Below are 70279 nucleotides of genomic sequence, written 5' to 3'. Positions count from 1 at the left end.
TGAAGAAACTGAGGCTTACAGATTTAAATGAATTGCTCAAGACAAATATGGAAGTGACAGGGATCTGAACTTGGGTGGGTCTGAGACCAAGCCAGAGGGTCGTACCACCTGTCTCGCAGCACACAGCAGCAGGTGGGGAAGCAAGGGAGGCGGTGGGGGGGTGGTGGTGGTGGTGGGGAGAGACTTCTGTCCGGTGTATGGAACAGGGCACGGACACAAACACCTCAGCACACGGTGCATGAGAAGGGAGTCAGTGCAGAGTGCTCTGGGGACCCCAGGAAGCAGAAAGTCTGAAATCCGAGTCCTTTTTCCTCCAGCTCCTCTGTGGTTTGCCGGCCCCAAGCCAAGGCTTCTCTTAATCCAATTAAAATGGACTTGTTTATGCTTATCAGCTCTTTATTTGGTTTGTTAGAAACGTGCAAATTACCCAGAAGCCTCTTTGTCCCCTGAACCAAAAGGCATCAATAAAACTATTAAGTTAAATCCAATTAAATGCAGCCGCTGGAACTTGAAGGTGGCAGAACCGAACAGAAGCGAGGGAGGGGCGGGCGGGATTTTGCTGGGAAACGGAGGAATTCTTCTGGCCTCCTCGCTTAGTGTGGTTCCTCTCAAGCACCCCCTGACTGTTGGCCGGGAAAGAGCAGGAAGAACCACTCTGTACCATGAGCCTGACAGCGGACCCGTAGCAGATCGTTAATTATCTCAGGAAATCTGCAAGACAGATCCGATGGACCCATTTTGCAGATAAAGGAACTGAGGCTCAGATAGGTTGAAGCATTTTGTCCAGAATATCACACAACTGGGGAGCGGCAGAGGAAGGATTTGAACCCTCATCTGCCGAAACCCTCTGCCTGGAGTCTTGGAATGTCAGGGCTTAAAGGGTCCTTAAAGGCTGCCCTGCCAAGGGCAAGCCTCCGCCAACATGCGGACCTGAGTCTCTGCGCCCGTAAAATGTGCATGATGATAACCATGCCGACCTGCCAGGGCTTGGGGAGGGGTCCTCGAAATGCTACGTGTCTCAAGTGCCCGACACATGGTAGGTTATATGTTATATGCTAATTGCTGATAACTGACTCTTGGCAAAACCCATCTCCTGCCCCTTCCTATTTTTCAGAAGGGAAGGCTGAGACCCAGAAAGGGAACATGACCTCAGGGTTACACGGAGACCCCATAAAACAGAGCTGGGACTCAAGCACGGGTCTCTTGCCCCCTGATTTGGCATCTCATTTCAGCCCCTGAGCTGCCTCTCCATTTTGTAGACGAAAACACTGATGCACACCGAGCAGCAGGCACTCAGTGGCCAGGGTCACCCAGGTGGGTGCTGAGCGCCAGAGCCCTGGACTCGGGTCTTGGCACCACTGTTCTTCAGCTGCGTCGCGTGGGCACATGCCTTGACCTCCCTGAGTACCTGGCTCCTCCCCTTTAAAAGTGCGGCTCGGGGTACCTGGGGGGTGGGGGGGGCTCAGTCGATTGAGCGTCCGGCTTCAGCTCGGGTCAGGATCTCACGGTTCGTGAGTCCAGGCTCACTGCTGTCAGCACAGAGTCTGCCTCTCCTCCATCCCTGTCTCTCCCTGCCCCTCCTCTGCTCATGCTCTCTCTCTCTCTCTCTCTCTCTCTCTCTCTCTCTCTCTCTCTCTCTGTATTTTCTCCCTCTCTCTCTCTCTCAAAAAAAGGCCCAGGGTGGGTTCCTTGTTCCTGGCAACGCTTAGACCCAGGGGATACAGATTGCTCAGGAAGGGAGGGCAGGCCAGGATTCCAGGCAACACTAATCCCGTTACAGATACATTGTGAACCGTAGGGGATCCCACGAGCACCACCCTCTGCATGGAGATTTTCCAACCCCCACCCTCGCTGCTGGCCCATCCCCAGCTTCTCAGAAGTCCGGGAAGCAGCAAGACGGAAGTGAGCAGAAAACGACGTGGGACTGTGCACTGGAGCCCGCTTACAGCCGCGCCCCCCCCCCCCCCCCCGGGCCGCACCGAGGCAGCGATCTTCAAGGTGTGACCATCAGAAGCCTGAAGTCAAAGGTGGCTCCCAGCCGGCTCACCTGGGGCAGGTGCCTCACCTCTCTGAGCTTCCATTTCCGCACCGGTGAAGGGCGGAACCTTCAGTGGTTCCTGACGTCCTGTGAATACCCGTCTTAATAGTATCGTTCTGACTTTTTCATTCCCACTCTTAAGCCCCAAAGCCTGTTGGGAGCCGAAGAAGGAGTTGAGAAGCAATGGTAATGGGGGGCTTTTCTGGAAGTTAGGGAAGCTGTGCTTGATAGTGTTCTGAATACAAGATCTTTGACCGACTGGCCCGGGAGAGCCCGTGCGCACGGGAGGGGGTGGGATCTGTGACACGAGAGGAAGGAGGGGGTGACGCTCCGCTCTGGCGGGCTATAGGGGATGATGCAGCCAGCCGGCGGACTCAAGTCAGGCCACTGTCCTGAGGGGGGGGGGGATTTTCCAATTTCCTTTATTCTCTTCCCTTAGCACACGAAAGCTGTGCCTGGAAGCCCAGCTCCCGGATTCTGCCCGGGGTGAGCAGCAGACCCCCTTTCCTGTACCACCCCAAGGCTTACCGCTGGACGATGGAAAAGTAGAGAAGACAGAGGAGAAGAAAAGCTGCTTCTTTTCCAGAACGAGCATTTGTAGAGGAAGGGAAGAGGGATTCTGGAGAGAGGACTGGCCAGGCATTTGCTTGGTCTCCCCTCTTGCAGATTTGCTCCTGACACACCGAGGGCAGGGGTTTTTCCAGACCACAGCCCCACCTCGCTGGCCTTGCTGGGCACTCTCAGGTCTCGTGTGGCATGGGTGTGGGTGAAAGCCAGCAGGCAGCCGTGGGGCAGGACGGGTGACCTTCAGACAAGCTGGGATGCCTCATCCCTATCCAAGCTGGGAGGACAGCAGACCCGGGGTACCCGGGCTGGGGGGGGGGTGGGTTAGCCGAGGAGACACTAGTCAGCCACGCCCAGAGCTGGGTTCTCTTTCCATGGGTTTCCACTTGTACGTGCAGGATCAGGGAGAAAGGAGACATCTATCTCTCTGCACTAGGAGGCACAGGGTCCCGGCGAGTTCTACACTTCACCACGGTCTCCTGAGATGTCAGAGCAAGCCCTACCCGCCCCGCCCCCCATGTGCTCCAAGCCACCCCAGGAGAAAGGCAGGGGAGGGCGGCATCTGGGAGAGGGTGAGAATGTTTATCCAAGGGAGACTCAGCTCAGGAACCGGTAAAAACAACATTCGAACAGAAATGTTAAAACTGGTTATATTAGTAGCAAAGCACCGCAGACTGGGTGGCTTAAAGGACAGACATGTACTATCTCACAGATAATGGCGTCTGGAAGGCCAAGATCAATCAAGGTGCCGGCTGGGTTGGCTCATTCTAAGGCCTCTCTCCTTGGCTTGTCCATGGCTTTCTCCCAGTGTTTCTTCATACCGTCTCTCTCTACGTGTCTGCACTCAAATATCCCCTTTTTAGAAGGACACCACTCATACTGGACTAGGTCCCACCCTGATGACCTGATTCTAACAGGAGTATGTCTGTAAAGGGTCTGTCTCCAAAGCAGGTCACATTCTGAGGTCTGGAGAGGTTAGGATGTCACCATGTGAATTTTAGTGGGGGGGATGCCCAATTCCACCCATAACGTTAGTAAAGCTTAACTTTGTTTTCTGTTTTGTTCTCTGCCAGTGCGGGGTGACGGAGGGGAGGGGTTTGGAGCCACGGCATAAGCAAGACCACGTGGGCTACAAATAGATCACATTTTCTTCCCATAGTCAAATTGTAGCAAGCATTCGCTGCGCAACCCCAATATATAATTTAGGCAGATTTGTGCAGCCTCCTGAATCACTGGCCTGGATTAGGCATGGCCCCCAGAGATAACAAAGCAAATGCAGTCTCGTAGCTCCAGTAAAAGGGAAAAACTTGAATCGAACATGACAACAGCGAGCGCCAGCAACTATTTAAGCGCATAATATTTTCCAGGTGCCGTGATAAGCTCTTTACACGGATTATTTTATTGAATCCTCCTGCAACCCTACGAGGCGTTTCTATTACACCCTGGATCTTACAGATGGGTAAACCAGGGCTCAGACAGCAACAGTCATTTGCCCAAACTGGCCGGATTCCAGAGCCTGCGTGTGTGATCGCTGCCCACCTGGCCAGCCCCTCCTTCCTGAGCTGGCGGACCTCTTCTTAAAGCCTCTTCCCTCTGCTGCTAGGGATAGAAGAAGGGAGAAGGGATAGAAGGTATCCAGAGGCTGGGCTAGTGGGCAGAAAGCTCCCGTTAGCTCTGTGGGCCACGCAGGGCTTGCGTGCCTGGCGTCAGAATCTCAGCTCTACGGTAGCTTCTCCTGGGCGAACCCATCAGGGAGCCACAAGAACAAGGGAAATAATGCTTCTAAAAAGGAAACAGCATAAGTGGCCGTCAATAGGGGGTTGGCTAAATTAACTGTGGTGCTTCTTCCGGGTCAGCCTGGCAATCGCTTGAGTAATCAATGCCTGATTTTTAAAAAATGGATAGAAGCGCCTGGGTGGCTCAGTCTGCTGAGCGCCCGACTCTTGATCTCGGCTCAGGTCACGATCCCAAGGTCATAGGGTGGAGCCCCGAGTTGGGCTCCACAAGGGGCGTGGAGCCCGCTTAAGATTCTCTCTCTCTCTAAGGGTGCCTGGGTAGCTCAGTGGGGGAAAGCATCCAACTCTTGATCTGGGCTCAGGGACAGAAGGGACGGGGCTGTGCTTTGTGCTTCTGGAGGGTCACGTGCCGCATTCTGGAGCCGCTGGCAAGGCTCCAGGGCCACACGTGCCCCACCCTCGGCCAGGGGTCTCTGCAAGGCGGGCTGTGTCTGTCTCCCGTGTCCGTGCTTCAGCATCTGTGGGGCTCAGCAGTCGCGTGGGGCCGGAAAGGGAGGTGGGCCCTCACCGCCACCTACCCACAGGCACTGAGCACGATTAGAGGCCCGCCGCCCCGCCTCCCTGGGGCAGAGGGGAGCCGAACCCAAACTCCCTGCTTTAGGTCCAAAAGAGAGCGACATTCAGAATTCAGGTCATTCATTGAGACAAAAAAAAAAAAAAAAACAAAAAAAACAAAACCAAACACCAAGTCTGAAAGCAGCATGTTTTGGAATGATCTAGAAAACTTGGGATTTTTTTTTTTTTAATAAATCCTTAACATTTCATACTGTTAATATCTTGAAAATTTGTTCGATGCTGTCGAAAGGCTTATTACTATTTTCAGATTCTCTCAATAAACAGACTTGTTTAAAAGGTTAAAAAAAAAAAGTTGCTGACAGCATGGAGCCTGCCTGGGGTTCTGTCTCCCTCTCTCTCTGCCCCTCCCCTGCTCTCTCTCTCTCTCTCAAAATAAATAAATAAACTTAAAACAAAATCTCTTTCTCTCCCTCTGCCCCTCTCCCTCTCTCACGTGCTCTCTCTCTAAAATAAAAAATAATAAAGATTTTTTATTTTGTAAATGGATACAAATGTTATGGAACAGAATATATATACATACAAATCTTTTCGCTAGACTGATAGATATTGAAATATAAAGACACACAGACTAGGCTGTAGATCATAAGCTGAAATACTAATAGTGATTATACCTGGGTGATCTCTGGAATTATAAGTGATTTTCTTTTCATTTTGGTCTGGAAAAGGTGACATTTCAGAGTCCAGTAAGCTGAAAGACCTACTGATCCTATAGTGAGTCTGGAAGGGGACCATGGAACCCACTCCATTCCCCATTTCTTTTTCCGTCCATCTACCCCAACACCTGCGATTTCACCTTGAAAAGCTCGCTCTTTTGGGTTAAGTGGTACCATCTCCGTGCCGGACTTTCAAAGGAGAGGAAGAGTGGCATCAGCCACTGTCCTATTTTGAGGCGTCAGGGAGGGAAAGCAGTTGCTGACGGCTGCATCCTGGTTCCCAGAATCCATCCCAACTCCCAGCCAAGATGGGAGTTTTCTCTCTCTGACTCCCGGGAGGTGTGAGGCGTTATAACAGAAAGCTCTTCTCTCCATTCTGTACTAATCCCTCTGGACCTAAGTTGTTTAACTCAAGAAGCAGCATATCTAGTGGGAGAGTATAAGGAGTCACAAAGCTAGGGGCCCCTGGGTGGCTCAGTCCGTTAAGCGCACGACTCTTGATTTCGGGTCAGGTCGTGATCTCACGGTTTGTGAGATGGAGCCCTACGTTGGGCTCCATTTGGAATTCTCTCTTTCCATCTGTCCCCTTCCCCCATGCTCTCTCTCTCCAAATAAATAAACTTAAAAAAAAAGCCAGAAAGCTTTATGGATATGGGTTCAAATCCTATCTCTTTTATGTATTAATGTGTCATAAGATTCATGAAAGTCAGTGTGGGAGCTGCTGATGTAGCCCCAGAACCCAGCACAGTCCCTGGCACACAGTAGGTGCTCAGTAAAAGTCAATGGGCGGGCGTCAGTGTGGTCCCGGGAAACATGCTTCCCCCCTTTGAATGTCAATGTCTTCATCTCTAAAGAGAAGGTAGTTTTACCCTGCAGGGATTTTTTTTTTCTGTTTTTTTTTTTTAAGTTTATTTAATTTTGAGAGAGAGAGAGAAGGTGCGTGCACATGTCCAAGTTGGGGAGAGGCAGAGAAAGAGAGGGAGAGAGAATCCCAAGCGGGCTCCGGGGCTGTCAGCACAGAGCCCAATGCGGGGCTCGAACTCGTGAGCCGTGAGATCATGGCCTGAGCCGAAATCAAGAGGCAGACGCTTAACCGACTGAGCCACCCAGGCACCCCATACCCTGCAGGTTTTTAATGACGATGAAATGAGGTGATGGATGGACATGGCCTCAGGCTGCTTGTCACCATGCCTCTCGTGCCATCATGAGTCCCTGCTTCCCAGCCAAGCACTGGGGTCTGGGCCGTGGCCTGGGCATAGGAAACTGTCTGAACCAGGAGCTCGCCAGCTACTACCACCCCCCAGCCGTGGCTGAGAGCCCCCTTTCCCACATCCCCGTGTGTGTCCCTTGCTCCACAGCTCCAACATCTGGGAGCCAACCAGAAACTCATTCAGTCATCCAGATATTTGCTGTATGGGCACCAAACATCTGCACGGTGGAAACCAAGGGAAGGATAATCCTGGGGTCCACCTCTCCCAGAGCTAGGCATCTGGGCTCCAGGGATACTTGGGCATCAGGCATCTAGCTGTACTTCCTGCCAGAGCATCGCCCGGTGCCCAACCCAGACCTGGCGCTCAGTTGGTTGCTCCATCCACGATTTCTAAGTGGAAGGATAAACACAGGAAGTTTGTGGTCATGGTTGTACCAGCCAAATCCTTAACAGGGGCCGGGTCCGGAAAGAACTACAAAACAATGCCGGGGGGTGGGGTGGGTGGAGGGTGGGAGGGGAGGCATCTGGTTCCTTTATTTTCCGGCTGCAATTAATCAGACAAAGGGGAAAGGAAAAGGCCAAGGGAGATAAAAGCACTGAATGGAAATCGCCTTCATTTAGGAGCCCTCCTGATGGTGCCAGGGCAAGAACCCTGTGGCGGCCTCTCCATTTCTGATCCAAGTGACCTGGGGTCGCCACATCTGGGAAGTGGGAGCTAGCTGCCCCCTGCAAGCTTCACCGGGACAGGAAAAACCGTGAAAACACTTTGGAAATGGAGTGTGATCGTCTTGAAACTCGATGATGGCGATGATGATAAAAATAACGTCAGTCTCAGTCTGTGGTTATTTCCCCATTTGTCCCACAAAGGATCGTGAGCATACTTCCTGGGCTAAGCCCTGCTCTGGGTGCTGAGGCTACAGAGGTGGGCCAGGCAGACGCGGCCCCGTCTCCCCCCCTCTCCCCGGGGCCCTGATGGAGCTCCCCACCCAGGAGGGGGACAGACTCGGCATAAACTTCTTCCAGATGGAAAGGAAGTAGTATGATGAGTAGAAAACAGGGGATCTGATAGACAGCGCATGGACACGGGGCTGCTTTACCTGCAGGGAGGGGTGTGTAAGGGAGAGGCTGAAACTTGAAAGAAGAGGGGACAGCGGTCTGGGAACAGCCAGCGCAAAGGCAGGGAGGGGCGCCGGGCTGGGGAGCAGCGGGAGGTGAAGGTGGGGGGGGGGTGTGCTGCTCCTCTAGGGCTTTGGACGCCACCGTAAGGGGCTGGGATTGCTGCGCTCTGTGAGGGGAGCTCACTCAGGCTGTTTCGAGGAGGGTGGATGGTGGGGGGCAAGGCCGGAAGCGGGGAGACCAGTGGGGAGGCTGATGAGAGTGGGTGCTGCACGCGAGCCCGGCAGCTGCTAAGTGCTTGTGCGCGACATCTCATTTAATCCTCCCAGCGACCCTGGGATGCAGGTTCTTATGAGGCCCATTTTACAGATGACAAAACTGAGGCTTTGGAGATGTTGAGTGGCTTGTCCAAGTCACAGAGCCTTCACCCTACCCCTAACCCTAGACGCTGTAAATGGTGGAGCTGGGATTCAAGCCCAGGCATTCTGACGCCCGAGCCCCCGTGACACTGTGTCCTAGCCATCAAGCGCCCTTTGAGTCAGGGGAAAGGGCTGGGGCGACCCCTGGGAGGGCTCAGTCCCTCCTGAGATGCTGCCACCCTGGAGGGACCCTGCCGGGACCGCCTCCCTCTGAGTTGCTCTCTTGAATCAGAGAGAGGCTCCCAGACCCGGTTCTGTCCATAGTGCCAAAGGAGGTGGGGGGGGGTCACTCCTGCAGACACCATAGATTAGTTCATTTTCAAATTGTATTTTAAGATGTATTCTTCAAAATACTTCTATGGAGGCCTAACTTCCTACAGTGAAGGGCAGTAATCATCTATGCATAGACCAATGAGGTTTTATGTCTAAGGACGGACGCGTAACTGCTACCTGGATCCGGACAGACAGCGTTGTCACCCACATCCAGGACAGCTTTATGTCCCAAACGCAGTCTGTCTCTGCCCTGTACAAGGGTTTTCCAAGGCCTCCTGCCTCCCCGTTAGCCAGGATTCTGCTGGAAATGCCCCAGTGACCCCTGGATCCTGGAGACGGGTCCTTCAGGGCAGATGGGCACCAAAGCCCCTATCGACAAGCCATGAAGACCGCAGCCCGTGAGTGCCCGGGTCTCCGGAATGCTGGTGTTCAGGAAAGTGGCTCACGCGGGCATTTCCCCACACACCTCACTCACAGCGGCCAGTGAGGTCGGGGGGAGAGCGTGGGGGGGGGGGTGTCCCCATCTCATTTGCAAAGAGGCCTCAGTTTTACCATCTGTAAGTGAGGAGGATGGGAAGGGATGTGGTTTTTAAGATTCCCAGGGCTGTGAGGAAACGACAAGCCCACCCAGACACCGTCTCCTTCCTCTGAAAGGAAAAAGCCAGACCTCCCCCCCCGCCCCCCACTCCCACCTCCTTAAAGTCTGACACCGGACAGGGAATGTACCTTCCCCTCCCCCGGGAGGAGTCTCTTGAGAGGACACTTGGCACTTGCAAGTTGCTTTAGAATCGGACGCACTGGGGTTTGCTAGTAAGCTCTGTCGCTGTGCAACGCCGGGCAAGACACTTCGCCTCTCTGAGCCTCCGTTTCCTCGTCTGGACGTGGGGATAGTAATGGCTCCTACCGCAAAGGCTGTTAAGGATTCAATGAGAAAATGAAACCAAAGTGCTCGGAGGAGACCCAAACCCGGGGCATGCTCAACCGATATTACCCACTATTGATGTTGTTGGTATTGCCGTCTTTAAGCTTTGAGCACAAGGGAAGCGTCTCGGATGCCTGCGTTTCTTCCTTCGTTCACCACGGCTCTCCTTGCCCCACACACCCTCACCCCCCCTGCCCGATGACCAGGATTCCAGAGCGATAGCTGGCCGACTCCCAGGGGGAGCGACTTCTGGAAGATCCCGGGGACAGAGGTCGGATGACCTCCAAAGTTGAACCCCAGTCCAAGCACCTAGCGTCTTGTCTGCATAAATCCCCCCCGGCCGCCACCCGCAATTGCGGCACTAATGGGCCTCTGTTCCTCGTAGGTTAATATATGTATTATTTATAGGGTTTTATTATGTGCTCAGAGGACTCCCCTGAGAAATGTAATTGTGCACTGGGAGGTAAATTTGAATAATATTTACAATTAATTTCCATCAATAAAGCAACGCACCGAGGCCTCTGTGCAGCTGAAACGGGCCCTGGGTTGGCTTTCCGCTAACCGCTCCCCTGAGAAAGCTCGGGTAGCTGTTAAGCATCTCTAGAATAGTCCACTTGTCTCAAGCTCTACCTCTGCTCCCACTGCACGCATGTGGACGCTGTAGCCGCCTCCTGGCTTTCCCTTCTGCCCTCCTCCAACCTGTCCTCCCCAGCTGGGCCCCGGGCATCGGGCATCATTGCACATATGCAGGGCTGAGCGTGGCCCTGCCCTGCGCCTGGCCCCCTCTGCCCTGCTCGCCATCCTGTCTGCTCTGTGCTCTCTGCTGCAGCCCCCAGCCTCCTTCGGTCCCCGGCAACCACTCTCTCCTCCCACACCGTTCCCTCCTCCCGAAGCACCCTCTCCCGCACCCCACCCCCAATCAGCGCCCACCCATCCTTCCCGTCTCAACGCCAGCATCTCTTCCCCGAGGAGGTTTCCCCGGTCTTCGGACAGGGTCGGATCTCCCTGTAATGCGTGTGTAGCACTTAGTGTGGCTGTTTTCCGTGGAGGGTGTGGTTTTTAAAAACTCGTTGGCTGTCTCTCCCACTGACCAATGAATGGGCTCATGAGGACGGAGACTATGTCCCGATCACTCTTGCATTCCTGGTGCCTAACACAGGGCCTGGCAAGGAGAAGCTATGAAATAGATTTTCACTGAATGGATGAACGGGCGGCTATAGAAACGGTTATGTAAATGGATGGGTGGGTGGATGTTGGGGGGGATGGGCGAGTGTTATCTTGAGTAAGTCCCCGACAATCTCCCGTCCTTGGTTGCTAAGGAACTGAGAGAAGAGGAGGGAATGCTTTTCAAAATGCAGTTTCTTTGAAGTCCTAAATTTAAGGAATGATAGGGAATTTGGGGGTTCCTCCAGCCGCCGCGCAACACTGCTGTGTGACTTTGGGCAGCGTTCTCCACTTCTCTGAGCCTCGCCTGCTCCTCTGGGAGGTGGACGGGGAAGGCACGGGGGTCTTGGGGGCCAGGAACACCCAGCACGGAGCCCACTCTTGCTTCAGTCTCTGATCAAAAGCAACTTTGTCCTCAAAGGGAGAAAGCAATTCTTTCACGGTTGGACAAGTGGCTTCCTGGTTCCTCCTGGTCCTGGAAGGCATCCCCAGCAGGAATTTTCCAAATCCAGGGTTTGGCAACCACGGGCCCGGGGCGCCCCAGCTCCGGCCAGGGCACAGCACGCTAGGGCAGAACGGGAGGGGGAAGAGCTGGGGAATTGTAGACCACTTCCAAGCGAGCAAATGCCAGCTCGGTTTGCAGCAAAGGGCGGCTCTCGAAACCTCAGTTCCCTCATCTGTAAAATGGGAGAGACCCTGATGGCTCTCACTGTTGGGTTCTTTTTTTTTTTTTTTTAATTTATTATTTATTTATTTTGAGAGAGAGAGAGAGAGAGGCAGAGAGAGGGGGGAGACAGAGAATCCCAAGCAGGCTCTGCACTGTCAGAGCTGAGCACAACGTGGAGCTCCATTTCACGAAATGTGGGCACGACCTGGGCTGAAATCGAGAGCTGGCCCTCACAGTTTGGTCCTATCCTCTCCCACCCAGCCTAAGCCCTCCGGAGCTGACTCTGCGGGCAGGCTTAAGGCAGACTCCTTCCTCAGCCAGCACAACATCGGGGTCACTGTCCCCTCCTGAGCCCCTCCCCCTCATCCCTCGGCTTACCCCCCTCCTCCGTCCCCTTTCCCCTCCCTCTCTCTCCTTCCTCCCGTAGGCCCAAGACGCTGGGATTTCAGGGCGCAGACCTGGTTCAAAGCCCAGCTCCACCATTTACCGGCCGCGTGAGCCCGGACAGGTGGGGGTCTGCAAGCCCAGCCTCCCGCCCTGCTCACCCAGGCGGCTCTCATGGTCTTCTTCACATTGGACCCTTGTCAGGGTCTGATGAGATTGTGAGCCCCACATCTAGTAGGTGCTTAATAAACGCCAGAACCCTTCCTTTATCTTTGTTCTGCATTTCCTCCGTGCTTCCCTCAGCCCTCCCTCTCAAACACCACCTTCGGCTCTTGTCCCTGTGCCCGCTTCCCCGGACCCCCTTGGCCCACCAACCCCCCCCAGGAAGCAGCGATGACCCCCCCCCCCCCCCCCGCCATCGGCCCGAGTCCCGGCCCCGAGAGGAGGCCTAGTCAGACCCAGAGCATGTTGGCTGCCTGTGGAGTCACGCAGGCACGCATGCTGTGTGAGCCGCAGGACCTTTGCATCTGTGAGATCCTTTGAAGAAGCTGTAGGGACACGATTAAGGAGGATGCCACGGTTGCATTTAAGTATTTAATGGGGAACAACTGGTGGGGCAGCCAGAAAGAGGCCTAACCCTAAGGAGGAAAACAGCTGGTTTGAATTCTACTCCCGCTCATCAGCTTTTCCAACAAGCTGGTTTCCTGGGCTTGTCGCGCGGCCCAGGAGGAGTGAGGGACCCGCCTGAACAAGTATCACCTGGGGGTCAGAGCCTGCGTGGCTGGTGACCGTCTCTGGGGTCTGGAAGACGTCCCATGCCATCTCGTTGCTTCACTTGTGAAGTTGGGGCGGGGGCTGGGGGATGACGAGGGGCACGGGGCAATATTTAAAGTTCCCTGTGTTTGCTCCCAGCCGGTCCAAGTTCAGATTTCTTGAAGCCATTGGGCGCCCTGGCTTAGGGTCACTTCAGAGCTGCCTCATCATAAGCACAATGACCCAAGAAGGGAAGGAACAGTCTGTCTCTTAATGAGGTGTGATTTCCAAACAGCCCGGGGCCTCGGGAACTTGCCCAACGCCGTGTAGACATTACATCTGTTCATTGCATCTTGTCGGAGGATTGGCTTCACGATGATGGCGTTTGGAAGAGAGCGTGGACACTGGGAGGCCAAGGGCCCCCGGCCCACCGACGACTACCTCCTGCCCATCCTCTCTCTCCCCACTGCCTTCCCGGAGGTCTCAGGGGGCGCAGGAGCTGGGAACCACGGCGGGCGCGTGTGGATGGATGTCGAGGGAACCGGAGGCCAAGAGTATTTTCTCTGCCATGTTGGGTCGTTTTCAAAAACTATTTGCAAAGCTGGTGTATAGGCCAAGGAAATGTTTAGATTAATCTGCTGAAGAATCAATATTTGTGGTCAAAACCCCAAGCCTCTCTCAAAACCCTGATCCTGCGGCCTTCTTTGAGTCAGATAGACCTAGTTTCCAATGCTGGCTCTGGCAGGGACCAGCTGGACGCCCTCAGGGAAGTTACTTAACCTCTCTGAGCTTCAGATACCTCATATGCAAAAGGGAAGTAATAACTGGAAGTCAAGGCTGCTGGGAGGAGTAAGTTTAGCATAGGGAGCACTAAATAAATGTAGGCTACCGTTATAGTCTAGAATATTCTCAATAGATACATTAGCCATCGAAAACAAACAACAACAAGACAGAGCTTCCGGAGCCAGACAGAGCTGGCTTCACATCTTACCTCTGCCTCTTGCCGGCTGTGTGTCAGTGGGCAAGTTACTCCCCACCCTCCCTGAGCCTCAGCTTTGCCATCTGTAAATGGGACAAGGACACTGTGGCACAGGGAGGCGTCAGTCCCAGGTGAGAAAAGACAGCATGGCCGCGCCAGGAGGGGCTCTGCGCCTGCCGTCCCCGCAGCCCGCATCTTCAGAGCACGGTCACCACTCTCTCCACCCCTTCCCCCAGGCCCCACATGTCCTGCCCTCACAGGGCCCACAGGGCTCCTCAGGACCTGTTCTCTGTCTTCCCACCTGATCTGAAAGCCAAGTGCGTGGTCCTGGCGGTTCGCGAGTGCCTGTGTCCCCTTCCTCTCCCAGGTAACCTGTGCATCTCCACTTGCCCTCCCCCGGAGGAATGATGCGGGCGGGCGGCAGGATTTCTGGCTGGCCAGTGACACGGGCATGTGGGGCGAGGCGGCGATTTGCATCACACTGGGTTGGCCCTGACCTACGCCCATCCCGGTTCATGGCAGCGCTTTTAAGAATGCTCCCTTTTTTGCTTTGGGTCAGCCAAGGCAGGTCTCCCAAGAAGCATGGGATGCCGGTCCCTGGCCTGCCCGGTCAGCCACGCCCCTCGAAGGACGGAGTTCCGAGCCCTGGACTCCCAGCTCAAAGCACTGGTCAGCCCCGTGTAAACTCTAGCAGGCGTTGGTGGGTGCCGAAGGGGGTTTCTGCGGTGGTCTTTGGAAGGCATAGCTCTGGGCCTCCGAGGCCGGAGTGCCTGTCCACCGGGGGTTCCCGGATGAGGCTCAGAGCATGCTGGTCTCCTTCTCGTTGATGGATGACATCTTGGTAAAGCTCCTGTGGCTGGGGTAGGAGGAGTGGCCCGTGTCCTCGCTCAGCGCGTTAACCAGGCGGGAGAAGAGGGTCACCTTGAACTTCTTGAAGTCCTGGCCCACGAAGACGTACAGGATGGGGTTCATGCAGCTGTTGGCAATGGCAATGGCGGTGGCCAGGGGCAAACCCAGGCTGAAGACGGAGCCCGGCACGGTGGCGTGGCGGAGCTCCAGCAGGTAGAGCGTGTGGTAGGGACACCAGCAGAGGAAGAAGGTGGTGATGATGGTCACGATGATCTTGAAGGGTTTCTTGGTCTTGGCCAGGCGGTTGCGTCGAAGCTTGCAGACGATGGTGAAGTAGCAGGCCGTGATGATGAGCACGGGGACCAGGAAGCCACAGAGGAAGCGGGTGACCGTCACCACCGTGTGGCGGCTGAGGCCCGCGGGGTCCAGCCCGGAGCGAGCGAGCCACGGGGCGGAGCCGGCCGCGGACAGGCTGAAGTTGTTAAAGCAGGACGTTTTCCCATGCACGTGGGCCGTGTCCCGGAAGACAAGGGACGGAGAGCTCAGGAAGAAAGCCAGGACCCAGATAACCACACAGGCCACGCAGGCCAGCCTCACGCCGCGGTGGTTCTGGGACCAGACGGGAAGGAGCACGGAGATGCAGCGGTCGAAGCTGATGACGGTCAGCAGGAAGACGCTGGTGTACATGTTGTGGATGAGCAGGAAGTTGCTGATCTTGCACATGGCCGTCCCGAAGACCCAGTGGTAGTCCATGGCGGTGTAGGCAATGTGGATCGGGAGGAAGACGTTGAACAGGAAGTCCGCCACGGCCAGGTTGAGGAACCAGACGGTGTTCACCGTCTTCTTCATCTTGAAGGTGGCGATGACGATCACCAGCCCGTTGCCCAGGATCCCGAGGAAGCAGACAATGCTGTAGACCGCCACCAGGAAGATCCTGGTCACCTTGCCTTCCAGGGGAGAAGACTCCTCCAAAACCACGATGGGTTCAAAATCATCCGAGTACTCCTCGTCGTAGGAGAAGGAGGTGTTGTAATCCTTGTCCCCCATTCTCTGTGAGCAGAGACAGGAGTCGTTAGGGGAATTGGCTCTAAGAGGTTGACCAACACCAGCAAGACCGACGGTGTCCTGCCTGACTCTGAGCCGGGCCGGCGTAGTATCTTGACTGCTTAACTACTTGCTTCACCACAAAGCCCATGTTACAGATGGGGAAACGGAGGTCTAGGGAGCTGAAGTCACTTACCCAAGGGCATACAGCTGAGAAGAGGCGGGGCCACGAGTCAGACCCCAGCTTCAGGGTCTATCCTCCTGACAACCATGGTCGCTGCCTCTCGGGGACCCTCCCCTTCCCCTTACAGTCCACTGAAGGAGAGAACATTCATCAAGCTCCTCAAATCATGGCAGAACTGCAATGATGCTAAGGGCCATGAAGGAGGGGTGAAAAACGCTGCAGACGTGGCTCCAGCCATGTTTCCAAAACCCAGGAGACAGCTGTGCCGGCATCCTCCAGTGCCCCTACCTCGTCACGGGTCCCCCACGGGTGCCCTCCGGACATTTGTTCAGACCGCAAAAGTCCCTCACCGTTCACTGTTAGGGTGTCCAAAGCGCTCCAGTGGGGTCCTTGGCCAACCGGTCCCAGGGCACAGCTAGGAACACCTGCAGGAAAGATGAGGAGGCAGTAGTTGGACCCAGGTCCAAGAGCCAGGGGTTGGGTGCACTCAGAGCCACAGATACAATCTATTGTCATTACTCCCGGAGAAAGCAGAGGTTGGAGGCTGGAAGGTGACAGAGCCCCGTGAGCCCAGATTAACGGCTGGACCCTTCATCCCAACCCCCACCTCCTCCCCACCCAAGCACATCCACAGATGAGACTCTGAGTCAGGGGTGGGTGCAGGGAAGGCACAGGGGAGAGCATGTGGATGGTTCGATGCATATCTTCTGCCAGGGCAGACCCAGAACACTCGAGGCACCCAGAAGACAGAAAAGGAACGGTCCTGAGCACCCGCGATGTGCCAAGAACTATGATTCCCTCAGTTTCTCTTTGCAGGGGCTCTTTGAGGCAGGTGTTGTGATTCTTGTTTGGGATCTGGGAAACTGAGGCCCAGAGAGAGAAGCGTCCTGCTCACTTGGCATGCCCTGGGCCCTGTGGGTGTCGCGGATCACACACAGACCTGCTGTCACAACAGCCCGGTGAGGAGACAGACACAAATGCATTCACTGAGCACCTACCGTACTTTCCATAACAACGCTGTTGGGTATTTTCCCAACCTAAGGAAGAACAGACTGAGAGTCTGGGGAGTTTGCAAGTTTGGGAGGTCTTGGAGGTGGTCTCACGGGCATGGTTCAAACCCAGCTTTGGCCACCTACCAGCTCTGTGGCTTTGGATACACGACTTCTCCTCTCGGAGCCTCAGTTTCATCATCAATAGAATGGGAATACTCACTACTAAACAGAATGGGTGTAAAAATTACAGGCATCAATATGGCACGTTGCTTCAGTGCTGGCACACGATCAAAAAATGTTAGTGATTCGGTTAGGGCCCGGGGTAAACCGCGGGATTGGAACCCAGGGCTCCGACAGCCCAGAGCCCATGCACTTTCCACCACCCAGGCTCTCCCCATCCTGACGAATGGGAACCAAACCAGAAGCTCAGCCGGTGAGACTGCCAATCGATGCTTTGTTATAAATAACGCCGACCTTCCACCATATAAACGCATTACTGGTCCTTAATGGGTTTGAGGTGGTATTTTATTGCAGAAAAGTCATCTTTTGCTTTCATTAAATAAAAGCCACTTGGAAAATCCCGTTGAGGGCCCTGGGCTCAAGGGATTCAGAATTAAAGCACCATCCTGCTTGGGTGTCATGCCATACTGCAGGCTGGGAGAATATTCCAGAGGTGCCCAGTGAGGGGTCCCGGGGGGCTTCCTGTGACCCTGGAATGCAAACAGAAGGTGGGCCGAATACGGCTCCCCCCGCCCCCCCGTAACTGGGGGGAATGTGACTGGTGCTCGTGATAACAATGGAGGCCAGGGACCGTGCTGAGCATTTACTATGGATGCCCTTGCTTTGGCCCCATGACGGGCACCGACAAGGCTGAGGGAGATGAGAATGCTCGCCCAAGACGTCCATCCAGGCAGGGGGTGGGGGAATCAGAATTTGAACGAGGTCTGCAGAACCAGGGCGGTCGCCATCTCTACACGCCGCCCCGGAAATCACGGTCTGATGACAGCCACCAAGCGTGTCCTCGAGGAAGAAATGACCATGTCCACATTCCCTGTGCCGGGCTGTGCAGGCCCCGGGGACAAGGAAACGGCTTTCCCAGGGTCCCGTCCCACAGGAGCTCACGGCCAATCACAGGGCACAAGACAGAGGTGAGCTGGGGCGAGGCCAGGAAGCCCGAAGAAGGCTGGAGGGGGTGCTCCCCAGCCTGGGCATCAGTCCCGTGCTTCTCAGGGCAGGCGGGATCTGAGCTGAGTTTTCAAGGACAGCTAGGAGTTCAGAGAACGAGGGAACGTGCCAGGCCGTCTCTGCACCCCCTCCCCCGCTGCCAACGGGGGAGGCGTCTGAGCCCCAAGAGGAGGGTGGAGAGGAGCAGGGACCCCGCACTTTGCATCGCGTCTCCAGAAAGGCACTGGACACAGATAACGTCATGTCTGGCTCTCCGGCCGGGCTGGAGCGGCTCGGGGTCACAGGCCATGTCTCACCGTCTCCGGGCAGGGATGGGGGTTGGCCGGGCCCAAAGCAGCACAGAGTGGTGCTGACAACCTCTGGGCCTGTCTGTCCGTCCGCCCCCTCAGTCTACTAGGCATTGAGTTCATCAGTGTCCCCCGTTGACGTGTGCCCTCCCCCTGAGTCCTCCTGGGGGAGTGTTTCATCACAGGTCAGCCCTCGGCCCGTCCGGACACACACCCTTCCTGCCCTGAGCCCGTTTCTGTGCCGAGGAGCCAAGGACACAGTCTCTGGGGCCTGGCCAGGCCGCCAGCTCCCCGATCCTGGGTCTGCACGAACTTCCTGTGACCACCGGCAAGTCAGCTATCGGCTCTGCGCCTCGGTTGTCTTATCTGTAAAATGGGCCGGATCATGCGATGGTGGTGAAGTTTCAACGTCGCATGTAAAGTTCTTAGAACAGGGTAAACACGTTGTTGTTGTTGTTGTTGTTGTTGTTGTTGTTGTTGTTGTTATTCTGTCCCAGGCTTCCACTGTCTCCTAAAATGGCCTTTGTCTGGAAAGGTAGAAGGGGGCCGGGAAGGCCACAGGACCCCTAGGACCCCCCCACTGGCCTCCCCAGTCCTGGGTTCAAGGGCAGGTCAAGGGAGACACAGGCGAAGATTTTGCTTCTCTTTGTCTCTCAAATAGGGGTGAGAAAGCCCCCCTCATGTTGTTGGGAGGGTCACATGTAGTGACAATGAACCCTTGGCCAACTGTAAATTCTAAAGAGCCATGAAATTCTAGCTATTTGTAGTCCTTAGACAATCAGGAAGCTTCTGAGAAAAAGTGTGTGTAACTACATATCCACGATAGGCGTATACGCATAACCAACATTTATTTGAACGCTCAGCATGTGTGAAACGTGCTTGGCGAGGCATGCTCCCTACAGCCCCGAAAGGGTAGCTCTGACTTACAGGTGCAAAAACTGACGTTCAGAGAGGTGAAGCAACCTGCCCAAGGCCACACAGCTGGGAAGTTGGACCTCCAAGGATCCCAAGTGAGAAGTGTCTTGGGCTCCCCCTGTTTCCCCGGGGGATTAGCAGTCCCCAGTCCTGCCACTTACGACTCCCAGCTCTCTAAGCCTTAGCTCTGAATCCTAAGAGTTCAGACCTTCATTACATTCTTTTTTTTTAATGTTTATTTATTTTTTGAGAGAGGGAGACAGAGCATGAGTGGGTGAGGGGCAGAGAGAGAGGGAGACACAGGATCCGAAGCAGGCTCCTGGCTCCGAGCTGTCAGCACAGAGCCCAACGCGGGGCTCGAACTCACAGACGGCGAGATCATGACCTGAGCTGAAGTTGGACGCTCAACCGACCGAGCCACCCAGGTGCCCCATGTTCTTGACCCTCCTATGGAGCTGCCTTCCCGGAGCCACCTTCCCAGGCTTCCCTTCTCCTTTCCTTCAAGGCCCCTAGAAGGGGCTCCACATGAAAATCACATCTGCAATGCTGTGTATATCCTGGTCCATGACACTCCCCACTGCCTCCCTCGGGTGCCCCTTATGAAGCCCCCTGCTCGGTGAGAAATGCCCAGGAGAATTCAAGGTAAGGAACAACATTGTTTTCCCTGGGGAACTGGGCTGTTTCCTCATTCTAGGTCATCCAGGTTCTACAACTGATCATGTTTCCCTTTTCGATGTGGCCACAAGGAAGCTCAGAGTCACATTCGCAGGTCAGAGGCAGCAACCGTATTAACCCAGCTGGTCTGGCTTCTACGTTGGTTTGGTTACTCTTCATGCCTACATCTAATTATACTTTCTATTGGTTTTAGTCCGCGGTGATAAGTAATAGTTGACTGGGTACCTGCAACAGCCCGGAACGCTGTATAAATACTTTCATTGTATCAGCTCACACAACCCCCCAGGTCCCCAGAAGTGGTGCTGCTGTCACTCCCAATGTAAGGGTGAGGAAGTGAGGCTATTGTCCCACGGTCAGCGGGTGGCCAGCTCACATTGCTCAGACTTTGAGCCCTGCTCTTAACCGCTTTGCTTTCCAGAAGGTGGAGCTCATCTCTCCGTGTCTGCACCACCCCTCCTCCTGCCCCCCCAGGACACCTACTCATTGCTCCCCTTGTCCTAGCCCCTCCAGGGATCTACCTCCCTGCCCTTCTTTTCAGGACATCTGGTTGAGGTCTGGGGCACATGGTTCATCACAGCCCAGGCAGGCAGGTGAGCCTGTGGCCAGTCTGTCCCCCTTTCTGCCCTCAGCTCCCCCAGAGAGCCCAGGAAGCCCAGGGAGCAAACGAACTCCCCTGGCTGGCTCCCAGATTCAGCCTGTGACCCTGAACTTAAACCCATTTAGAATAAGGCCTGGAGTTGAGCTGTTCTGAGGCCCCTGGGACAGACTCCCCAGGTCATCGAGACAGTGTCCTGCCTCCAGGCCCCCTCCTCCCTAGCATCCCTGCCTGGACATCTACGGGACACATATGAAGCAAAGGACGCCTTTGTTTCTCTTTATGGCCTTAGCGCACCTTCCCAGCAGTCCTGAGAAGTGGGCAGGGCAGGTATTATCATCCCCATTTTGTAGGTCCCGAAACTGAGGCTCAGAGAGGAGAAGCAAGTTGTTCAGGTGTGACCTTGGACGTCTCAGCCTCCAGAACTGTGAGGACAGATGTCTGTTGTTTAAGCCCCGGAGTCTCCGACATTCTGTTACAGCAGCCGGAACGGGGACCAAGGCCTCCAGGCCCCATTGCAATCCCAGTGCGATGGGGCTGCTCCGAGGACCTACCCCCAGGCTCTCGTGAGGCTTGAGGAGGCGGTGTTTGTTCCAGGGGCTCTGGGGGCACTGCCTGGGGCATGGAAAGTTCACCACGGATCATTAAGCACTTCCTGTGACTGGACAGCGGGCCACACACATCTTACCCACCTCTTACACGACAGCCTTCCGAGGCCAGGACACGATTGCACCCATTTTCAGATGGGGACGCCGAGGCACAGGGAGGCGAAGTAATGTGCGTGAAGCATTTTACATCCCTGTAGCGCATAAGGCCACTCTTGTCCTTGTCGTTGTTGTTATTGTTTGGGGAGGGAGGGGTGGACGTAATCCGTGTCCACCAGTTTTCTATCAGTATCTGGTTCTGACCCCACTGCTCCCTTCATCTGCGCTCTGGCCAGCTCCCAGGTCTCTCCCTCTGATGCTGACCGTGTCCCACCTGCTGCCCCCAGCACCCCCCAAAAGCCTGCTGGATAACACACACTCCTCCTTCACCAGTCCCCGGCTCAGTGCCCGGTGCACAGTAAGTGCTCAGTAAGCACGTGTGGCATTAACTGCTGACATCGTGATTTACTGGACACTTCTATGTGGTGGGTGCCAAGCCCATTAGAAGTGTTGTCACAGACGACTTGCAAGGGGCGAGGTGTCGTCCTCCCCCGAGGCTTTGGAAACATGGAGCCTGACGCCTACTGTATCAGTCAGCCCGCGTCGCTGTCACCGGGGACCACAGGCCGGGCAGTTTAAACAACCGACATTGATTTCCTCATGGCTCTGGAGGTTGTAAGCCCAGGATCAAGATTCTGGCAGGCTTCCTCTGAGGGTCGCTCTCCTTGGCTCCTACAGAGCCGTCTTCTCCCCGTGTCCTATGTGGTCTTGCCTCCGTGTGTGCCTGTGTCCTGATCTCTTCTTACAAGGAGCCCCGTCATGATGGATCAGGGCCCACCCAGATGGCTTCATTTTACCCTAACCGCCTCTTTACAGGCCATATCCCTGAAAATACAGTCATATTCGGAGGTGTCGGGGGCTTGGGGTTAGATTCATTGAACGTATGAATCTGGGGGGATGCGATTCAATCTCTAACACCCACATGCTGCCATCATTGGTATAACCCAACACGGCTATTTACGGTTCCTCCAGATGGCTCACTCTGGGCTTGGGGGAGTCTTACCCCCAGCTCTCTACCCCATGGCCTCACCCGTGCTGGGACCAGGGCCTATCCTTACGATGGGTTACTCGGGCACACGCACACACACACGCCCCGCCTCCAGTGGAGGAAGATATTTACCATCTCCACACCCATCAAGGGAGTGCCATCTGCAATGTACGAGAAATGTACAAGAAATGTACAATGTACAAGAAATACCTTCAAATCCAAACAGGCAGCAACCCCAACAGGACAACGGTCAAACCATACGAACAGGTAATTTACAGGAGGGAAACCTCCAAACATGGGCATGTGACAAATTCATGCTCCAAGACTTGTAGATGACAACCGCGGCTGGATGAGACTTGGTGCCTACTGGGCGGTGGCAAGAATACAGCGCTGGCACGGCTACCCCTCAGGCTGGCAGGATGGGGGCACGGGCTCTCAGGCCACCCTGCGGGTACCCGTGAACCCCTGGGCACCCTCCAGCCCCGGAAGGCACCAAGCACCAGGGCACTCGTGTGTACCGTTTGCGGGGACATGCCTCAGCTTGGGCTCTCCAGAAGCAAACCTCCAATGCGGATCCCTGCAAAAGTGATTTATTAAGGAAGTGTTCCGGGAAAAAATCCATACGGGAGTGGAGAAATCGGATCAGGAAGGGGAGGAGGCTAGTCAAGGGTGCAGAAGGTGCCCTTGGCCCTTGCTTGTGCTCTGGGAACAATGGAGGTCGTGATCCAGGAGGCCGAGCTTTGTATCCCTCCACCCTGCCCACGTGCATTCCCAGGCACTCCCAGCCCCGGAGGAGGTCCGGAGGTCGATCCTCTAACAAAAGCCAAAGGTGCCGGCCCACAGGGGCAGGAGAACTCGGGGAGATTGTGTGCGCTAAAACAGTCGAGGATCTGGGGTCTAAGGAGGCACACGCATGCGTCTGCTGACGGCTGGAAGCTGGAGACCCCTGAAGGTCCACTGTGGGAGACGGGACCAGGGAATGCCGTAAGCTTCTAGAAGTGACAGATCATGCACGGTACACACGGCATTGGCATTCGGAGCATCTTAACACCACCTAACCATAGTAGCACTTAAGGGCATCGAAAACACGCACGCACACAAAACGGGAACAAACATCTGGCAAGAACACCACCAGATAACAAGCTACACACTGAACGGATTACGATAGCCCCGTGGGAGCAGGGGCGGGAGGGAGAAGTATAGAGAACGGGGCTAAACGGAAATGAATGCCAGGAAGAAAGGGAGGTCAAGTGCGGGGGGGGCTTCGAGCGGCCAGTGGTGCAAATGAGAATGGACAGAGGGGTGTCATTATGTGAGCCCTCTTTCCTCTCCTGAGGTCCAGAAAAACCAAGAGCAAACAAACAGACACTCCAAATCCCTGCCTGGTGCTCATGCTCCGACGGTGTTCAGCCCACGCCTGGATCCCTGATGAAGCCACACTCGGCCTGCCAGCCTTGGCCTTGCCCAGGGGACTTCGGTGCCCCCCCCCCCCCCCCCGCCGCCCCACCGAAGCCTCTTTTCAGACTGGGAATGAACTTGGCTGAGCCAGTGGAAGCACTGGCCCAGTTAAGCTGGTTCTGTGGCACCCAAGGCCTCCGACCTCCTCGGCAAGGCCAGCCCTGGCCCAGGACAGGTCGGGGCTCAAGTTCACAAAGGGTTTCTCCTGCCATCGAGAGCAAAACCCTCAGGTGGATGTCATTTGCTTAATTTTTATTATGCAAACAGATGGCCCTCACTACAGGCTAGGCACCGTTCTAAGCACTATTACAGATGAGGAAACTGAGGCCCAGAGAAGGTAAGTAATGTGCCCACAGGTAGGTCAGCCAAGCAGGTCAAATGAGTCATTCTGGACGGAGGAGGAAGCTCCAAGCAGGCAGGTGCCATGCGGGGCTTCAAACTCAGAGCCTGCTGAACTGCCCAACCCACTCTCTTTCCTTGTCTACCACCTGGCCTCCTCGGAACATTCTGGAATTCTCTGGTCTTTGCTCCCCGGGAACCTCCCGAGAGCCCCCACGAGATTTATCTGGCGGGGTTCACGGCGTGCGTTTTGCAGATGGGGCCAGACGAGTTTCCAGGTTCCCTGTGACTTTTCTGTGGGGCCCCTCTGTGTCCAGTCAATGGCCCGATTGGGACTGTGTCACGACCCCAGTGCCATGGGGAAAGTCTCCCAGAGATGGGAGCTCATCCATCCATCCTGCGAGGGAGTGCGGAGCCTGCCGCTCCCTGGCCCTGGCTGGGAGGCTGGGGTGCACCACCTGGACCTCCCCCTGTCCCGCTCTGCAAGGGTGGCTGTCCTCCATCCTGCTTTATCAAGGGGACATCTGAGGCCAGAGGGGGCGGGGGCGGGCTTGCTTGCCTGAAGCCACACAGCTGGTTAGTGGCAGTGCAGGGATTTGAATCCGGTCCGTATGAGTCCGAGGCCCCACCTTCTCCAGCTGCTCTCCGCTGGCCCGTGTCCCCGTGGGCTCAGGGGCATCTGGGCGGCAGCTGTGTGCCTTTCGCTTCCTGTCTGGGTCTCTGTTGCGGGCCCCTTTGCTAAACGAGGGCCCCAAGTCTGCGAAGGACTCGGCTCCCTTTCTGTCTGTCGTCTGTCTGTCGGGGACTCTCTCTGCTGGCTTCTTCCTCGGCCTCTCTTTCTCCCTGTCCGTGTGTGTAGCAGGGCCCATGGGTGGGGGAGCCCATCAGGGAAACAGGAAGCTCCTTCCTTTGTGTTCGGCCTGGCTCTTGCCCTCCCCACGGCCTGCCCCCGAGGTCCAGATGGGCGGCCGCAGATGCCTCTCCTCTGGCTCTCTCCAAGCTCTCCCCCAGAGGGCATCCCATTTTGTGGCCAGGGAAACTGAGGTCCAGACAGAGCAAGTGACCCTCCCGAAGCCACAGAGGAGAGGGGCTCCGTCTGTCTCGTGTGTGGCGTACCCCCAGGGCCTAGAACTCTGCCTGGCACGTCACCCACCTTAGGGCTCCCCCCTCTGTATCTTCCCTGCACAGATTTGCCAGTGGGGGCTCACTCGGAGAGGTGAAGTGGCCAGGCCAGGCTCACACAGACCTTAAGCATTAGCCTAGGATTTGAACCAAGGACGCTCTGCCCCCCAAAGCTGCTATTTCTGGTTGCCCCAGATCCTAGCCTCGGCCACTCTTCCTCCACACATGTCCCTCCCCAGCCTTATCCTCACCTCCTGCTGGCCCAGACGGCCTCTGCAGGTTCTGAGGTCTTTGCTGCCAGAGTTCCCGGTTGCTCCCACCTACCAGTCCCCCACCCTTCCGGGCAGAGAGACCGGGCAGATGGCTGTGAGAGACACATTAGGGGTTTCAATTGCTGGATCCCCAGCTCCGAGGACTCAGGAACCTCGAAACCACCACCACCGCAGATACTCCAGCCACGGGCTGGCAGCCAGCCCCCGGACAGAATTAGCTCGGTGTTGGGAGAGAATTTCCTCCCTGGTCCCACGCCCACACTTGGAAGCTCACACTGAGTCACTGCAGTGAAGCTAGAAAGTGCTGGCCGCCTAACAGCCTGTCCCATTTTCTTGTGGTTTGGATGGGGCCATGTTTGAGCTTAGGGCTCCGTAGGCGTGGGCAAGAGCCAGGAGCCTATAACCCTGGACCCGGACAACCCACTTGCTCAGAGACCAGAGGCCCCAGGAAACCTCCAACAGCAGACGAGTGCACAGAAGCAGGAGACCCCCCCAAATATCCATTCTACTGCCTGGTCTCCCCTCCCCCGCATTAGAACACCACTCCTTCCTCCCGGGTGTGCTCTCTGTCCCCAGATCCATTCCCCACAGCTCTGTGTCCTACAGGCAGACCCACAGGAATGACATCACAGGGCTCTTTGAGAGCCCGACCGGGGGGACAGGGCAGGACGAGAGGGAGGTCAGGCTCCCTCCCGGCAGAGTCTCCTGAGTCGGTCACAGCCGTGCCACCTGGATCGAAGTACAGACCCCCCCTCTGGCCCCCAGCCTGGGGCACCAAGGTCTCCATGCAGGGCTGGCCCTGGGCTGCTGGAGAGAGAGAGAGAGTACATCCCCTATACTGTCCACCCCTTTCTGAGCCCTCCGAGCCTAGGCTGTCCTGTCTCCCTGTTTCTGGCTACGACCCTAACCACACTCCCTACCCTCTACCCCCACATCTGTCAGATCCTGCCCGTTTTGTCCATCAACAGCTCCCAGACCTGCCCACCACTTCTGCCCACCCGGATGGTGGTGACAGGTCCCCAACCAGCCGCTCGTTTCCATTGGGATTTCATTTCCCACCTGATAGCCGGAGAGATCTCTCCAAAGCGCAAACCACATTGCAACGCTCTCTGCTTACGAGCCCTCCTTAGAAGCAGCACCAGCTCCTTACCGAAGTCCCTGAGGCCCCTGCCTCCGCTACGACAGAGCCCAGGATGGATCCCGGCCCCAAAGGAGACCCTGCCTTGGCCACAGGCTCCGGGGCCCAGGTAGAGTGTGGACACTTCCTTGCAAACCCGCCCCCCCCCCCCATCTGATTGCAGACCCAGCAGTCATTCCCAGCCACCTAGGCCCCTAGCAAGAGAGTTTGGGTGGACGTCTCTCCTTCCAGGCTGAGAAGCCACTCTGGCCCCAACAGTGGGTCTGACGCACAAACGCTGCGTGTCTTTGCAACTACTCAGCTCGCATCCAAAGCCGCCAGGCAGATAGCGTGCGCCTCTTCCCATAAACACGGCCCCAGCCCCTGGAGGTGACCTGTAAACAAATTCCCCCATGCTTATATCCCCCTAGACTACGAGGCCCGGCACCCGACTCGCCTAATCCCCTAAAGCCAGCCTTGTGTCCGCTCACGCAAGCAATCCCCGAGCTTATCCGGAAGGCACTGGGTGCGATGACATGAGCTGCTCAGGATGTGGTCTGAGCCGGCTGCCAACGGGGGTCGCCGTCCCCCCCCCCCCCCCCCGGCCAGGTGCCGCCCAGGGCATGTGCTCAGGGTCCTGCTCACAGCAGGGGCTCGGAGCCTAGACTCCGAGGCTCTCAGGGTTAAATGTTATTAAATATCATCGTCCAAATAATGGTATTTTACTGAGCACGATGTGCGTCAGGACGCTGAGAAGCTCTTCGTGTACGTCCTTCACACGAACCCCATGCGACGGTGGGGTCATTATTACGGCCAATTTAAAGTTGAAGAAGCAGAGGCCCGGGGCAGGGGGGGGGGTGGAGTCTCACCCAAGGTCACATGGCCACTGAGAGGCAGAAGTCTTTATACTTTACAGGGTCTACTTGACAAACGCCCTTAGGTAAATCCCTGACCCTCTGGGGGCCTGGGTTTCCCCGTCTATAAAACAAGGAGGTTGGAGTTGACGGTGCCGAAGGCTCCCTTCCAGCTTTAAAAAATGCCACGGTTGAGGGGCACCTGGGTGGCTCAGTCGGTGGAGCGTCCGACTTCGGCTCGGGTCGTGATCTCGCGGTTTGTGAGTTCGATCCCCGCGTCGGGCTCTGTGCTGACGGCTCAGAGCCTGGAGCCTGCTTCCGCTTCTGTGTCTCCCTCTCTCTCTGCCCCTAACCCACTCGCATTCTGTCTCTGTCTCTCTCAAAAATAAATAAGCATTAAGAAAGATTTTTTTTAAAAATGCCACGGTTGAATGGGCCAAGCGTCCGTCGATTGCCAGCCTCGTGGCACTAAAAAAGACAGTGTGGCCCAGCTCCACACGGTGTGACCCTGAGCAAATTGCTTTACCTCTCTGAGCCGTTGTTGAGTTGCCTATGGAATGGCGATGATAAAATCCTCCTTTGAGAAAATCACGGAATCTGGATAAAGTGCTTTCTTGGGACCCCTTGCAGTTCTAAGATTTCTGGCCCAGTGGCTGAAGGCTGATTTATAAACCTCCCCTTCCTCACCCGGTCAGCAGGTCTGGGGTCCTTACTAACTATGACAAGGTTGTCTCGGGCTCATTCCCCTGCTCCAAGCTGCCCAGTGGCTAAGCCACCAGGTTCAAATGCCCTTCTTAGCTAAGCAACCATGAACAAACTCTCTCCTTTCCAAGACTCAGTGTTGCCATCTGTAAAATGGGGCTGATATTATGACCTCCCTCCTAGAGTTATCATGAGCCTGTCAAGAAGCAATGATGTGGGTCCACAGAGTGCCCCACGCACAGCGGGTGCTCAGCAAACGTTTGTAGAGAAAAATCGGATGGAGAGAGAAAGCTGGGCTGAATGCACTTAGCAGATTCTGAACCAAAGCAGAGGGCCGGGCTTCCAGAAACCGACGGAACTCGAAGATGAGCCTGGAATGTGTCTGGAGGCAGCGGAGGGGATGGGAGCCAGGCTGCAGCCAGTGGTTCCTCTGAGCCTCCCCCTCCCAGACCAGACGCCGCCCTGGCCGGATGACGAAGTGTGGTCACTGACATCCCTGCCCTCGGCTCGGCCCCCTCTCCCTCCCCACATCCTCTGCGAGGGCCTCCGCGAAGCATTTTTCAACTTGGTTGAAACCCTCGGCTGAAACCGAGCTCTTGTGCCCGCTCTGTCCTCACAGAGGATCCCCACGTAACCAGGAGCTGGCCCCGGCTGTGCGGGCTCTACCCCGTTTTCTCCGCATCTCTCACCCCCCCCCCCGCCCCGTTTCTGCTCCTGGAACGCGGAGCTCGCCCGACGGGCTGTGAAATGGAAGGAAAAAGGCCTACGAGATGCGCCTAGCAAAAGAGGCAGCCCCTCGTGGGGTCTCCCCCGATGCCAATTCCCCCTTATTCGCATTTGGCAGAGAAAACTCAAATTCAAACAAGTTTCATGATCCTTCCCCAGGTTGCCCCACCCCCAACCCCAAGGGAGCAATGGGTAGAATGCGGCTTCTCTTGGTTCTTCCTGGAATCAGGTTCGGGAACCCCATCTCCAGCACTTGCAGGCTGTGTGACCTGGGATGGGTTACCTCACCTCTCCGGGCCTCGGGCTTCTCCTCCCTAGCGTCTACATCCAGGGGCCGCGACCATTCGGTGGAACCCTCGGCGGAGTGCCTGTCGCACTCACGATTACTGGGGAATGTCATAGGAAAGGACCTGGGAAATGCGTCCCCACGGCTCCCTCAGCAGAGCTGCTGTTGGAGGGTCCAAGGAGAAGCTGGCAGGGCACCGGCCTTCTCTGGAACCTCTCGGATTAGGGTCAGAAGTCGGGGCACGTTGGACACATCAGAGGCACCGGCAGGCTGCAGCCTCGGGTCCCAGGCCCCTTTCCAGCCTTCTGACGTCCTCCGTCGCGCTGAGGCTCTGGAACATCTGGCCAAGGACAGCCCTGCCCCGGCCCCGTTCACCCCAGGCCACCTTGTTTCCGAGACTTCCTGCCTCCGGCCTGGAACGTTCTCCTCCGTGGCCCCGTCACGGGAGGAAGTGTGCTCAGCATTGGGCCTGGGGCTCCAGAAGTGTGGTTTGGCACCTTTGCCTGGGAGAGGTCAGAGAACAGAGGCCCTATTGGAGGACGAGGGAGGGTGGGCCGGGGCCTCGCCCAGACAAGCTGACTCAAACCCTCCGGGAGGCTGAGAAACTTCCGGCAAGATGGCCTTGACATCGGGCTCATGGAAAGCTCCAGAGGCCAGGGATTCTTCCCTCCACGTCTCTGATCCTTGGGTCTCCTTTTCTCCATCCTTCCAAGAAATATTTATCAAACATCCATTAGGCTCCAGGCCTGGGTCTCGGTCCTGGGGATATAGCAGGGAACAGAGACACGGCACTTGCCTCAAGATGCTGGCATCCTCGGAAGAGGAATGGGGGCAAACAGATAAACAAGTAGGTGCCAAAGAAGGCAAATGCCTCTGGAGCCAGACTGCCTGGGTTTGAGTCCCTGCTCTGCCACCCACCCGCTGTGTGACCTTGGGGGAGTCATTACACCTCTCTGTGCTTCAGTGTCCTCAGCCGAGAAACAGCCCTGGTGAGTAGCGCCTCCCTCACGGGGCGACTCTAAAGATTAAATGAGTTTACACTGGTAACGTTTTAGAAGCATGCCTGGTGCATTGGAAGCATCGTGTAAGTGCTGGAAAAAAATCAAATGATTACAGTGGCAGACGGTAGTAGGTGCTACAGAGAAAATATAAAGAGGAACAGGGCATGGGTGAGGGGGAAGAGCATTATTTTAGGTGGAGTGCCCAGAGGAGGCGTCTCTGAGAAGGTGACCTCTGAGCAGAAACCGGAACACAGGAAGAGGGAGACGTGTGACTATCTGATTAAAGGCAGGAGGAACGGCAAGTGCAAAGGCCCTGAGGTAGGAGCACCTTCGATGGGTTCAGGAAACAGCACAGACCTGTGCATTCAAGCATCTATTCAGATGGCTGCTAGTGGGCCACGCTCCCCGCTAGAACCTGTGGGCGTCAGATGGCCCAGTCTCTGCCGTCATGTAGGGGAGGTGGGTGCAGGGGCATGGTAGATGCTCTGAGATGTCACCGAAAGTCCGGGCTTGCAGCAATCTGGTCATACTGCATCACAGACAGGATGGGCTTCTCTGCAGTCTCCAGTCTCTTGATCCCCACACTAGTCATTGTGTCTCCCTCCCGCCTCCGTTGGCCGCTGAGACTGTGACAAAGCAAAGTGAAGTTGGTTGGGGAAATCAGGGGAAACTTCTTGGTGGAGGTGGCACTGGGGCCGAGCCTCGGAGAGTGCAAAGCCTTTGCTATGGGGCGCCAGGGAGGCAGGAGGCATCCCCGAAGACAGATCCGTGCGCGAAGGCACAGAGGCTTCATCGGGCATGGTAAGTGCGCGTGTGGAGAGTGGGACGGCAGGAGACCGGGCCGGGAGAAAGACCCTTGCAAGGCGCTGACTTTATCGTGGAGGCAATAGGGAGCCACGGATGGCCTTTGAGCAGAGGGATGTCCATCATTCTGAAATGAGCCCAGCCCTAACCCACACCGCTGATACGGGGGCCATGCTGGAAGAGGGAAGACTGGAGGCAGGAGGCCAGCAAGGGGCCCCGCGAGCTGAGCAAGGACCCTTCGGCCAGCTCTGGGTCCACCCAGAAGGGGCAGTCCTCGGAGGTTCCGGGAGTCGGGGCCCCCTCAGGGCGCCAAGGAGTCTGGCAATCCCCCCATTTTCTCGAGGAATAGTTCCTCAGCCCACGTGGGCAGTGTTGCCTCAAGAGCTGTTTCCATGGTAACTGCCAATGCTCTAAGGTCTCAGATGAACAGACGAGTGGGGACCACAGACACCCAGAGGAGGCTGCGTGGGAGAAGCCAGGTCACGGAGAAAGGCCCACGCTGGCCAGTCCTAGGGGTCGAGACTCATCTTCTACCCCCAGAGGCCCTGAAGCCACAGATGAAAATTGGTTGCCATGACAATGCTGACTCCTCGTCTCCCCGGTCTCACTGGCCTGGGGCCTTTCGACACGGGGGTGTGGGGAGAGGGGGGGAGAGAGAAAGGCAATGCCAACAGGCAGCCGGAACCAGCCGCTTCCAAAAGATGCGCATCCTGGGACAGGTGTGTGAAGCAGGTAAGTCTGAAGACGACCCTCCCCCCCGCCAGGAGATAAGCACGGATGCAAATGAAGGAGCAGCCTCCGCGGGTCTGAACTTTGGATTCCAGAAGGGCATCCTCCGCGCCCCCAGAACCGGTACCGGGTAAACTCTGCTGCCATGCCTTGAATTCCACCATTAAATCCACTTTCGACTCCCCTCCTCCAATGAACTGCAGTAAAGGAAGTAATGATGGTAATGACCTGTTACGAACTGAAGGTCTGTGTCGTCCCCCCCGCCCGCCCCCGCCCAAGTTCATATGTGGAAAGCTCATCCCTAACGTGAGGGTGTTAGAGAGCGGGGCCTTTGGGAAGCAATTAGGTCACGAGGGTGGAGTCCCACGAACGGGGTGAGTGCCTTTATGAGAGACCCCCCAGAGAGATCCCTGCCTCCACCATCTGAGGACACGGAGAGCAGATGTGAACCAGGAAGCAGGCCCTCTCCAGCCACCACATCTGCCGGCACCCTGATCTTGGACGTCCCGGCTTCCAGAACTGTGAGAAATCAATCGCCGTTTTGGTTATAGCAGCCAAGACGGGCCAAAACCATGACTAACACTTATTGGAAGTTTACAGTGCACTAGGCACTGTTCTGAATACTTTAGCTAATTTGCTAATATAGCATGATCTAGCTAATTAATCTAGACAGGAGCAACATTGGGTATTATCGATCCCACTTGAATATGGGTATTGTTAAGGTGAAGAAGTTGAAGCACAGAGAGGTCAAGCAATCTGCCTAAGGCCACACAGTGAGGAAGTGGCAGAACCAGGATTTGGATGTAGGCATCCAGTCTGTTCCTCCTCGCTTACCTCTCTGGAGTTTCTTTCCAAAGCCCACGCTTGCTTCTGGCGTCACAAAGCACGCAGAGCTTAGCCCGGTGCGGGGCACCGAGCAGGGGCCTGGCGACGTCCCTTCCCTTCTCCTTCCAGGCGTATGGTCCCAGAAAGGAATCCAAATATAAGTCAAAATTGTGCACCCACCCCCACAACAGCAGAAATGCTGGCCTTCTCTCCAGAAGCACCCCTTCCTGGTAGCCGTGAGCAAACCCCAAGCTTTTGGTTAGCAGCCCCTGGAATCCAAAGACACCTTCTGCCCTTCCACGTGCTCCCAGACAGGGCCCATTCGTGCATCCATTTGGGGAGGGGCCTGTCCATTGCTTCTTTGTCAGAAGCCACCCCACCCGTCTCGTCAGGCTGCAGGGCTTGGAAGGAGATGACCCCACCCCCTGCTCTGAGCCTGACCAATGAGAATATCCCACTCCGCGGGCCACCAATGACTGCTTCAGGAATGGGGCACAGGGCTTAGAGTGGGCCAATGAGAGTCTTCCCTGGGACTCTTGCCACCACCTGGGCAGATTCTAACAGAGAACGAGACCAACACAGAAGAAGGCCGACCTCAAAGATGCGGAAACACCAACCGCACCCAAACCCTTGCTACACACAGGGGTTCCCTCAACCAATGGATTTCCTTTACTGCTTTAGCCAGTTGGGTTGGGATTCTGTCACCGGCGACACGCCTGCCTCACACGCAGCTGTTCCAGCTCCGGGATCCCCCAGTTGAGGAGGGACCTCCCTGCGAGAGTGCGCAGCCCCCTAAAGGGGCGGCAGCTTGAGAGAGAGACTGAGGGCCTCGCAGACTTGTTTGCCTGACCCTACAATGTCCCTTGCCCTTGAGGGGCTCCCTCAGGTGCCATAACCTCTCCAGGGAAATCAGGAATGCCAAGGGAATCCCCAAATCAGAGAACTTGCCTTCACTTTGCAAACAACGCCAGCCCCTGAGCCGGGTGTCCGAGGCTCGGAGGAACCGGACGCCATCCCACCTTGCGGGCAGGTGGAAATAACAGTCACGGAAACAGACGCATAAATCGGAGCTGACATTTACTGAGGGCAGAGGCTTCGGTCTGTTTGTTCACGGCTGTATCCCCGACCCCTTCAACAGCGTATACGACACCACGGCGCACACGCCATAAAATTCGTGACGTCCATTCCAGGGCTTGTCATGTGTGTGGCGCTTACACATCAACCGACTCGGTCTCCACATCAGTCCTGAAGTTAGAACTATTCTTGGCGCCATTTACGGATGAAGAAAGCGAAGCTCGGTGAGGTTAAGTAACTTGCCGCAAGCTGCCCGGCCAGGAAGCTGCAGAAGTGGGTTTGAATGGGGTGTTCGCCCCTTATGGGGCTGTGGCAGGAGCAGGGGAAGAGGGGGGAAGCAGTCTCAGCGGAAGGGGATATCCTGGAGGGGTTGGGGGACAGCAGGAACGAAGGCACGGAGGTGGGACACAGCGAGAGGGGGAAAGGCAGCACAAAACAGGAGACCCGGTGGAGAACAGCCATAGAGAGGAAAAGAGGGCCCCGGCGTGTAAGCAATAGTATCTGTTCCCCTTGGCCAGCCTGGGTGATGCCAGCAACCTAGGGGCACTGACCCAGGACAGGGGTGCAGGGCCCGGGGCTACTGGGGGGGAAGGGGTGGAGGGGGGGGACTTCAGAGCCCAAGTCCTTCCAAACCAATCTGCTCCCTCGTGCTCCAGGAGCCCAGTGCCCCCCTAGCATGGTGTTGGAGACCTCTAGGCTCTGACTCTGGCCGATCCCCTCGGCCTGCAGTGCCCCTGTCTTGTTCCCTCAGCTCCTCCCAGCCTCGCTGAGCACTCGATGCGGATCCAGGCCGCCCTGTCCCCAGCAGTGACAACGAGAAGAAAGGACACTCGTGCTGGGACGGCCAGGCGTCTGGCTGGGCTTGGCCTTCCTCTTCTCCCCGTAGCCGGACAAAGCCCCCAGAGGAGAGGGATTATTCTCCCCACGCAACAGATGTCGAAACTAGACTCTGAAAGGAACAGGGTCGGGATGAGCAGCCACGCCTGGAGCTTGGTTCTGTTCTAACGGACCCCAGCGGCAATCCACAAGGCTGGTGAGAATGTCCCTGTGTCCCATCACGGTGCGTCCAAGCCCCCGAGGGACTGATGGCCCTTCCACTGCAGGGCTGTGTTGAGCCTTCGAGCCTCAGACTTGCCTCGTGTCTCACTAGCAAGCTTCTCCAGGGTGACTCAGAAGCCCTCACCTGTCTCTGGGTCTCTGGGTTCTGCCCTCGGCAGAGAGGGACAGAAAGTGAGAGGCTGGGGTGACGACATTAACCCCCACTTCTCAGGTGCCAACCTCTACTTAGAACAAGCCGTCAACAAGGCAGGCTTTTCATTCCCATTTTGCAGAAGTGGAAACTGAGGCTCAAAGAAGCAAGACCACTAGCCCCAGAGCCCCACAGCTAAGGAAGGGGCAGAGATGGGATTCGAGCTTGGGCTGCTCTGACACAGGAGCCGCATCTTCAGTCACGGTGACTGTCCCTGGCGTCCTGTGACTTGCCTGCTGGAGGTCCCTCTGGGCACAGGGCACTGTGTTCTTATGCCCGCTGACCCCAACTGTGCCCGGGGCTGGCAGGGTCACAGCGTCCCACACATCCACCGCCCCACCTCCGAGAGCCCTCAGTGACCTGACTCACCCACCTCGGACGGCACAGTTGCCACTCGCTGGGCTCCTGGGCAGGCGGGTGGACCCCGGAGAGATCCGGGAGCCCTGAGCCGCACAGCTGCGCCCTGCCAGGCTGCCAGCCCTGGGCACGGGGGCCTTGGGGGCCCCTTGGAACCCCCTGGCTCCAGCCCAGGCGGCTGACAAAAGGGCTGGCTGCTGCTGCTAGCAACCAGAACGGTGGAGTAGGAGACCCCACCCTGTTCCCAGGCGCGGGGGGAGGAAGAACGGGCTGCCCTCCCCCTCAACCCTGTCACTGCGCGGTCACCTTTCCCAAGGCAGAGCTCCAGCCTTGCCCTACGGAAGGGTCCTGCTGGGAAAACTACCCCTCCACCCTCAACGGAAAAAACAGCTGGTTGAAGCCCAGAGGAAATTCCAGAATCTTAAAAGCCGTTGCTGGAGAGGCTTCAGGCTCGAGGGGGCTGCCGCCCTCACGTTACAGGAAAAAGAAAGTAACTCAACGCGCCGAGAGCTTAAGCCTCACCCGGCAGACGCGGAGCCAGATCTCGGGCCCAGGGAGCAACGTCCTCATCCGCAAGGTGGGTCGGTGTAAAGACCCACCTTGGGATCCCCAATGCAGGGAGACCAGTCATCCAGCTTGGGGGTATCCCGTGAGGCGGGGCTTCCAGAACGTTCCAGGCAAAGCAGGATGGGCTGGTCAGCCTCTGTAGGTGAAGATCCTGACTCGACAGACGTGCCCCTGGGCTGTTATGTTTACAGACAGCTATTTCTGGAGGGCGACAATATTGAGGTTGCATTCCGGCTCGGCCACCGGAAGCTGTGGCCTTCGTTCGATGAATGTGACAAAGCTCGGTGGTGTGCCAGGCGCCCGGCTAGGTGTGGGGATGCCACAGACAGCGAAGCGTGCGAAGACTCGTGTCTGGTGGCGCTTACCTCGTGGGCGGGTGGGGGGAGACAGGCAGAAGATAGCATCACACGGGCACCATCAAGGGGTGCCCTTCGCCAGCCAGATCGCCTGGCCTTGAAACGGGGGGAGCCCACGCCCGGGCCCTCCAGTCAACGCTCCGGAAAAAGAACCAGAAATAAACTCTCCCTGGGTTCTGCCATGTTCCAGAACAGGTCACTCCTCTTTCTCCTCCCCACCTCCACCGGCGGAACTTCGAGAAAGACCCACGGGGCCGTTAGAAAGCTCTTCCTTTCTGGACTCAACTGGACTCCGAGCGACCTGACATGGTCACCTGGAGCCCGGTTCAGCCCCCCGGAGTCACACAGGGTCAGCCGGCCACCTCCTGCCCCGGACGAGGGCCGCCGACTTCCTCACTCTCACGTTGGTCAGCCCTTCCTCTGCATCGTTCTTGACCTCGCGCCTTCCAGCCCCCCCACCCGCTGGGACCCTTGTGTCTCCAAGCAGAAGGAGGAGGGCTACAGGATGCTTTGGCTTGCGGGTTTGTCTGTTTGTTTGCTCACACTTTGGCGTGGTCCAGAAGGGATGGGGTGGGGTGGGGGGTGGGTGGGGGAGAAAAGTCTCCCAAGAGGCTCACGTGTACAGGGGAACATAAATTAAAAATGAGAGCGAAAGGAGGAAGGGAACGTGGGTGGAGACAGAAAGCAGAGCCAGGGCTGAGGAGAAAAATGCAGACGATAAGGAATGTCCTAAATACGGAGCTTGGGTCGGCCACCCAGGGGACGCCCAGACTCCTAATCTCGGAAAGGGAAGCCGGCTCCGGCCGTCGCGTGCCCCCGGCGAAAAACAAACCCAGCCGGCGGGGAACGGTGAGCCCTCCTGGGGCCGGGGAGCAAGAAGGACTCTCTCCAGCGGTCTGGGCACAAAGGACGAGGTGTGATGGGGCGATCGGTGTCCTCGTGGACCCGCAGCCTCGAGGTCTGCGTGTTTATGGAGGGGCGTCCGTCAAATGCTCGCTGCCTCGAGACGGTGCCCTCCCTAAAGCCGGCGGCCCCCGCGCCAGGGTGCTGTTTGGCAAGAGCCACTTTGCCCCGCCGTGCCCGGGAAGGAGTGGCTAGACGTTCAGGCCGACGTATTGCTGGCTTAATCGGAAGACGTTTCTAGGATGTTTGGGAGTCTGGACTGCGCGGCCTTCAAGGCCTTCTCGCTGATCGTGTTTCCCTGACGTCCCGACGTTGTTAGCTAGGGCGAGGGGGACGCCATGCTCTGCGGCAAATGCTAGAACCCAGTCGTGCGGTCTCCCAGCTGGAGGCCAGGCCAGGGCGTGGTTACGCCGGCTCCCCGATGCTCGCTCGCCTGTTACCACGTTCAGGATGCTGATAAAGACACTCACGACCCCTGCATGGTGACCCTACACCTCGGCCTGTGCCTCGGATCTCAACACGCCCCTTTCAGTTTGGAGAATAAATCATACGGTTTTCCTATTGACAAATCACCCCCTCCTCCGCCCCAGAGGGAGGGAAGCCAAAAGCTCCTGAGTGCTGGCCTTGCCCGCCCACATATGCTGGGGCCCGTGCTGAGCACTCATCTGGGTCATTACATTCCCATGATCCCCATTTGGCAGACGAAGAAACTGAGGTCCAGAGAGGCTGTGGCTACTCTTTGAAAAGGTCCACGCCAGGGGCGTCTGGGTGGCTCGGTCGGTTAAGCAACTGACCACAGCTCAGGTTCGTGGGTTCGAGCCCCGCGTCGGGCTCTGTGCTGATGGCTCGGAGCCTGGAGCCTGCTTCGGGTTCTGTGTCTCCCTCCCTCTCTCTGCCCCTCCCCTGTTCATGCTCTCTCTCTCTCTCTCTCTCTCTCTCTCTCTCTCTCTCTCTTTCTCAAAAATAAACATTAAAAAAAAAGAAAGAAAAAAAAAGGAAGTACTAAGAATTTCAAGACCAGTAACGGCAGAGCGTTAAACCAAGCACAGGCCCTACTGAGCCCCATGTGGCTGACCCGCCCTTCCACTCTCGGGGAGATTTGGGAGAAGAGTCTTCTCCACTGCAGGCCCAGCAGGGCAGGGGTTTGGTGGGGTGGGGGTGGAGGTAATCTCAGTGGGGAGGAGGGAGCAGGGGATCGCAGCAGACACCCAAGGAGTTGCACGGAGGGAAGGGCGGCCAAGCAAACCCCAAGGGAAGAGGACATAGAGGGAGGGAAAAGGACATGGAGGAACAGAGAGGAGGGGAGGAGGGGGAGACAGAGAATGACCAAGAAGGTAACAGAAGCCTCTAAACTGTGAGGGCAGGGGAAGAAGGACTAAGGCAGAGCAAATACAGAGATTCAGAGTCAGACACACAGAAGGGGAAAAGGTTGAAAGCAACCTTTCTGCCTGACTCCTGAGAAAGTCCATGAAGTCCTGATGGGCCCACCCCAGAGTGGGCCAAGGAGGGGACCCCACGAATGGCCATCCTTCCGGGGGGTGGTCCACAGCAGCCTGGGAAGTAGAGGGCACATGGGTGTTTTCTGGCGTATTTGGGTACATGTTTAGGGGCATAATAAGGGTAGCCTTGGGGTATTTCCAAACTTCCCGAAGACCAGAGAGCTACAGAGCAAGGTGTGAGCCTTGGCTCTGGGGTGGATATGTGAGGGGCCTCGGTTTTGGGATGGAAGGCTGGAGCCACATAGCAACACGCTGATCAAAATATGCAGTGGCAGCTCATCAATGTCTTCGGTTAATTTTAACAGGTTGGGATGAGCACTGGGTGTTGTATGGAAACCAATTTGACAATTATATATATATATATAATTTATTGTCAAATATACATATTGACATATATATGATAATATATATATTTGACTATATATATAATTTATTATATACTATATATATAGTGTATATGTATATGTATATATATATGTGTGTGTGTATATATATATATATATATATATATATATATATATATCAACAGGAAGGCATATCTGGGGAGGTCCTGGCAGAGAAATCACCGGCTAAAAGCCCTATAAGATTGTTTTCTTGACCGAGCATATGGGTGTTCAGTTATATTCTCTAGAAGGTCTCTCTGCCCATTGGACACGAGGGTCAAGGAGAGCCCACAAGGACACATTTTTTTCCTACAAACATTTCACCAAGTTTGTTCTCTTGGAAAGAGACAAACAAGTCAACTGGCTTGACCACCCATGTCCACAGGGGGCCAAGGGCACCAGGAACACATCCCAACATCCAGAATGAAATGGACGCTACAGGGAAGGGCGGGCCCTGCATCAGACACAATTAGGACCCTCTCAGGCTAGGTTCAAAGTAGGCCAGAAGGAACCCTCTCCTTGTGACACTGAGGAAGCTGGAGTCAGGCAGAGCTCGGTTTAAAACCCTACGTGTGTTCATGTGATGGTCAAGGGGATCATGATGGTAAAAGTCACAAGGATTACAGTTTAAATAATACTTTATAATAACCACTAGCCTAATGGGCAACTGTGCGTGATTGTCACTTGGCTTTTGTAACTTAAATTTTTGACTACGCAACACAACTCCATCTAATTGGTGATATTCAAAACCATCTAAAATTATTTAAAAGTTAGAATGCGAATCCAGGGCACTGGCTGGCTCAGTCAGTGGAGCATGTGACTCCTGATCTCGGGGTCATGAGTTTGAGCCCCCTGTTGGGTACAGAGATTACTTAAAAATAAAATCTTGGAAAAAAAAAAAAAAAAAGAAGGCAAATCCTCATTCCTACCCTGTCACCATCCACCCAGTCCCCCCCGGACCTATCAACGGCTTTTATTTATTTTTATTTTTATTTATTTATTTTATTTATTTTCCTTTAAGCAAATATGCATGTGTATTCTAATTTCTCTCCCATTTTGCACGAAAGGCAGTATATTACACACACTATTTTTGCAAGTTGTCTATCCTAGCAATACACCTTGGAGATCATTTCACATCAGTATAGTGTCTATCCTTTTTGATGGCTGCATAGCACTCCATTGTTGGTCTTGCCATCATTTACCGAAGCAGTCTCCTGGATTTGAGCACTTGACTTGTTTCCAGTCTCTTTACTACTACGATTCATTATTGTATATGTGTTACATAGTATTGCAATCAATCGTGTGTGTATCATTTGCTACCTATTCCCAAAACTGTCTGGGGCTCTCAAGCCCTTCCTCAGTGTCACAAGGAGAGCAAACAACTTTTCAGCCGTCCCTTTGCACTGGCTATGCTGTGTTTTAGTTCATCAAGAAAATGCTTCAGAGCTACTTGGACTGTTAGTCCCCAGAGAGCCCAAACCATGTCTGTGGTATGAGAACTCTTGGTTTTTCTCCTAACTGTCCAGCTGTTCCAACTTCTGGTCCTCCATTTCCATGTTTGTCAGAGGGAGGGAGAAACCATCCGCAGGGCCGCTGTGGGGATCAGGGATCAGGAATATATTTTGCAGATGTGTGAAACTATCTGCAGCGTGAGGGAGACAGATTTGTGCCCAAGGCCCCCCTGCCAACCCCAAAGGATAGATCTGGTTTCCCAGAAAAGAAGCCAGTCAAGCTGGAGGAGGCAGGCTCCTCAGAGAACAGGGTAGTGATGGGCCAGCTGGCACGTTTCTGCTGCTATCCCCAATCTCAGAGGCTGGAGCCTGAGCTTGTGAAGTGTCGTGTTCTAGAACTGGCTAGGCAGCCACGAGCGGCCCCAAGCCACCATCAACTTAAAGTTGTCTTCTGCTTCTTTTCCGTTTTAAAATAAAACTGGGATCGCATTCCTGGCGGGTAGAGAGACCTCTCCCCTCTGTGGACTGGCCCTAGCCTTCCTGCCCCCTCAGGAAAGAATCCAAAGTAATTTTCCACCCATTGCTCGTGAAGAACAAATCCTGGCAGGCAACATGGCACCCGCCCCACTCCCAGGCGGGAGTCCTCTTCTCCCCCTACGGGGCTCTCATTTCTTCCTAACTCGCCTCCCAGAGGAAGGGCCCCAGGTGGCTCACAGAGGGGCCTTTGTCTCCCTCCTCCTTGCCTTCTCACCCTTCTGACAAGAACCCTGGCAACGTCTCCACTGGTGCAGGTTCCCAAGAGCCCCCGCAGTGTGTAACCACCAGCTGGCCGTGGGAACCGTCCCCGTCAGCCCTCAGGACCCTTCCCCTCGCTCACTTTGTTCCGGCCTCCCAACAGCCCTGATTACCACCCCCGTCTCCCAGTTGCGGCAACAGAAGCCCAGAGGGGTCAAGCAACCTGCCCAAGGCCACACAGCTACCGTATGGAGGAGTGAGGACTTGAACCCAAACCCGTGGTCAGCACCTCAGCAGCCAGAACATCTGAGCTCAAATGCCGGCTCCGCTACCTACTACCTAGGTCGCTTAAACATCGCGTGCCTCAGTTTCCCTCTGCAAAATGGAGCAGTAAGAGTACATACCAAATAGAGTCGGTACTAGAGTCAGATAAGAGGAGTACGCTATTGAATACGATTACGATTCTTAGGCTATTTTGAATTATATTGCCCCAGACACGAATGTGGGACAGTCGTGAGGGAGTAGGATCATGAAACAAACAAAAAACTCCTCTCGGAGCTTCTTTCACACTAGGGTAGAAATATCTGACGACAGATCACACATTTCTCATTCATACATTCAATAAACCTTACTGAGCACACACGATCTGCCAGGTACCAGCCAAGAGCTGGGAATACAAAGATGTAGTTCCCACTCCGGAGAAACCCCAAGCCAGGGGGCGGGAGGCGGGGGGCGGGGGGTGCAGATAATGAGTAAAATCACAACACAGCAAGCCCCGTGTGCCGGGAGAACACACAGGCATGGTACCCACGCCAGCTACCGAGTCAGGGAAGGCTGCCTGGGAGAAGTGAAACTTGAAGGACGAGTGAGAGTGAGCCCAGGCACAGCAGACGCCAAGGCTCAGAGGCATGAGACCTTGGCACGTTCGGGCCAGGTGGCCGGAGTAGAATGTCACGGATTAAGTTCGGATTTAAAGCTTTGACGGTGTAAACTCAGGCACTGTGTGCAGCAGGGGCAGAGTTTTAGCAAGAACGTGTCACCCTAAAATCCCAGAAGGAGCCCCTTTTAGGGAACAAACCCTGTGCCTCTCTCTCTGAGCCCTGGGACTTAACATCACACCTAGTCTGCAGTGCTTTCTCCTGAGTTCCACCAAGAACCCCAACCCTCTCCAAGGATCTGAGACTCAGAACGAAAATATTCCAGGCCTCAAGGGTCTACAACTCCTTCAGCTTCCCAGTTTAGGAGAATCCAGAGTGCCAGGCTACCTCCCGGGACCCTCGCTGCTTGCCTGCTTAACCAGGGGCAAAGCCCTGTCCTTCCTACTGTATCCTCCCCCTGCTTTTCCTTCCTTGGCCAGGATCACAGACACTTAACCCGCTGTGGCTTTCCTCCAGCCTGCTCCCATCCTCCAAGCTGGAATGAGCTCATTCTCAGGCCACGCCCCTACCCACGCTAGCTCCACCTACCTTCCCCTGCCCCAACCCAGGACACCCTCCCTGCTCAAAGCATTCATTCATTCATCTGTTCTTTATTATTATTATTTACTTGAGAGAGAGAGAGGGCATGTGTGAGTGGGAAAAGGGAGGGGGGGAGAGAGAGAGAGAGAGAGAGAGAGAGAGAGGAAGAGAGAGAATCTTAAGCAGGCTCCACACTCAGCACTGGACACAACATGGGGCTCGATCCCATGACCCTGGGATCATGACCTGAGCCGAAATCAAGGCGACACTCAACCCACTGAGCCGCTCAGGTGCCCCTCGTTCACCCATTCTAAATTTTTTTTTTTTTTCAACATTTATTTATTTTTGGGACAGAGAGAGACAGAGCATGAACGGGAGAGGGGCAGAGAGAGAGGGAGACACAGAATCGGAAACAGGCTCCAGGCTCCGAGCCATCAGCCCAGAGCCCGACGCGGGGCTCGAACTCACGGACCGCGAGATCGTGACCTGGCTGAAGTCGGACGCTTAACCGACTGCGCCACCCAGGCGCCCCTCGTTCACCCATTCTATAAGAGGACTAGAAGCTGGGCCCTGGAGGCTTTAGCACAGTCATAGCCAAAGAAACACAGTCCGACAGCCAAAAGCACCTAAAAATGACTCAAACTTTTTACTGGCGTCTCTCAAAGAAAAACAAAGAGTACTGTGGTGGGTGGTGGGTGTCCAGCTCAGATCCCCTTTACTAGCTGAGGGCACCCATCCCACGGCTGCAGAGAATGCTAGGTGCTCACGGCTCACAGCTGGCCCCTTCCCCTGGGGATTGCCCTCGGCCAAGCAGGGGCTGCCTCCCTCCAACTGACGGGGGTGCAATTCAGGCTCCAGAGCTCCCCGTGGGATCAGGCTAAGAAAAGTCTCCACCTGAGACCACATCCTTGCTGCGTTCCCGCCCTGCTCTGTCCTTGAACGTAAATTTAAGAGTGTGCCAAGCAATTTACTGATCAAGATAAACAATACTTTAGTTCCATATTCTCACAAAGCGAAATTAGGGACGCCTGGGTGGCTCAGTTGTCTAAGCGTCTGACTCTCGATTTCTGCTCAGGTCATGATCTCCCGGTTTGTGGGACTGATCCCCGCGTCGGGCTCTGTGCTGACACCGCAGAGCCTGCTTTGGACTCTCTGTCCCCCTCCCCTCTCTCTGCCCCTCTCCTGCTCAAATGCACGTGCGTTCTCTCTTTGTCTCTCTCTCAAAATAGATAAACTTAAAAAAAAAAATTAAACTAAAGCATAAGATGCAAGATGAGCAAAATATCAAAATTTTAAATGAAGATGGAATCCAGCTCTAAACTTGCGTGACCCTACCTCGCTCGCCTCTCCCTAATCCCAACCCTGTCTGACAGCACATACGCAAAACCTCACATTCACCCAAATCCTTGCCTCAGGCTCTGCTCTGGGGAAACCCGACCGAAGACAGATACCCAACTCAGAACCCAGCTCTCTCTCTCTCGCTCTCTCTCTCTCTCTCTCTCTCTCTCTCTCCCCACTGCCCTGACTCTGAGTCATGTGCTGAACACTCACATGGAAACCATTTCACCCCGTTGCCCAAAATGGGCAACTACTCCGTGCCAGGTACATTCCCGGCTCTGCGGTCCGGCTCTGGCTCTAGCTGCCGGAACCCTCACCTCCATGCCCAGGGCCCAGGCTCTCGGTTCTTTCCAATCACGTGACCTCAGCCACTCCTACGCCTACCTGGCTTGTCCCTGAGCTCAAAGGAGCCCAAGAGACAGCGTTAGTTCAGTGAACTCCAAACTTTGGGGTTTCGTGAGCCAGTTACATCTCCCGAACAGTTGTGAGACTGCCTTAGAGTTCCCACCTTTCCGTGTTCGCCAAGTGAGGGTACCGCAAAATTAAAATTGCCCTTTACCGCCCCCGCCGTTTCGGAAAAGAGACGGTATTTAACGCCAACAAAAATCGGTGGGACAAAGACTCATCTTCCTCAGCTGAAAACATCTCACTTTCTGAAAAAACTCATTCTGTTGTCTGCATTCTCTCTCTCTCTCTCTCTGTTTGGTAAAAACTTCACCACATACGGGTTCCAGTGGGCTGGGGTTGTCAATCCCCCTGTTCGACGTCAGGGGAAACTGAGACCCGAAGAGCAGCTCTGTCTTTCCCGCCCAAACCCCGGTCCTCGAATGTTCCCCCGAGGGCGACAGGGATGAATGAGGTGCCAGGCGAGTGGGAGACATGGCTTCCGGTCACACTCTGCTCCCAACCTTCTGAGAACCTACACCAATCTCTTTCCCTCTCTGAGCCACGAGCGCGTGGATCCTCCAGGCGACCATGGACTTGGAAGGCGCCCTCTGGTCCCGCAGAGAAGAGGCAGGGCAGAGGCCCCACCTGAGCTCCTGAGCCAGGGCGGCCAGACACACGGGATTGGACACCAGCCTTCTTCCTCTGACATCATGTTTGGGCCTCAGTTGCCTCTTCTGGAAACGAGTTCTCAGATCCTTGGCAGCCCACGGTTGGCCCACAGACAGCGGCGCAGGCGCTGAGGGTTGGACGCTCGGCAGAAGCCAAACCACCTGGGGTAAGAGGCTGGCCAAGTGCCTCAGACGAGAGGCACACAGACTGTTTCCTTCCAGAGAGACCCAGCCCAGACCAGAGGTCCGTGACTCCAGCCGGGGAACCCTAAAATTTGTGTCTTTGTGCAGAACCTTCCCTGTCCCCGGTAGAAGGGTTCTTGAGGCCCCAGGCGCCATCCGGGCCCTTGGTGGTTCTTCTCTCTGGGAGCCGACCGTCATCAGAGGCGACGCCGTGGAAGGAAGTGGGTCTCAGTTGTCCGGGAAACTGCCCCAGCTGTCTAGCCACAAATACAACAGGGGAGACAGGAACAGGGCTCACCCAAGTGGCATCTTTGCAAGCGTTGTGGCGAAAGCTGTCTGGGTTCAAACTCTGGCTCTGCTGCTTACCAGCTGTGTGACCTTGAGCACGTCACTTAACCTCTCTGTGCCTATATTCTCACACAATATAGAGATGGGCGGGGCGGGGGGGGGAGGGGAAGACTCAACCGTCCGTGAGCATCCCCCTCAAACCTGACGATCTATGCGTTTTCTACCCCAAATGTCGCTGAATGAGCCACAGAGACAGGAAACCAGAACACAGATGAAGGTCCTTTCCCTGGAGCTGACCCAAGGTTTTCTGAGGGCCACAAGTTTTGTCTTTAAAGGCAGGGGCATATTATGGTGCTGAATGCAAAATTCCCATGCTTTTTCTTTTTTAAATAAAGCGGATGCCCTCGAAACAATCTTGTGTTTTAAAAATAAGCACATACCCTCAAAATAACTCTAGTGAGGGTTCGGTTTGCCCTAAGGGAAGGAGGGGGGCTTCAGGCGATGCCCCAGATCCCGGTCCCCAGAGTATGAGGGTGTGGGGTGTGGGCCTCTGCTGGTCATCCCCTCACGAACATGCACTGAGTGCCCGTGCTGTGCAGGGCGCAGGGGGGCTGGGTGCCCGGGGTACGTTTGCTGGACAACTGAGGCTCACTGCTTTTCATGGCATCTCCTCTCGGCCAGCTCCCGGGGAGAGGAAGCCACGGAGAAGCCAGCCGGCCCCTGGAGCTTCGAGGACCCTCCCTTTCCTCAAGGTCAGTTCTTGCTTCTGCCCAGAGATGTTCCACTCAACTTCTGGAAGTATTTAGAAGAATGGAGAGACGAGGAGGGAGGGGGAGGGGGGAGGAGGGAGGGCGAGGAGGGGTGAAGTGGTCACAGGGCAGGGAGGTACACTGAGAAGACAGGGGCCAGCCAGCCTTTGACCCAGCTTCTCACAGTGGCCTTGCTCTGGGCCCTACATCTCGGGGTGGAGCCCAGAACCCCACGAATGCTGGCGCCCCCTCGGGAACTTGAGCATACAGAGATGCCCCCAGCTTCTCCATAAGACATCAAGGGGAGAAACCAGCTGGCCACCCACCCCCCCTGGGGGAACCAGACGATGCCCGGGGAGGCCTTTCGGATGGTTCCAGAAACTTACCACTGACCTGAAGCCAGGAGTTCGTTGTTGTTGTTTTTTTTTTTAAGTTTACTTATTTATTTTGGAGACAGAGAATGAGCCAGAGAAGGGCAGAGAGAAGAAGAGAGAGAGAAAATCCGAAGCAGGCTCAAGACCGTCAGTGCGGAGCCCAACGCGGGGCTCGAACTCCCGAACCCGTGAGGTCATGACCTGGGCCGAAACCAAGAACTTGATGCTCAACCGGCTGAGCCGCCCGGGTGTCCCATGGAGCTCTTCCGACCTCACCCCTACACCCTCTCCACCACCCTCGCCGCGCACCCCGAGTTTTCAAGAACATGACCGTAAACAAGGTGAAACTACGCCCCCAAAGACCCCTCCCCCCACCACGGCGAGAAAGCAGAAAGGGGCAGAGCTTCGTACGAATCCACCCCGTCGCTAGGGACACGGACCGGACTGCCAGGGGCAAACGCTTGGCAATTACTGCTCCCTGGGCCCCAGTGCCACACGCACTCCGTGCGCGGACCCCCAAGTTCCAGTTTCTTGCCTTTAAACAGCTGATGGTGGCAAATACCAAACAAACAAACAAACAAGATATAAAACGAAATAAAACGTGTCCTCCCCTACATTTATCTCCTTCCACCCCCAAAAGCCCGTGAGGCAATGCCATTCTGGCCCCCCCCCCGTACAGATAAGGAAACCAAGGCCACGGAGCCAGGAAGTCAAGGAATGGGAAACCACGCAGCTGGATTGCAGAAGCGGCGACATTCATGCCATCCTGCCTCTCCAAACACACCCTGACCAGACACCTGACCTGCCTCTCCCCACAGCGGCCCAGTGGCACAGCCCCGGGCCTCTCGCAGCGCCCCCTCCAGTGCCCACGCGAGGAAGGAAGAAGGGCCCCTGAGTGAGAAGACAGCGTTACCAGTTCGGCAAAGGGTGACAGGGACACCTGTCCTCGTCCAGGGCCCAGGACATGGCCGTGGTAAGCACCTCTGTCCTCTGTGGGAAAGTGGCAGGCCGGTGGGCGGGCAGTGTAGACACGGGGTGTGCCAAGATTGCAACACTCGTCCCCAAGGCCTCCGGGGCCTGCCCAGTTTCTCCGAGCTCGGCTGGAGCGCAGCCTCGTCACATTAAAAAAAAAAAAAAAAAAAAAAGTCAACCCAATTCGGGCCACTCCGTCTACAAGAAACGGGAGGAGCAGAGAGGCACTGGTGGAGGTGTGAGGGAGTTGGAAATACAAATTTCTATGGAGTTGACTCAGTAACTTCCTGCCCTCGGGTCTTTATAGCAGGACCGGGCCACGGCTCGCTCGCCTCTGGGAAAACCCCTGGCCCCAAGTCTCCCCTGACCTTGTGTCCACGGTGCCCGAACGTCCGCCGGCACAGACATTCTCTGCTGACTCTGGCCATCGTGTTCGCAAGCCCCCACTCCCGTAAGCTGTCAGCAGCTACCAACACCTCAGTGTGAATGAGTTGATTGCTTTGGTTTTCAGCGGGACGTCTGGCTGAGAACAGGCTTCTGACTGAATGGGGCATTTGATTTAAAAAAAAAAACACAAAAACGATACAGGAGACAGCCCTGATTGGAATAGGGAGGGTCTGTGGCAGAGGTAAAGCAGAAAGGTCTAGAAATCACAAAAGAGCAGGATGTGTAGACTCTGGACAAAGGGGCCAGGAAAATAGGAAAAGCCCTTGTGGTTTACGGTCAAGTGTACAGGCAGCTACGGGAGGAGGTATCAGGAGCCTGTCTCCCTTTGTCAGCAGCTGTGTGACCTTAGGCAGTCGACCAACCTCTCTGAGCCTCATCCTGGACAGGAAAGTATGGCTGTAAACAGGCTAGGGGGCTGGAGCAGAAGGGGTAATTCAAGAATTTAGTCTCATTTCAAAAAGCATTTACCAGGGACCTCCAGGCACCCATCTTGTTTTAAAAGCCCAGAAGTCTGAGGCACGCCCCCTTGACAGGGACCCAGGCAGTGCAGGGCCCAGGGCCAGGCCCTTTACATGGATTATCTCATTTAATCTTCACCCTGCAACGCAGGGCTGATCCTGTTATCACTTTCATTGACAAACGGGGAACCCGAGGCCGAGAGAGAGCAGCCAACCGGAACGCTGTGCGAGAGAGCACCCCGCTGGTCGCCAGGGGATTCAGGAGTTGAACCCAGGTCCGTCTCGTCCCAGACTCCAAATCATTTCCCTGTGTGCCCCATCACAGGGCCCCCCCAAAGGGCAAAGGGTGCATTTCAAAGGCAGAGAGGGAGGCCGGCTAGAAAAGACCTGGTAAATTACAGAAGGAAGGAGCCGGCGAGCACACACCCTCTCTCTGGGCCTCAGTCTCCTCGGCTGTAAAATGGGACCCTTTGCCCTAGCTCCACACCAGAGAAACGACGAACCTGTGGTCCCGGAAGACAACCTTAAAGCAGGACAGGGCAGAAGCCCAGCAGGGACTCAGCAAACGGAAGCTCCCTGTCCTCTGTGGGCAGTGGAAACAACACACAAAGCTCTTAGGAGGAGGAACTGTGGGTGATGTTGGCTTCCTGCGAAATGCGAGACGCCAGAGCAGGGAGAGGGCCGAGAATGCGGAGGGAACAGAACGCCGGGAATCGGTGACGGGGAGGTGAGCGGCATCGCCCAGCCAGGCTCCGGGGAGCCGCCCTGCCCTGCCCTGGGGCCTGCTCCTGATTCCCGATTCCCTTCACGTCTGAGGTTTTTCGTGGCGGGGGAGGGAAAGGCCAGAAAAAGAAAGGCCCATTGAGGCCAAACAGGCCCCGCGCCCCCCAGGAGAAGAGGGGCTGGTGATTCAAGGTCCCCACCCCGTCCTGCCATGTTTTGGGGCCAAGGCAGGAAATGGAGGGGAAGGCTTGGGGTGCAGCGTGACCCTGGGAACGGCACACTTGGCCTTTCTTGGCCCCTCCTGGCTCAGGACCTCCGGCCCCCACAGTTCCGCACCCCTGGAGCCAGGCCCCCTCACGCAGAGGCCACGGTGGTTTTCAGCCCCACCTCCGAGCCACACAGGATCTCACACAAGCCACACAACACCCCTGTGAGCCTCATTTTACAGGGGAGGAAACCGAGGCACAGAGCGGTCAAGTGAACTTTTCCGGGGTTCACGGCCGGCGTTTCAAAACAGGTCTGGGAGCTGGCGGATCTTCGGCTCCTACCCGCCGGGTGGCCGTTCCCCTCTTACTCAAGGGACGCCCTTTTTCTTCGTGACCCAAATCCCTGACAGTCGAAGAGGCCCCTTGTGAGTCAAGTCTGCCGTAAAAGAGACTGCAGACGGCCTGCCCTCCCCGAAGGCTCTGTCTTGACGCCCGTCGGCTCTGTGTCCCCAGCCGCTGGGAAGCCAGTGGGCCCTCCGGTGCCAGGCCCGGCTCGGTCTGGCTCCGAAGGGCAGTGGCAAGGTCTCCCCGCAGGAAAGGAGCCCAGGCCGACCGCAGGTGCCATCCTAAATCAGCCTTCTTCAGCCCTGGAGGAAACATCTCGTTTCTCCCAAGCTCCGTGTCCTCGTCTGGCAGCAAGGCCCCGGGCATGGGAGGAGAGGGGACCCCGTCATCCAGTTAAGAAAGCCACCAATGCAAAGCAACGCTGAGCTGGTTCATGGACCAGACAGGCCAGGAGACAGAGCCACAAACCGACATGCCCTCTGCCAAGTTAGAAGTTCAAACTCAATTAGTTTGGGGCTGCCCGGAATCTTCAATTGTGCAAATGTCTGAGCTTCAGCTCGATGGGAGTTCGGAGACATGGGCCTCAGGACAACAGGATGCTGCAACGGGGCAGCGCTGGACCACCCAGAAAATTGCGTGGGATCTTCAAGACCCCGCAGAGCGTCCAGACTCCCTCCGGCCACTCCCTGCTCCCACCCACCACACCACACACCCCTCGCTCGTCCAGCCTCCGGATCTGGGCTCGTGCTGCTCTCCCCACCTGAAGGATCTTTTATTTCCGGCCAACTCCTGCTCCAGCCAACCGGAGGCCTCCTCCAAAGCCAATCATCCTTGGCACCAGCTCAAATCCGCACTTCCTTCTCAAGGCGCCGTTTCCTGACTTCCCCTATTAAAGCCATCCCCAGCCAAGCTCTTTGCCCCCCGAGGTACTTTGCACACTGAGTGTAGCGGGCAGACATCAATCTGAGTGTATTTAGCAATACGCTCTCGGGGCTCCCGGGCGGTCCGGCCGGTTAAGCGCCCGACTCTTGATTTCGGCCCAGGTCAGGATCTCAGGGTTCGTGAGACCGAGCCCCATGTCGATCTCTGCCCTGACAGCACAGAGCCTGCTTGGGATACTCTCGCCCTCTCTCTGCCCTCCCCCTGCTCTCTCTCTCTCTCTCTCAAAATAAAGTTTCAACAAAACAAAAGAAAAATGCACTCTCAGTCAAATGGCCGGGGCTCACCTACTTTACTGAGTGGACGATGGACGGAAACGCCATGGGTGATTGTGACCCGGGAGCAGTTGGCACCGTGCGCCCTGCCATTAAAGCCGAAATCTGGCCACACGGACACCACTCTGCATACACGCCTGTCTTCCCGCTTGACAGGGAGCCCCCTGAGGGCAGGGCCTGTCACTCCCTGTATCCCATGCTCCTGGCACACGGTAGGCGCTCAGTAAATGCTGGTGGGGTGCGTGGAGGCTGTATCCTGGCTCTCTCGCTGCCTTCACGGGAGTCCCTCTCCCTTTCTAAAGCTTATTTCCCAGCCGACAAGTGAAAGCGTGGACTAACTCACTCAGGCCACGGTCTGAACGTTCGTTTCCCCTCCACCCCCACCCACCCCACCCACCCCAATACATACGTCATGTCCTAACCCCCAGTTTGATAGTATTAGGAGGTGGGGTCTCTGGGAGATGATGTGGGGGATTAGCGCTCTTATGAAAGAGACCCCAGAGAGCTCCCTTGCCCCTTCCATGGTGCAAAGACACAGCAAGGACAGCAGTGTGCAGCCCAGAAGAGGGCCCCCACTAGAACGTGACCATGCTGGCACCCTGATCCGGGACTTCCAGACTCCAGAACCGCCAACGGTGAGTTTCTCTGTTTAGGAGCCACCCAGTCTCTGGCATTCTGCGATTGCAGCCCCAACAAACCAAGACCTCAGGAATGACAAATGACCATCTCAGATGACCATTGTCATCCGTCGAATTTTAAGGTCAAATCCGGTTGACAGATTGTCATCGGGGATGGGCTCTACCATCACCCCCCCCACACACACACACACACCCACATCAAGAGGTGGCCTCTACTGCTTTTCCCTTTGAGTCTGGGCTGGGCCGGTGACACGCCGCGATCAACGGAATGCGGCAGAAGCGATGCTATGCCAACCCCAGGCCTACGTCTTCAGAGGCCCAGCAGCCCTGGCTTTCACTGTCCCAGAGCCCTGAGGTCCCAAGTAGAGAAGTCCAGACAGGCTGAGACAGTGGGGAGAGACAGCCCGAGTCCCAGCAGGATGTGGGGCCATCTTAAGCGGCCCCGCCCAGGTCAAGCTCCCAGCTGCGTGTAGCCCATGAGTGACCCAACTTTGTTCCACATGACTTCCACGTGGGCCATCGCTGCAGAACTCTGCCGAGCTACAGAACTGTGAACAAATACGTCATTTCAAGCCACCGCGTTTTGGAGAGGTTTGGACCACAGAGTTAAATAACTGAAACATTTGGGTTCGGCTAGAGGGAAAGGCACGATTGGGTTCGTGTCTGCCACGGCTCGTGAGTGAGGACCGTGGAACTCCGTCCCTGGACTAAACAACGTCGAGATCAATGTCAATTCAATCCAATGTCAGTTCAGGATTTTTCCTGGGCCTACTAATGTCCATCAACTGATGAATGATGAAGAAGATGTGGTTTACACACACAATGGAACACTACGTGGCAATAAAGAAGAATGAAATCCTGCCATTTGCAACAACGTGGATGGAACTGGAGGGTGTTATGCTGAGTGAAATAAGTCAGTCAGAGAAAGACAAATCATGTTTCCACTCATATGTGGGACTTGAGAAACTTAACAGAAGACCATGGAGGAGGGGAGGGGAAAAAGTAGTTTCAAATAGAGAGGGAGGCAAACCCATAAGGGACTCTTCAATACAGAGAACAAACTGAGGGTTGAATGGGGGGGGCAGGGCAGGGGAGAGGGGAAAATGGGTGATGAGCATTGAGGAGGTCACTTGTTGGGATGAGCACTGGGTGTCGTATGTAAACAATGAATCACGGGAATCTACCCCCAAAACCAAGAGCATACTGTATACATTGTAGGTTAGCTAACATGACAATAAATCATTTAAAAAAAAAAAAAGATTTTTCTTGGGCCTGTTGGACATGAACATTCCACATTGAGAGGGGATTAATCTATCAGACCTGAACCCCACTAGGACTAAACAAATCAGATGATCCCTCTTAAGATGTTTAAACAGGCGACCCAGAGAGGGTCGGGCAGTCCTCAGCAGAGCCAGAAGCAGAAAGAGAAGCTCAGGAAGAGAGAGTATTGTTGGAAACTGAGACACATGGGGAGAACAGCAGAACAGGAAGTTGCAAGGTCTTGCAGCTGAGGGGACGAGACAGCCCCTCCCTTGAGCCACCTCAGATCCTGAGAACCTTCTAGTTGAACACCAGCCTGGCTGGGCATCTGGAGCAGGACCCCGCAGGTTGGCACACACACATTCCCAACCATGAGCCGCCTTTCTTCAAGGGCACACGCAGCCCACGAGCAAGGCTCGGCCCTTCTCCCCAGCATGGGGCAGAAACAGAAGAGTTCTCGTGTCTAGAAATCGCTAGGGTCTGACATAGAGGCCCAACCACCAGGAGGATCGCTGGTTCATGGTGAGCCCAGAGACACTGATCAGCGTTCGAGATATCCCTCACCGTGACGGGCAGAATAACGCTACCCCCGCCACACCAAAGAGGCCCATGTCCGATCTCCCAGAACCTGAGAGTATGTTACCTGACATGGAGAAAGGGGCTTTGCCCATGGGACTGAGTCAAGGGTCACGAGATGGGGGAGATTTATCCAGGGTCCTCGCACAGGTCCTTCAAACTGAAAGAGGGAGACAGGAAAACCGGAGCGATACGATGTGAGAAGGACTCGACCCGCTGCTGCTGGCTTTGGAGAAGGAGAAAGGGACCATGAAGCCACCAGTATGAACGGCCACTGGACTCTGGAAAAAGACAAGGGGCTGCATTCTCCCCTGGAGCCTCTGAACGGAGCACAGGTCCGCCAACACCTCGCTTTTAGCACAGTGAAACCTGTTGTTGACCTTCCGAACCGGAAGGTTAACACGTGTGTTACTAGGCCACTAGGTTCGTGGCGGTTGTTACAGCAGCAACGAGAAACTCACACGCTGGCTATTTGAGCTCTTCCTCTCAGACTCAAGAATTCACAGATGCTGATGACCCTTCAAGCAAATTCGGATAACCAGGGATGGGTGCATTCTGAATGGGCCCCTGCCCTTGAACACCACCCCTGATCATCTTCTGAGCGCTGCACACACACTCTCCACCCTCTGAGACAGGGGGACACGGAGACTCGACAGGGATGGACTTAGCTGAGCTCGCCCAGGTGGCTGGTGCCAGACCGAGCTCTCTTGTCTCCTGGCCCCCGACTCTCAGAAGGAAAACGTAGGAGTCACTGGGTCTTGCACCAACAGCCCTACCCAGCCGCCTCCTTACACAAGAGCTTCCCCCAGGGCTGGGATCAGAGGACCCGAGTTGTGAACCTCAAGAAAGCAGAACCGATTCCCACAGGCTGCCTACGTTGCAGCTGACCCCCCTGCTGAGTCAGCTGCTGGTACTTCCAAGTTTACAGAGCGTCCGTGGTGGATGGAACGAGGCCTGAGCTCCCCCCCACCAACCCCCCACCCGAGCCCGGGACTTCTCCACGGGGCGAGGCACGAAGCCAGGAGACGGGCCCGCATGATCTTTTCCAGCCCGGGGACCCAAGATCGCACGGCGCCAGACTCCCACGTCAACCCAGACACGCGAGGGCAAACTCCAATGCCCACCTTCCGGAGGATAAAAGTAGAAATGTCTTCCCTGAGCTGACTGTGCACTGTACTGTGCCTTATGTATATGAACCCATTTTATCCCCTGCCAAGGCCGTGGAGGAGGCGCGAAGAGGGTACCCGCTTTACCGATGGGGATGCTGAGGTGACAGGAGGCTAGGGGGCAGAGATGGTATCTGAACTCTAGAGCCACGGGCTGTGGGGTCTGTGACCATGTTACTCCATCAACTGATGCCAACCAGATATTCTGTCTTCCTGTGACAGCACCATGTAGAATTACCACCCAGCAGGGCAAGAAATCCTACTTCCTCTATCACGTTGTGCCCATCACTACAAGACGGTGCCAGACACACAGCAGGTGCTAATAAAAGTTTGTTGGGGGGCGCCTGGGTGGCGCAGTCGGTTAAGCGTCCGACTTCAGCCAGGTCACGATCTCGCGGTCCGTGAGTTCGAGCCCCGCGTCGGGCTCTGGGCTGATGGCTCAGAGCCTGGAGCCTGTTTCCGATTCTGTGTCTCCCTCTCTCTCTGCCCCTCCCCCGTTCATGCTCTGTCTCTCTCTGTCCCAAAAATAAATAAACCTTGAAAAAAAATTAAAAAAAAAAAAGTTTGTTGGGGGAACAAATAAAAGAACGTGTTACTAGCTTGCCTCCCCTCCCCCAAAGGCCTTAAGCACAGAGTCTGGGTCTAATTCCATTCTATGGCTGCCACCTCTCCCTAGGCTGATTCACGCGGGAAATTGTTCCCAAGCACCCACTATGTGCCTGGCCCAATCAAGGCCTCAGTGTCACCCGCACAGCCTCAGTCTGTGTCCTCACACGCTATCCCCTTCCCTTTTCTCTGGTCGGTCGGTGGCTGTGACATCTAGTGACGCCGGGCTTTCCAGGCCAGGACACCCACCCGGCTGCCTCATGACCAGGAAGCTCGGACCATTCTAGGGATACGGACAACGACTCCTGTACTCGCACTTCCTGATGCCCAGGCCCGGGGGAACACAGCCCGAGGAAAGCCCCTGCCCGAAATGACACGCACGCACGCACACGCACGCAAACGTGCTCGCACGCGCACGCATCCAGCGTGCGCCGCGACCCTAGGACGGGACTAGGATTTTCTCAGTTCAAATCCCAGCCGACGCGTGTGACCCTGGGCAAGACCCTTTACCTCTCTGATCTTCTCGTTTTTCGTCTATAAAACGGGGACGATTATGGTGAAGCCTTTCCAGGTAGGGCTGTGAGGGGGATGCAGGGAGATACTGGATCTGAAAGCCTTTGGCTCGGTGAAGGGTGCTGTGCTCAGGACAACTGTCCTTCTCGTTTGCTTTCTCCAGGAAGGAGAGAGAATCGCTGTTGCCTGAGTCCCAGGGAAACCCGCCTTTACTGGGCTGGAATGTGGGGATTTACTCAGTATATCTGATGGGGATTATCTTGAGGGCAAGAAAGTATTTGTGGAGCAACGTCACCGTGTTGACGCCATGGGAGTGAGAATTTAGACTTAAAATCAGAGAGTGGAAGAGACCCCAGAGGTCGCCATATTTGGGGCAGAGACAACTAGCTGTCCGCAAAAATCCACCCCCCACCCCCTTGCACAGCATACAGCTGACATCGGGAAAGAGTCGCCTTGCCAAGAGCTCTATTTTCCAGCCTCCTTTGCAACTAGATCGGCCACACGACTAGTCCTCTCGTGTGGCAGCAGGCACTGAAGAAGTAAACGTGCTACGTCCATGCTTTCTTTCATCAGTGGTGATGTCCAAGGGGACCGTAGGGAAGTGCACGGAAGAGGGCCGCCCCCATGCAGAAGCACCTGCCTCATAGTAAACGTCTGTTCTGTTTGAGCCATTACACGTGCTTGCGTCTATGTATTCCAGCAGCTACTACCCCGACGAGTGCAACGCTCAACCTCCTCGATCACAAATGAGACGATTATGGCCAGAGGGTGAGAGTACCTTGTCTTAAGCCCATGCGGCAAATCCCACGATGTTCAAGAACGTTGGTCTCTTAGTTTGGAGGAGATTTGCCGGCTTCAACCCGCCCCACCAAGCTCTAAGAGTGAGTTTCGGCGAGTCCCCCGCTTCTGTTTCGGCTAGCCTAACACGTCTGTTCTCTGTTTTCAGATTGCAGTCCTCCGTGCATTTTCATTGGAGGGAGAGAGTTCGGTAGCTTAAAATAATTCCAAAGCCCACACGCTGGGTGATTGCTAGCTCGCTCTGACTTTCCGCGGCCCTACAAAATAAAGTTTCACTTCTTCTGCGCCATGCCTCCTGGCCTCAACAGCTGACGCAGGACATGAAAACGCACAGAAGTACACAGATATTTGCTTAGAAAGGGAAAAACATGAACCTCAGTGTCTGCGATCAACAACCCAGAAACCTGGACAAAAGGCAAAAAAGAAAAGATGTTCACACACTCTAGCTCGGGGGCCCTCAAGTTTTGGGAGGCGTCAGAATCATCTGGGGGGGGGTGGAGGCTGGTGCAAGGAAGAACCCCCCCCCCCACCTCACCCTCAGAGATTCCGACTCGAAAAACCGGAGCTTCAGGAAATCCTCATGATTATTCTGCAGGAATAATATTATTCACGATTCTTCTGATGCCAACATTCCCACGATGGTACTTTGAGAAGCCCCGAGTCTGCTTTGCAGCCCTGAAACCGGCGGTAATTCCTGGCGGTAAGAACCACGCTCGCGCAGTGTAGCTCAAAGAGATCGAAATGGGCTTTTAGTATTTTTGTACTCGGACGGGAACCTGAGCATTGCTAATCCGCTGGTAAAGACATCAGTACCCATTTCTGTTCGGCTCAGATGGGTGTCAAAGGTCTAGACGGCACGGTGGCCTAGAAGTGATAACAGAACCATAGCTGATGTTTACAGAGCACCTTGGGACACAACAAGCCGTCTGCTAAGTGCTCCACGTGTGTGATCTCGTTTCATCTTTGTAATATTCCCATTTCTCAGACGAGGAAACGAGGCGCATACAGGGAACTTGTTCCACGTCGCTCAGCCGGCAGGGGGCAGACCAGGCTCGAACTCACCCAAAAGAACCAGCTCCACAGCCACGACGTGCTGGTGCCTCTCATGGAGGTCTCCCGTCGGAACCCCTCTCTAGGCCTCAGTTTCCTAATCTGTAAAATGGGCATGTTCATAATATCTTTGTCACACAGCCACGGTGAGGATTCAAGAAAATCACGGGAGTGGGGCGCCTGGGTGGCTCAGTCAGTTGAGCATCGGACTCTTGATTTCGGCTCAGGTCGTAATCTCACGGTTTCGTGGGTTTGAGCCCCACTCTGTGCTGACAGTGAGGAGACTGCTTGGGATTCTCAATCTCTCTCTCTCTCTCTCTCTCTGCCCCTCCCCCACTCACACTCTATCTCTGTCTCTCAAAATAAATAAACATTAAAAAATACTTAAAAAAAAAAGAAAAAGAAAAGAAGAAGAAAGAAAATCATGGCAGTAAAGTGGTTTGCAAACCGAGAGGAGTTAGTTAAGTAAACATCGAAGGGATGAGCCTTTGACTCTCCCAATCCCATTTTACAGATGGTAAAACCGAGGCCTGGTCACTTTATTTATTCAATGAACATTTACTGAGCACCTACCGTGCACTAGGGCTGGTGCAGAGGACTGAGGATACAGAGAGAAAAGTACCCCGAGTCTGGCCTCAAGGAGCCCCCAGGTTAGCAGGGGAGACAGAGGAAGCTGGGCCCTGAGAGAGGAACCTCTCCGAAGGGGTCAAGCCAGAGAGAGGAGTGACTTTGCCAAAGTCGAGTTCACCTAGTCCGCGAAGTTGTGGCAGAGAAGGTTCCCGGGTACCAAGAGAGAACTCTACCCACAGGCTTCTTATGCTTGGCACCCCACCACCTAAGCACCCCTGGTGACAGTTAAGCCTTCTTTTATGGAGAAAGTGCCAGGTGGCCCTCCTCCCACCCCCAGAGGGCTGGATTAGCCGATCACATTCACCTCAGCAAATGAGGCATTTCGACGAGCCTCTCCTTTGAGTGAGTGTGGAGGAAGTGGGAGAGACAGCAAGAACCGCAGGTAAGATGGGTCTTCAAAAGGAGGTAGGGGCCGCCGAGTAGGAAGTTGGGGGCCAGACCTCTTGATGGAAAATAGAAGACAGACCCGACGCCTGGCTGGCCACTTCCTCGCTGGCCTATCTGAACCACAGGCCGGTCTGAGTGATCAGACTTACATCAAACAGCAGTTCCGTGATTATAACGTGTGGTTTGTCATTGCGCCCGAAGCTAGCCTTTAGAGCGAACTCACGTGAACGGTAGCACGCTGGGGCACCTGGGTGGCTCGGTCGGGTTAAGGGTCCCGCTCTCGATCTCGGCCCAGGTCACGATCTCACGGTTCGTGAGTTCGATCTCCCGCGTCAGGCTCTGTGCTGACGGTGCAGAACCTGCGTGGGATTCTCTCTCTCCCTCTCTGTCTCTCTCTTTCTCTGCCTCCCTTCCACTCATGCCCTCTCTCTCTCTCAAAAGACGTAAGTGAAGCTTAGAAAATGAATAAGTAAATGGTAGCACCCCCCGTGCGCTAGTCTGGAAGCAGAGGGGGGCGTGGGGCCTGTTCCACAGCACGGCCAGAGGGTCCGTATCCTTCGTATACGAAGAACTCTCAAATACCAACAAAAGGGAAGCATGCCAGCAGGAAACAAGTCGGACCACACAATCGTAAAAAGTGAACAGTAAGACTGTCAGGAATAATCGGCCTCACTAGGGCAAAGTAAGGGGGAAGGCGGCCAGATAGAATTCTCACCAGCAGCCTCACAAACCTCAAAACCCGGCAGACCGTGGGCTCGGCGATTGAGCCTTTGAGAAAAGTATCCACGGGACCCGCACACAAAGGTGTCGCGCCAGAGTGGCCCTCGCAGCCCTGTTTGTGAGGACAGAAAAAAAGAAGGAGGAGGAAAGAAGGAAGAAGCAACCGCCGCGAGGAATGGTCACATAAAGCCCAAGACACGTTTTCCGTGCCGTCCTCGGGAGGCGCACTGAAGGACTGTGGTTGGAAGCTCACGTCCGGGGTCAAGGACGAGGTAGGTTACCCCCACGAGACGTCGGGTGTATACTTACCTGCGTCTGCTACATCGTAGGCACTCGACAAACAGCAGAGGTAAATTAGTGAGCGAGCGAGGGTGTGAGTGATAGAGCCACCGAGGAGGCCACCCTTGGGTGAGGCCCTCCTCCTGAGGCTATACCAAGAGTCCAGCCCGGGCGCGAGGGAGGAGGGCCGTGCAGACGCTCATTTGGTTCCGATCTCGGGTCCCCCCACCCCCCGGCCCCAGCGCCGGCTTACCGTCTCTGCAGCCCTGAGCCAGTGGCTTGCCCTCTCTGAGCCTCGGTGTCCTCACCTGGAAAACGAAGACACGTGTCAAATGGAAGCTCCCGCCGCGGCGTGGCCTTGCCGTGAGCGTTAGCAGAGTCAGGAAGGAGAGACACTGACCCCCCTATGTTTCACAACGAGCGCGCGTGAAAACCTGAAAATCATCACAGGACTGTTTGCATTTTGACAAAAGTGAAATTTCACGCCGAGCCACGGGCCTCCTCTCTCTCCTAGGAGCCCCCTGTCCTGAACCCTCCAGAGGATGTCAAAGCCAAGCGTGATACCTTGTGGCTGGTCTCCGGCTGGGTCCTCCCAAGGGTCCCCCTGGACTTCGGGGCACTGAACGCTGGGCAGGGGACCCGTGTTGCCGGACTTCTTTCTCTCGATCACCTCGTTCTCTGGCTGTGGCTGTCAGCCCAGAAAGCCGTCCGTCCGTTCGTTCAAGATCTCCTGGAACCCTCCCCCCCCCCCCAGATCACAGCCTCCTCTGGAACCCCCTCATCCCTCAGGAGGCCCTCCGGGAGACCTCATTCAGTCCCGAGCTCCTGGCGTGCTCTCTCGCTGGGGCTGCTGTCCTGAATGGGACAGAGCTCTGCCAGAGAAACAGCTGGAGGGAGGAGAGAGGGAGAGGGAGGGGCAGGAAACTGGGCTGGCCGAGGGAGGGCGGGGGCGGCCAGCTGCGGGGAGCGGGGAGCGGGGACCGCCAGGGGAGGCTGCCCCTGCCTGCCAGCGGGGGACCGGGCTTGTGGGTGGTGGCTGGTGGCGAGGCCTGCTGGGGACGACCCGCTGCCGGGAGCGGTGCCCACCATCCGAGCACAAACCAGGAGCATATGGAAGCCCCAGGCAGCCCGGCTTCTCCCTACAAAGGGCCTCGGAGCTGAGCTGCCTGCCGGATGCCCTACCGGGCTGGGCCACCACCTCCCTCCGCCCACCGGGATGCCCTTCCTGGCCTGAGCTGAGGCCTGATGACCTTCAGCTCCCTTTTTCCTTTCTTTCCTTTTTTTTTTGTTTTTGGAAATGAAAACAGCAATGAGGTTTTTTTGTTTTTTTTTTAAGTATCAAACGAACACAGGTGAAAATGTTTTCTGTTCAGTTTTAGCAAATGTTACAGGGCCAGCAAAAATCTTCCACGCGGTTGGCATAGGCATCGACGGGCCGTTTCTGGAGAGCCGTCTGCCCGAGATGCAGCAGAACTTTTGTCACTGAGTTCCGAGCCTGCGTTGTTTGAATGTACATCCTGCTCGCGGGGCGCCTGGGTGATCTCAGGTCATGATCTCCCGGCCCCACGTTGGGCTCTCTGCTGTCAGCGTCGGCCCCGCTTCAGATCCTCCGTCCCCCTCCCTCTGCCGCTCCCCTGCTCACGCTCTCTCTCAAAAATGAATAAACACTAATAAACAAATAAGCGTAAATCCTGCTTTCATCCCCAAACCCTGCTCCCCAGAGATAAATATCACTACCATTTTGGTATGAACCCACACATGTACATTCTATATATAAATGTCAAATGGCTCGGTCACATTCCATGTACCATAGCGTAACCTGCTTTTTCATTCCCTGATAGGTGTGTGAGTGTGTGTGTGTGTGTGTGTGTGTGTGGACATCTTACCCTGTTTCAATAGCGGTTCATTGTTTCGATCAATTGATGCACTGGCTCCTTTCATCAATACTTTCTTGGTGATTGGTCAGGTCATTTCCAACTTGTTGACTATAATAAATACACCAATCACACTCGTCCAATTGTCTTCTTGAGCCGAATTCCTGCGAACACACTTATTATTCAGAGGGTTTTCTGGTCCCTTTTCAGGTCTCGGCTTGGAGACCAGCTTCCCAGAAGCCTTCCCTGCCCCTGGGGGGCCCCTGGGCTCCCTTTCTATCCACAGTGGCGTCTGTTGCCCTTTCCTGTTAGGGGGTCTCTCTCCCTTACACTGGAAACTCATTTGGGGGAGGAACTACATTTTTGTCCCCTGCTCTGTCCCCAGAGCTAAGTGCCTGACTCCTTGTCTGCATCATTAGCAGAATAAACAAGATTAGCAGACAACCAGGCAGCGTGTTAGTCTCTGGCTACTTAATTCTCGGGACAACCCTGCCAAGTAGGTACTGTTCCTGCCCTCCTTCTACCCATGAGGAAACTGGGACACAGAAAGGTTAAGTCACTTGCCCTAGGCCACACAGCTGATAGGTGGGAGAGCTGGGAATCCAACCAGACTGGCTCCACAGCCCGGACTCTTGGCCCCCAGACTAAAGAGCTAACAGAAGTGGCCACTTTGGGCATGGCCCTGTGTCAGGTGCTTTCTCTGGAGCAAGGCACGCAAACTTCCAGCAACGCGTGTGACATCTCATGTTACAGGTGAGAATGCTGGGGCCCCGGGGAGGAGTTATTTCGCTAAGAGCACCCAGATGGGGCCGACGGAGGCCTGCTCGAACCCAGATCTGTGTGATCCCATAGCTAAGGCTACCAAAAATAACTTGTGTAGACAGGAAAAGAGAAGGGGAGGAGAAAGGGGAGGGAAGAAGGGGAGAGAGAGAAGGAGAGAGGGAGGGAGGGGCAGGGGCTTGGGCAGGTGTGGGAACACGTCTTTCACCATCTGACCATCCGTAGAACCTCTCCTTCCTCTCCCTACGATCCTCGACTGTTGGTTCGGTGAGATTGACACTTGGAAACGACCGTCTCTTTCATTCCCTAGATACAAACTGGAAGCACAGAGAGGTTAAGTCACTGTCCAAAGTCACACAGCATCCTAGAGTCAGAAGTCAGACCCAGCCTGACTCCAAACCTCTCTCCTCCCCGCTCTGCCAGTCTTGCCCAGAGGACTTAGAGCGTCTCATCCACGCCTTTACTGTACAGATGGGAACACTGGGCCCAGAGAAGGCAAGGGATGCCTCCAAGGTCACCCAGCAGTTACCAGCAGAGCAGCAGCCCCAGAGCATCCTGGTCCAAAGGTGAGGATATTCCCACAACGCAGTACAGATGCTGTGTGTCCCGTACGTGACCACCTAAAGGTCTGTCATTAACAGGGACCGGTGGTTCTCAAAGTACGGGTTCTGGACCAGCCGCTGCTGCCTTGCCGCGGAGCTTGTTAGAAACGCAAGCTCGCAAGCCAGGCCCGTCCGCAGCCCTGGGGAAGCAGAACCTCGGCAGGCTGGGCCCCGTGAGCTGTGTGTTCGAAAGGCGCCAGGGGATACTGATGCTTGCTCAAGTTTGAAAACCACCGATACGGACATTTCCAGTAGGAATAAATCCTGGATCCCGGAACGAGTTACCTTGTCAGTCTCCGGAATGGTGGTTAAGAGCAGGGGCCCTGAAATCAGACAGAGCGGATTGGGCTGAATCCCTCTCTCCTACCGTGAGCTGTGTGACTGAGGCATGTCCTCTCTCCTCTCAGAGCCATAGTTTCCTCATCTGCTGGGGACTGAGGGGGACTGGGAGGGGGGAGGAGAGGAGGGGGAGGGGAGGAGGAAGTGCAGGAGGGAGAGGAGACAGGGGGGAGGAGGAAGAGGGGGGAGGGGGAGGGAGAGGAGGAGGCAGTGGAGAAGGGAGAGGGGACAGGGGAAGGAGACAGAGAGGAGAGAGAGATGGAGGGGGAGGGGCAGAGAAGGAGAAGGAGGGGGAGGAGGGAGAGGAGACAGGGAGGCAACCTCTGAGGAAGATCTGGAACACTCAGGATATCCAGGATATCCCGGAGGGGGAGCGGAGCCCGGTGAATCCAGCCTCTGGATGGATTTATGGAAATTGCCTCTTCCTCCTTCACTGGATGTTGGACACCGTTAATGCACGTCCCCTGGACGCCTCTCACCTCCCAAGCCAACCCCAGGCCGTGATGAGGTTTGGGTTTTATCGGCTAGGAGATCCGACAGAGTGAGGACTCCGGGTTTCAGGCCAGCGGAGCCCCCCACCCCAAGCCCAAGGTAGAGGTCAGAGCACACAGCCCCACGCGGACCCCTGGTGAGAAGTCGGAGGAGTCCGGCTGACCCCGGCCAATCAGAAGCCACAGGTCTCTGGCCACCATTCTGAACATGGCTGAGGAGTTTGGCCATTTCTTCCTCGAGTAAAAAGCATTGTGGGGGGGGAGGGGGGGCTGAGGAGTTGTTTGTTGTTGTTGCTTTTAAATAGGATTCTGAAATCTAAGGCCTAACATCGGGATCCTGGGACCTGCGAGAGAGGTGGTGGCAAAGAAGCCTCTGTTTATCCCCTTGGAAACTGTGTGTTTCCAAGATGGCGGATCAAGCTTCATCTTCTACCCAAACCCAGTTGGTTGACCCTGGAGTCCTGGAGCTCTGCGTTAAAGGAAATGTGAGGCCGCATCTAGGACTGGCTGGAAAGAGCACCGTCACCCACTGGCAGCGCCTACCTTGGACCTAAAGGAAGGGTCCCACTTTCTCATCCCACTCTGTCCTCCAACGAAAGCCCATCCCACTGGCCGCGGAGGCTGGGGGGCTGGTGCCAGCTCTGCCTTATCTTATCCCACGTGTTGGCTGACCCTAGTATAGATAAACATATCTTTTAAATTTATTTTTTAATGTCTTTTGGGGTTTTTTTTTGAGACACAGAGAGACTGATTGCAAGCAGGAGAAGGGCAGAGAGAGAGACACACAAAGAAACGTAAGCGGGCTCCGGGCTCCAAGCGGTCAGCACAGAGCCCAAGGCGGGGCTTGAACCCACGAACCATGAGATCGTGACCCGAGCCAAAGTTGGACGCTTGACCGACTGAGCCACCCAGGCAGCCCTCGATAAACTTCTATCTTAATTCCCACAGCCCTTGGTATGTTTCAGGTTGATTTTTAGTGTTCACAGATTCTCAACGCTCTAGTTAAAGCAAATGGTTTCCTTGTTCCGATTAACAGCTGCAGAACTAGTTTCGCCAGAGAGGCTCTCAGACCACAGGAGGCCCGGGAAGACGCTTTCTGTGACACAAAGGATTCCCTATAAATCCAAACTGTGCCTACTTTGGACTTTAAGAGGTAGACAGACCATACCGGAATGAGAGCTCCATTTCAGCCGTGTGACCTTGGGCAAGGCGTTCATCGTCTCTGGTAGGTTCGCTGTTCCTGTGACTCGTGAGATGGGGAGATTATCCAGGATTACCCAGGTGGACCTAGAGTAATCCAAGCATTTCAGAGGAGGAAGGCAGGGAATCAGAGCTGGGCGAGGAAGGAAGCAGACGTCTCAGTGTGTGGCCACAAGCCAAGGAGAACAAGCAGCCTCCGCCCTGGAAGACACAAGGAACGGATTCTCCCTGAAGCCTCCAGCAGTCTTGATCGTAGCCCCTTCAGACTCATTTTGGACTTCGGACCTCCAAAACGGTGGGGGTATAAATCTGTATTGTTTTAGGGCCACTAAATTCGTGATCATTGGTAGGGCGGCAGTAGGAAATGAACACAAGGGCTGTTCCAGAGACCAGAACGCTGACCTTGGTGGCAGACAGATCTGGGTTTGAGTCCCCGCTCCACTGGCTATAGCTGTGTGACCTTGCTCCATTTCCTAACTTCTCTGAGTCTCGGCTCTCTCCTCCGCACACGGGAATAATAAAAGACCTACTAGCTCAGACTGCTGTTGGAAAGATGAAATGAGTGGATGCACACGACAGGCTTAGGACAGAGTCTGGCACGCAGCACTCAATGAATGTTGGATCGTTTTCCTCTTCTACTGGGCACTGAGAGGCCGACATTCCCAAATGCAGGCCCTCTAATCATCCCTGGGGCACTACCGGAGCCACCTTCCTGATGTTCCCTTTTGTGCCATGGCATTCCCCCGCTCAACAACATTTCATGGCTCCCCAGTACCTAACCTCGTCTCCCAGGAAGGAGAAAATTAAAGGGATAGCAAAGCTGGAAGACTGCTTGAGACCCCAACCCTTCAGATGCTGATTGAAATACTGCTTTCTCCGGGCAGGGTTAGCAAGACGGGAGAGGGGAACACTGTGCAAGGATCGCCAGACGTTTGTAACACCCTCAGCCAAAAATGGTCCCGGAAACGTGATGTGTGTCTGTGCGGTAGGTGTTCAAGCAACAGCGGCAAGAGTTAATCCCTCTGTCCGGTAGACCAGGCTCACGGACGGAGGGGGAAGGAGGGTTCCTCGAGCTCCTGGGGTTTGTCTGTGGTGGAAGGAAGGAACACAGAAGTGAGAAGTTGACTTTGGGGAACCGAGAAGGAGGAGGAGCTAGGGGGGAACTGGCAGCCCAGGAGACTTTGCCTGCTTGGCAAGTATCCAGCCCCCTGGGCTTCTGTCCAGGCTGGGAAGGGTTAACAGCACTGAAAGGGAGTGGCTTGTGGGGGCGGGGAGGGGATAAGGAAGGGGGGGTGGGTGGACAAGGAGTGAGGAAGCCCTAACTCTGAGGCCAGGGGAGGGGGCTTCCTGGTGGGGGTGGATGAGACTCCCCTGTGAGCTGGACCCTGCCGGCACAGCTCCTCCTACTGAGACAGAGAGATTTGCAGGAGCGGGAGACTACCCTGGACGCCTGGGAGGGGTGGGGGCATCAGCAGGGGTGTCTCAGCCCGTGTCTCCAGGACAGGGATGGGAGGGCTCGGAGCCAGCTTGAGACCCCTTTTCCAACCCAAGCTGGCCTTTCCCCAGTTCTCAAGTGAGGCCTGACTGCTCGCAGCTGTTGCTTGGGTCTGGGAAACCTTCCCTTTCCCAGGGAGTAGAACAGAGAGGCCCAGAGAGGGTTAGCAGCCGCTCTCAGTCACACAGCAAGTCCTGAGCAGCCAACTCTCCGAGTTCCCAGAGAACGCCTCTGCTTCTACACACACACACACACACACACACACACACACACACACACAGATGGGTTCAGTGGCCTTGCCCTGCCCATCTCTCCAGCTGCATAGCCTACCTCTTCCCCTCCTACTCTGACCCCATCATGTACTTTTGAATCTCCCACCTTTGCTCCAGCTGCCCCTTCTGCCAGAAATACCCCACCCCCCCCCCGCTTCCCACCTACCTGGGAAAGTTGGTCACCCCTTCTGCCAGGGAGGTCAGTACTTGGCCAACGCGTTCATCTTTTCTCAAATCGCACTGCCTTTCCAGCCTGCCATGTATGCATCTGTTTCCACCCCTGGATTGCCGTTGTCCCGGCGACCGGCGCTGGACCTGACCCGCACTGGAAATGTTGGGTGAGTCGAGCCAGCCTCCATGCCCGCACCTCCCTCTCGGGGGCCAGCTGTTCCTGTGAACTCCTGGAACTAGACCAGAAGCACCAAAGCCACTCCATTTTAGGGCAGTTCAGCCTGGCGGTCAAGAACACAGACTTTTGAGATCAGAAAAACCTGGGTTTGAATCCCAGCCCCTCCACTGTTGTCGCTGTGTGAGCTTGAGTCAGGTACTTGCCCTCTCTGGGCTTCCGTTACCCTTTCTGTTAAATGGCGATGGTAATTTCTACCCCGCAGAGCTACTCTGGAGGATTCTCTGCGATGAGGCACCTGGCGCATATGACAGAAGGCTGAGAGTAAGCGCTTCATAAAAGGGGCTGGCGGAACTCCGTGGGTCGTTTCTGAAAGCCTGTCTCCCCCGCCACCCTCCCTCCTGGCTCTGCCCCGGCATCATTTACCAAAGTCCCTGTTCTAAGCTGTGTTCTTTTTTTATATATTTCTTTGAATGTTTATTTACTTATTTTGAGAGAGAGATAGAGGAGGGGAAGAGAGAGAAGGAGACAGAATCCCAAGCAGGCTCCGGGCTGTCAGTGCCGGGCCAGACGCGGGACTTGAACCCGGGAACCGTGAGATCGCGACCTGAGCCGAAATCAAGAGTAGGTCGCTTAACTGACTGAACCACCCGGGAGGCCCCTAAGCTGTGTTCTTAACACACGGAGGAAGTAAAGCCACGCTACCAGGTGCCCAGATTTGCATCCCAGCTCTGCCACTCCCTGGCTGTGTGACCTTGACAAAGTGACTCCCCCTCTCTGAGTCTCGGTTTCCTCCTCTGGAACATGCGGATAGTAATAGTACGTGCCGGGCGGGGCATCGTAGAATTAGAGTTGGCACTCGTGAAGCTTCCAGAGCGGCAGCTGGCAAGCCAGCAAGGCAGTAGTAATGAGACTCGAATTCACCATCTGGGCCCCTTCTTCCTCCGCCCTGTTTCCCTCCCACCGCCCACCTCTGACCCCTGCCCCCCACACCAATCTACAAGCGAGGACTTGGCCTCTTTTGCCTTCGCGGTTAGAAAAACCCAAGGCCTCTGGGATCAATGGAATGAGATCCTTCCTCCGACCTGCCTTTGCCCTCAAGCACTTGCAGGGACACAAGTCTTTAGCTTCCTTTTGAGAAGACCCCTTTCTTCCAGAAGGATCTGTAGGGATCCCCCAACATATGAGAGCATATGGAAAAACAGCTGTTTGGCAAGAGGAGACTGGGAACATGGAGCCACACCCTTCGAGCCCTTGCTGCCCCCGCTTCCCCCCCCACCAGGTTCCCATTAATCCACTGACCCCTCTCACCACCACCACCTTCGGTGGGGTGACTTTTTCACAATATCGTTTTAAACTCACAGAAAGGCAGCAACGGTCCTACCAGGAACTCCTTTCTACCTTCTCCCAAAGTCACTGATGATTGCTCTTAGGTCCCATGTGCTCTGTCCCCTCCCTCCCCCTTCTCTCCTTCTCTCTCTTCCTAAACCGCTCCCATGTTGCATATGGGAACACTGAGGCCCTGAACCCCAAGCCCACAGGCTCGTCGAGGGCCTCCAGAGATATTCGGAACCTGAACTCACAAGCCAACCGACCCCAGAACGCCGAAGGGCAACTGAAAACTCAGAATTAATGAATGTCTGATGAAATGTCTACGGTACGTTCGCGAGTCAACTGCCATTTCTCAGGGCTCCTGTCTTTAGAAATAGAAAAGCCCAAGTCACAAGAACACTTTGAATAATTCAGGCTTCAAAAAAGCCCTTACTGTATGGCTTCTTTTCAAACCTTTTCAGATATTTTTATAAGAAATGCAGATGTGTCATGGGATCTGTAGGGACATTTTGAGGTTTGCCATGACGTGGGGTGGGGTCCCCCAAACGTCAGAGATCTTGGAGCCTTCAAAGCCTTTACAACAAGCTCTCCGGCCCCAAAGCTCCTTGAATTGCACTCAGATCGGGGCACAGGATGGAGATTTTTCCGCGTATTTTTACAAGGAGGCTGTATGTACCTTTTTATGTGGGTCACACACAAAAAAAATGTAAAAATCTCAAAAACATGGAAGCAACACAAGGAATTCGTCATAGCAACAGGCCTGCCTCTCCTATTTTTGAAAAGTGAGCTTCTCCCTCCTCCCCTTAGTACAGAAAGTTTATTTTCCTGCTGGGGCCTCTGACTCAGACGCAAGCCCAGAACTCAGCCGCCTCCGAAGAGAGACAGGAGGCGCGGGGGTGTCGTGGACCCGGGTGCGGGCGGGGGACGCCCGAGGGTCCCAGGCCTCAGGTTCCCCTCAACTGACATGTCCTCGAGGCAGCCCGGTGCCCTGGCATTTCTGGTCACCACGCGGGAGCATTACTCCGCACGCATCTGCGTCCTTCTCTCTAACGTGGCCCTTCAGAACAGCCCCGTGTGTAGGGCTCCAGCTCTGTAAATATCCGGCCAGCTGGTAAACCCTAGCCAAACAAGACTCTGCTAGGACCACGCCACGATCCAGGGGCTACAGGGGTACCAACTGACAAGTAGGGCGCTCAGGAGTCTGACTCAGGGCCGCTCTCTAGCTGGGGCTGTCCCATCAGATGATAAGGGGGACACTGCCGCGGCCTGAGGGCTTCAACAGAGCGACCGGAGGTGGCTGCGGTGCGGTGCCGGTGGTTTTGAGAGCACAGTGCGGGTTTGAATCCTGCCCCACCGATCAGGGAGGCAAGCTGAGGGCAAAGCCCAAGGTTAACACCCGCCCCCCCCCCCTTCCCACCACCTCCCTCCACCCCCAGTGCGCCCCCCCCCCTCCGTGGGTCATGTGTGACATTCCTCAGGCACTCCTGGCTGCCCAAGAACAAAGGAAAGGGAAACACCAATGGTTAACTGATAGAGATCACAGTCCTGCAGGACATTTGTCTCCATCAGTTTGCAACTGTCTTAATGATTTACAAGAAAAAAAGCAATCTCCGGAAACCTATAGACTCAACTTCCCACAGCCCTAACATCACCCTCCCCTCTATAGGATAGAAAATCTATAATCTAGCCACTCCTCACAACCCCAGTGCAGCTGTTTCTGCCCATGGGTCCTGTCCCTGTGCTATAATAAAAACACCCTCTTGCACCAAAAAAGTCTCAAGAATTCTTTCTTGGCCATTGGCTCTGAACCCCAACACTTCAAACCACATCCCCACCACTCACCAGCTGTGTTACCAAAGGCAAGTGCCTTCACTTCTCTGTATCTCAGTTCTGTCTCATAGATAATATCAGTACCAGTGAGCTGTGGCAGAGATGACGTGTGTTAACCCATATCGTTCACTTAGCATAGCACCTGGCACAGAGCAGAACCTCAATAAATCTTTATCATCATCTCCTATCCCCTCTCCTTTGTAACACTTTTCGTGACCATCTTGTACAATCAAAGCAATGAAATCAGAATCCAAGCTTCAGCAATTACCAGCTGAGTGACCCTGGGCCAGTAACAAAATGTCCCTAATGCCGATTTCTCATCTGTAAAACGAGAATAAAACTATAAACACGTAGCTCGCCTCCTGGCTCATGGTAAGTTCCTAAACACTGGCTGTTATTATCATCAGGGGTCAGAAAGCTAGAGCCCACAAGCCAAATTTGGCCCGCTGTCTGTTTTTGTAAATAAAGTTTTATTGGAACACGGCCATACCTATGTAGCTTTCTTGCTACAACGGCAGGGCTGAGTCGTTTTGTTTTTTTTAACG

General features: G+C 55.3%; 1 protein-coding gene across 4 annotated transcripts; it reads right to left on the bottom strand.

The window, feature by feature from the left end:
- Positions 1-12362: 12362 nt before the first annotated feature.
- On the bottom strand, positions 12363-60033 carry CMKLR1 (chemerin chemokine-like receptor 1). 4 transcript variants are annotated; one of them, XM_030336465.2, is made up of 4 exons: positions 59738-60033; positions 59427-59481; positions 15942-16016; positions 12363-15413 (listed from the first exon to the last, which is right to left on the bottom strand). In XM_030336465.2, exon 4 carries the CDS (start codon positions 15408-15410, stop codon positions 14313-14315), a length of 1098 nt encoding a protein of 365 aa, XP_030192325.1. In that variant the 5' UTR covers positions 15411-15413; positions 15942-16016; positions 59427-59481; positions 59738-60033; the 3' UTR covers positions 12363-14312. The 4 variants fall into 4 exon arrangements, with proteins under 4 accessions (XP_030192325.1, XP_030192326.1, XP_030192328.1 ...); XM_030336466.1 differs by lacking the exons at positions 59427-59481; positions 59738-60033 and adding an exon at positions 47099-47202; XM_030336468.1 differs by lacking the exons at positions 59427-59481; positions 59738-60033 and adding an exon at positions 34864-34922.
- Between the last annotated feature and the right edge of the window lie 10246 nt (positions 60034-70279).

This window comes from Lynx canadensis, chromosome D3, assembly GCF_007474595.2.
Source record: "Lynx canadensis isolate LIC74 chromosome D3, mLynCan4.pri.v2, whole genome shotgun sequence".
NCBI classification, from domain to species: domain Eukaryota; kingdom Metazoa; phylum Chordata; class Mammalia; order Carnivora; family Felidae; genus Lynx; species Lynx canadensis.
The sequence above is the reverse complement of the archived record's forward strand: the minus strand, read 5'-3'. Positions and strand labels throughout refer to the sequence as shown.

Coding starts and splice junctions, on each gene's coding strand:
- CMKLR1 (XM_030336465.2), bottom strand. CDS start 15,410: ATGGGGGACAAGGATTACAACACCTCCTTCTCCTACGACGAGGAGTAC.